Genomic DNA, 72,089 nt, shown 5'->3' on the forward strand with positions numbered 1-72,089 from the left:
AGGGGAGTTCCAATATTTTATCCTTTACAACCGCTATATTAAACCGTTTTACTTTAGTTCTATTCAACATACAGAAAAAAGGCCATTTGTGAAAAAAATTTAATACATGACTGAGCTCAAACATTTTCTTTCTATGTGTGTTCACCTATAGTAATTTACTTGAAATTTAAATATAAAAATATTTATTCCATACATATGATAAAATGTCACAGCTGTACCGTAACATCTTTTTTTTCTCAAAGTATAATAATGGTGCAGGATCAAAAAGGCCTTCTTTGTAGACATTTTTTCAACCAATTACATATTGTAAACACAGTCTAACTGAAACAGGGCAACATGTTATCTCATATTGATTTTTAATTTTCATTCTATTTTTCGTAAATACAAAAGTGCTCATCTTGAGTGAAACATGTTTTGAAGGATCAAGAACTATTTAGTTACCCTCGGATACACAACACTTTACATAAATGCATAAAGGACAAGGCTTACAGACATGAAATCATTGCCCGAGACATGACAGACACATGTCCCGAAATGTTTGAACAGGTTCATATATTCATTTAGATACAGAATACAAAGTTAAGCACAGGCTTCTGAGATGCTACACTTACTGAGGATCAGACTTTATCCTTTCTAAATCCAGTCCATGTTGGACTGGAAGGAATTGGGGATGTTAAATAAGATAACGTGAAACATGAACTCATCACACAAAGAAAATCATTTCTTTAAAATGTCAGAAAGTAGTGTTAACCGTCCTAAGAAGGTAAATAGAATGAATTACCATGTAGGTTTCTTTTACATTTTCTTCCCCATTTAAGGCCATTAGGTGCATATGGACACCAGTGTCCGGAGGATTGAAAGGTACTGGAGATGGGAAGCAGGTGGGGTGTTTATGTTTATAGGAAACTGACATATCTTGACCTATCTCAGTGCCATCTGGAATGAAGATGTCAGGTCATGCATTCTGCTTTGAGCAATGAGTAACTGAGCACCGAGGAAAGTCATACTCTTCAGTCTGTCATCTGTGCGGGGGCAGGAAGGGATGAGAGCTCTGTATGCAGATACCTTAGGTGTTAATCCCCATGTCAGCAACGTGAGACCTCATGGATAGGAACCGTGTACCTGACCTCAGCAGTTGGACTGAGAAGAGAAAAGCTCTGGTGATGATCTTGAAGTGAAGATCTGATTAATTAGCTCTTCTTTCCTAGAAAAAAGGAGCTGAAGACCTCTATTTGTGGAAAATATGGTTTGTCTGTGCTATAACATGTAGTATATGTGTATTAATAAAATAATTTTTATGGAAATTATACACATCAAAGCGATTTGTTTAAATACTCATTAGAGGTGTTCATGCCCTTTATTCCATAAGTACAATATAGCACAATGCTTATTACAGAAGTCCAGAAAACGCTGTGTGATATGCCTGGATTATACCTCACTGTGCCAACACAAACTTTACCACCGTAATCTATCTAGCATTTAAATATAGTGAATATATTTATAAGATGTGAGTTTTTGCTTATCTAGCCTATGGAATGGAAGCTTGCAGGAGCATGGACAGACCCAAGTAGTACAAATGTTAATTATCTGCTTTAAAATTCAATGTCTCTGCAGCACTATGTATTAACATGTTTCTGTTATTGTTAATTTTGTATACTGACAACTCTCTCTCTCGCCCTTGAAGTCCTCTTTCACTTTCTACCTTTTAGTGACAATACTATTTGTCCCCCCAAAATGACCCACCGGTGTATGACAGACTGTAGAAGCTGAGACCCTTGTTGGCATATCTGTCACAAAAAGTTTCAGAGATTTATGTCCAAGAGAAAATAATGCAGTATCTCACAAAAGTGAGTACACCCCTCACATTTTTGTAAATATTTTATTATATCTTTTCATGTGACAACACTGAAGAAATGACACTCTGCTACAATGTAAAGTAGTGAGTGCACAGCCTGTATAAAAGTGTTAATTTTCTGTTCCCTTAAAAATAACTCAACACACAGCCATTCATTTCTAAACCTTGGCAACAAAAGTGAGTACACCTCTAAGTGGAAATGTCTAAATTGGGCCCAGTTAGACATTTCTCCTCCATGGTGTCATGTGACTCGTTGGTGTTACAAGGTCTCAGGTGTGAATGGGGAGCAGGTATGTGAAATTTGGTGTTATCGCTCTCACACTCTCTCATACTGGTCACTGGTTCAACATGGCACCTCATGGCAAAGAACTCTCTGGGGATCTGAAAAAAAGAATTGTTACTCTACATAAAGATGGCCTGGGCTATAAGAAGATTGCCAAAACCCTGAAACTGAGCACAGACCTCGCCATGGTGGACCAAAGAAGTTGAGTGCACGTGCTCAGTGTCATATTTAGGTTTTCTTTGGGAAATAGACGTATGAGTACTGCCAGCATCGCTGCAGAGGTTGAAGGGGTGGGGGGGTCAGCCTGTCAGTGCTCAGACCATACGCCGCACACTGCATCAAATTGGTCCCAGAAGGAAGCCCGCAAACAGTTTGCTGAAGACAAACAGACTAAGGACATGGATTACTGGATGAGACCAAGATAAACTTATTTGGTTCAGATGGTGTCAAGCATGTGTAGCGGCAACTAGGTGAGGAGTACAAAGACAAGTGTGTCTTGCCTACAGTCAAGCATGGTGGTGGGAATGTCATGGTCTGGGCCTGCATGTGTGCTGCCAGGACTGGGGAGCTACAGTTCATTGAGGGAACCATGAATGCCAACATGTACTGTGACATACTGAAGCAGAGCATGATTCCCTCCCTTCGGAAACTGGGTTGCAGGGCAGTATTCCAACATAATGACCCCAAACACACCTCCAAGACGACCACTGCCTTGATAAAGAACCTGAGGGTAAAGGTGATGGACTGGCCAAGCATCTCTCCAGACCTCAACCCTATTGAGCATCTGTGGGGCATCCTCAAACGGAAGGTGGAGGGGCGCAAAGTCTCTAACATCCACCAGCTCCGTGATGTCATCATGGAGGAGTTGAAGAGGAATCCAGTGGCAACCTGTGAAGCTCTGGTGAACTCCATGCCCAAGAGGGTTAAGGCAGTGCTGGAAAATAATGGTGACCACACTAAATATTGACACTTTGGGCCCAATTGGGACATTTCCACTTAGGGGTGTACTCACTTTTGTTGCCAACGTTTAGACTAGACTTGGGCACCAGGGGGCTCTTCGTGTTCGTCTTCGTGCTCGTCTTCGGGGAAAAAAAAATCTTCGTATTCCGCGAATATTCGCCCGTTCCTGTCTTCTCTTCGGGCGAATATTCGCGGACATTCTTCGTGCTCGTTTAATCTTCGTTTTCCTCCTGGTTGCCTAGCAGGGGTTAATACGGGGTTAATAACACATCACAGCAGCAGCAGCTGCCGTGAAGGTACGTGTGTGCAGCTCTATTGGTCGTTTCGGCAGGGGGCTGGTCTGGCATCAACGAGTGAATTGCAGAACTGCAGAATGCACTTCATTCGTTGATGGCAGGCGAGCCCCCTGCCGAAACGACCAATAGAGTTGCACACACATACCGAGGTGTACTGTCCATAGATGTTTAATAAAAGAATAGGGAATATTTTACATTTTTAAATTGATTTTGGACCACTTTACATGCCTAACATTTGCTACCTATTTACAATGGCATACTTTGCAACAACCCAACTTACTTATTGGACAGGACTGGAAAATAGCAGGACTGTCCACCAAAATCTTGGGTGTGTTGGCAGGTATGCTGATGGAAAAATGTTGGACAAGAACTAAAAAATAGCTTAGGGTTAATGTACGGTTATGTTTAAGATTAGTAGCAGTGCACTGGTTTGGTTAAAGATGGATTATGTCTAAATAATAATAATTAAATTTTAATGTTTTTTTTTAAAAAAAAATAGGGGTTTATTTAAATGTATTTTAAAGTTAGATTTATTATTTAGTACTTGATTATATTTATTAAATGTTTATAGTAGCGTTACCTACCGAGCTATAACTACCTATGTGTATTTGCATTTTGCATACCTAGTTTAGCTAAATTAGATGGGACAGGACTGGAAAAAAGCAGGACTGTCCCTGAAAAAGTTGGGTCTGTTGGCAGGTATGTGGATGGAAAAATGTTATAGGGTGAAGTGTGAGTTATAGTGTTAATGTAATGCTATTAGTGAGTGAAGGCCAGGGCAAATAACAAGGAAAAGGTCCTTGTGTTTTGTGCATTGTAAGTGTGTGTGTATGTGTGTTATGTGTGATGTCACTGTGTGTTATATGTGTTATATGTGTTATTGTGTGTGTTATGTTTGGTTGGTTGTGTATCAGAAGGAAAATAATGAAATGGAAAAGGAAATGGGAAAGGCAAATGAGTGGGCAATTGGCGACCCGCTCACCTGTTTCACCCCAGGGCAAAGCACCCAAACACTGTCAGTCTTAGACGTTTGGCAGCAGACTTCCAGAGCTCAGACACAAGGCCCTAGCGTAAGCTGGCCACTCCGGCGGAGGTAGCAGGCGTTGCCACACCGCAAACAGAGGCAGCCAGGGGGGAGAAACTGCCCTTACCATTAGGGACATTTTGGGCATGACTCTAGCCAGGAAGCGAACTGGCAGAGAAGAGATGCTGGCACCACCACCAGCAGCAGCATTGAAAAGGCGAATGAGTGGGCAATTGGCGACCCACTCACCTGTTTCACCCCAGGGCAAAGCACCCAAACACTGTCAGTCTTAGACGTTTGGCAGCAGACTTCCAGAGCTCAGACACAAGGCCCTAGCGTAAGCTGGCCACTCCGGCGGAGGTAGCAGGCGTTGCCACACCGCAGACAGAGGCAGCCAGGGGGGAGAAACTGCCCTTACAATTAGGGACATTTTGGGCATGACTCTAGCCAGGAAGCGAACTGGCAGAGAAGAGATGCTGGCACCACCACCACCACCACCACCACCAGCAGCATTGAAAAATTGGAAAGGCGAATGAGAGGGCAATTGGCGACCCGCTCACCTGTTTCACCCCAGGGCAAAGCACCCAAACACTGTCAGTCTTAGACGTTTGGCAGCAGACTTCCAGAGCTCAGACACAAGGCCCTAGCGTAAGCTGGCCACTCCGGCGGAGGTAGCAGGCGTTGCCACACCGCAGACAGAGGCAGCCAGGGGGGAGAAACTGCCCTTACAATTAGGGACATTTGAGGCATGACACTAGCCAGGAAGCGAACTGGCAGAGAAGAGATGCTGGCACCACCACCAGCAGCAGCATTGAAAAGGCGAATGAGTGGGCAATTGGCGACCCACTCACCTGTTTCACCCCAGGGCAAAGCACCCAAACACTGTCAGTCTTAGACGTTTGGCAGCAGACTTCCAGAGCTCAGACACAAGGCCCTAGCGTAAGCTGGCCACTCCGGCGGAGGTAGCAGGCGTTGCCACACCGCAGACAGAGGCAGCCAGGGGGGAGAAACTGCCCTTACAATTAGGGACATTTGAGGCATGACACTAGCCAGGAAGCGAACTGGCAGAGAAGAGATGCTGGCACCACCACCAGCAGCAGCATTGAAAAGGCGAATGAGTGGGCAATTGGCGACCCACTCACCTGTTTCACCCCAGGGCAAAGCACCCAAACACTGTCAGTCTTAGACGTTTGGCAGCAGACTTCCAGAGCTCAGACACAAGGCCCTAGCGTAAGCTGGCCACTCCGGCGGAGGTAGCAGGCGTTGCCACACCGCAGACAGAGGCAGCCAGGGGGGAGAAACTGCCCTTACAATTAGGGACATTTTGGGCATGACTCTAGCCAGGAAGCGAACTGGCAGAGAAGAGATGCTGGCACCACCACCACCACCACCACCACCAGCAGCATTGAAAAATTGGAAAGGCGAATGAGAGGGCAATTGGCGACCCGCTCACCTGTTTCACCCCAGGGCAAAGCACCCAAACACTGTCAGTCTTAGACGTTTGGCAGCAGACTTCCAGAGCTCAGACACAAGGCCCTAGCGTAAGCTGGCCACTCCGGCGGAGGTAGCAGGCGTTGCCACACCGCAGACAGAGGCAGCCAGGGGGGAGAAACTGCCCTTACAATTAGGGACATTTGAGGCATGACACTAGCCAGGAAGCGAACTGGCAGAGAAGAGATGCTGGCACCACCACCAGCAGCAGCATTGAAAAGGCGAATGAGTGGGCAATTGGCGACCCACTCACCTGTTTCACCCCAGGGCAAAGCACCCAAACACTGTCAGTCTTAGACGTTTGGCAGCAGACTTCCAGAGCTCAGACACAAGGCCCTAGCGTAAGCTGGCCACTCCGGCGGAGGTAGCAGGCGTTGCCACACCGCAGACAGAGGCAGCCAGGGAGGAGAAACTGCCCTTACAATTAGGGACATTTTGGGCATGACTCTAGCCAGGAAGCGAACTGGCAGAGAAGAGATGCTGGCACCACCACCACCACCACCACCACCACCAGCAGCATTGAAAAATTGGAAAGGCGAATGAGAGGGCAATTGGCGACCCGCTCACCTGTTTCACCCCAGGGCAAAGCACCCAAACACTGTCAGTCTTAGACGTTTGGCAGCAGACTTCCAGAGCTCAGACACAAGGCCCTAGCGTAAGCTGGCCACTCCGGCGGAGGTAGCAGGCGTTGCCACACCGCAGACAGAGGCAGCCAGGGAGGAGAAACTGCCCTTACAATTAGGGACATTTTGGGCATGACTCTAGCCAGGAAGCGAACTGGCAGAGAAGAGATGCTGGCACCACCACCACCACCACCACCACCACCACCAGCAGCATTGAAAAATTGGAAAGGCGAATGAGAGGGCAATTGGCGACCCGCTCACCTGTTTCACCCCAGGGCAAAGCACCCAAACACTGTCAGTCTTAGACGTTTGGCAGCAGACTTCCAGAGCTCAGACACAAGGCCCTAGCGTAAGCTGGCCACTCCGGCGGAGGTAGCAGGCGTTGCCACACCGCAAACAGACGCAGCCAGAGGGGAGAAACTGCCCTTACCACTAGGGACATTTTGGGCATGACTCTAGCCAGGAAGCGAACTGGCAGAGAAGAGATGCTGGCACCACCACCACCACCAGCAGCAGCATTGAAAAATGGGAAAGGCGAATGAGTGGGCAATTGGCGACCCACTCACCTGTTTCACCCCAGGGCAAAGCACCCAAACACTGTCAGTCTTAAACGTTTGGCAGCAGACTTCCAGAGCTCAGACACAAGGCCCTAGCGTAAGCTGGCCACTCCGGCGGAGGTAGCAGGCGTTGCCACACCGCAGACAGAGGCAGCCAGGGGGGAGAAACTGCCCTTACCATTAGGGACATTTGATTCATGACACTAGCCAGGAAGCGAACTGGCATCGAAGAGACACTGGCACCACCACCAGCAGCAGCAGCAGCAGAATTGGGAAAGGCGAATGAGTGGGCAATTGGCGACCCACTCACCTGTTTCACCCCAGAGCAAAGCATCCAAACACTGTCAGTCCTTGGCGTTTGGGAGCGGACTTCCAGAGCTCAGACACAAGGCCCTAGCGTAAGCTGGCTACATTGGCGGAGGTAGCAGGCGTTGCCACACCGCAGCAAGTGCAACCAGGGGGGAGAAACTGCCCTTACCATAAGGGACATTTGAGGCATGACACTAGCCAGGAAGCGAACTGGCAGAGAAGAGACACTGGCACCACCACCAGCAGCAGCAGAATTGGGAAAGGCGAATGAGTGGGCAATTGACGACCCGCTCACCTGTTTCACCCCAGGGCAAAGCATCCAAGCACTGTCAGTCCTTGGCGTTTGGGAGCAGACCTACAGAACTCAGACACAAGGCCCTAGCATAAGCTAGCTACACCGGCGGAGGTAGCAGGCGTTGCCACACCGCAGCAAGTGCAACCAGGGGGGAGAAACTACCCTTTCCATTAGGGACATCTGAGGCATGATTTCAGCCAGGAAGCGAACTGGCAAAAGATACTGGCACCACCACCAGCAGCAGCGTTGGAAACGGAAAAAGGTGAATGAGTGGGCAATTGACGACCCACTCACCTGTTTCACCCCAGGGCAAAGCATCCAAAGACTGTCAGTCCTAGGCGTTTGGGAGCGGACTTACAGAGCTCAGACACTAGGCCCTAGCGTAAATTGGCTACACCAGCGGAGGTAGCAGGCATTGCCACACCGCAGCAAGTGCAACCAGGGGGAGAAACTACCTTAAACATTAGAGAGAAAAAATTTAACTTTCCAAGCTAAGAGCTGGGTAACCCAATTTGGGCAGATTGAATTTAAGAAAGGCAATCTGCTCCATCAGATGAGGTGCCATGCGTGAGCGCTGTGGACTCAGTATGTTTCCAGTCATAGAAAACACGCGCTCACTTTGAACAGTGGTTGGCGGACATGATAGAAGCTGCTGCGCAACCCATGAGAGTGCAGGCCACACACTCTTCTTTTCATCCCAGTAGCTAAGAGGATCAACATTAGGAGCAGAAGGAACTTCACAGAGGTAAAGTTTGACCATTTCAGCAGCACTACTCTCCTTTCTGCTGCTAGCTCTGTCAGATGGTCCAACTATACTGCCAAGTGCCTCTTCCCAAAACGCAGCTGCTCCACTCAGCTGTGTTGTGCTGCTTGTGGCACTGCTGCTGATGCTGCTGCTAGGGGTAGCAGACCACATCATCTCTTCCTCCTCCTGCACCTCACCCTCCTCGGACAGCATTCCCATTTTACGCTGCCAGTCACGCACCTTGTTGACCAATTGCTCCCGGTAGCTACTGAGAACATTGAATTTCAAAGCTAGCTTTCCCTTAATTCTTGGATCACAAAGGCACGCTAGCATCATTTCGGGACTCTCTTCCATTCGCTTGCGAAGGTGTACTTTTAGCAGATCCTTCAGCTTCCTGACTATGGCTGCTACGTCAGGATGTAGAGTGCCACCTTGAACAGCCTCACGGTTTCCAAGGAACACATCCATCTTGCTGCCTAGATGGGAGAACACTGGGATTACCTGGGCCAGACTGGCAGTGTTTGAGCTTAAATTTTCTGTGGCATCCCTGAATGGTTTAAGGACTGCCACTAGCTGGGCGATCACTGTCCAATCCTCCCTATTCAATGGAGAGGTAATCCCAATATTGTGCTCTGAGGCAAGATTATGGATTGCCCTCTGCTGCTCCAAAATCCTCTCTAGCATGTCTAACGTGGAGTTCCACCGTGTACTGACATCCTGACGTAGGCAGTGTACGGGAAGACCTGACCTCTCTTGCTCTTCCCTCAAAAGTTGGCTAGCCTTAACACTATGGTGAAAGTGCCCAGCGATCTTTCTGCAGCGGGACAGAACTACTGCTGCCACATTAGTTCCTTCTGACATTGCTGCCTTCACTACAAGATGGATGATGTGGGCTGCACAGCGCACACCAACAATATGACCATCTCGCAGCGCTTTCACCATATTGGCACCTCCGTCAGTTACCACAAAACCAACTTCAACATTGGTGCCCGCCTCTGCTCCCACCCAAAGGCTAAACATTTTCCTAATCGCATGCAGAATATTTTGGGAAGTGTGCTTTTCATCCATCACTTCTGCATGGAGAAGGAATGATCGGTAGCCTGCTGCAGCAACTTCCTTAGACACACCGGGCTGCCACCAGTGTGCTGTCAAAGAAAGAAAGGCATGCTGGGCGCTAGGTGCACTCCACAAATCTGTAGTGAAATGAACACACTGACCAGCAGCCTTGGAAAGCTCCTCTTTCACTGCTGCAACACAGGACCGATACAGCGAGGGGACAATGTTCCTGCTGAAAGTGGAACGTGACGGAACTGTGTATTGTGGAGCCACAGCCGCCATCAATTGTTTGAAAGGCTCCCCTTCAATCATGGAGAAGGATGCCCCTCCAACAGCAATGAACTGACCAATAAGTCGCGTTACTTTATTGGCCTGCTGTTTGGGCATCGTTCTCTTGGAGTGGAATGCCCCAAATTCTTCCAGGGTGGGCTGGGCATGCAGTGCTCCAACCTGCCTTGGTCTCTGGCTGCCAGCACTAGTTGCTGCTGCTGCTGCTGCTGCTATTGGCTCAGAAGAAGAAGCTGTTGGGGTTTTTCCACGGCCACCAGCTATGCTGCCTGCACTAAGTTTTACCTCTGCATCTTTCCCCAATAGCACAGCGTTGTGTTGAGTGCTGAGGTGATGCTTCATGCTAGCACTGGTAAAATGGCCAGACACTTTCCCTCTGCTTATTAGCTTCCCACAATGTTTGCACTTTCCATAGCGCCCTTCTTCAACATTTTCAAAGTGCTCCCAAATTGGGGCGCGCATAGCCTTGGAGTGTGCCTTGGGTGCTGCTCTTACTGCTCGGGGTGGATGAACAGAGGCAGAACTAGTGGTGGTGGGACTGGTGGTAACAGTACTGGCCATAGTGGGACTGCTAATTGCTTTAGATTTGCTAGGTTTTGCTGCTGCTGCTGGTGGTGGTGATGGTGATGATCGTAGCGGAGAAGGTGGAGGCTCAGGGGAAAATTGTGCACTAGTCATTTGGACACTGCTCCCTGAGGAATCTGATTCCTGACCACTCATCTCCTCTACTTCCTCTGGCTCATAGTCTAGCTCTTCATTAGCCAGATCGAATGGAATTCCTGCTAGGCTGGAGCTAAGACTGATATCGTCGTGAGACTCGTGACTAGTAGTAGTGCGAGCAGGAAGAATAGACTCTGCACTTGGCCTCTCAGTCTCAGGCTCCTCTGCTACCTCGCTAGGTGGAGTTCCACTATGTGTAGCCCTCTCTCTAACTGTCTTTACAAAAATTTTGTAAGGACTTGGTGGCTTGCTAGAGGTACTAGGAGGACATGGCGTGGCGGTACCAGTGGGAACAGTAGGCGCAGCACTAGTGGTGGTAGAGGCGGGGGTGGTGGTGGTGGTGGTTTTCCCTACAAAGGAATGAGATCGCTTTGGTTTGGGACCCCTCTGAGTCTTGCTGCTAATTTGGCTCTGCTTGGTACCTTGCATGCTGCTGGTGGATGGGGAAGATGCTGCTTGGGGCAAAAGGCACTTCTTTTTAGTCACTGGGCTGGTACTACTTGTGCTACCCTTTAACTTTGAACGTGCTTCTGGTGCTTTAGGCTTTCCGTAAAAAACCATAGAGCTTGTGGGCCTAGCCGCACTACTACTGCCTGCTTTTGGTGCCTTTCCTTTACTTGATGATCCTTCAAGCAATGCTTCCCCAAATGATAAGCGAGAGCTTGGCCTACTTGGCCGACTAGACTGACGCAAAGGCTGCATCTTAGAGCTGGTGGTGGTGCTGGTGGTGGTGCTGGTGGTGGTGGTGGTGGTGGTAGATGGAGCTTGTCCCTCCTTAGTCCCAAAAGGAGGATCCATTTCAAATTTTGTGTTGTGTGTGTAGTGTAGTGTAGTGTAGTGTAGTGTAGTGTTTAAAAAACTATAAAAAAAAAAATAAAAAAATAAAAATAAAAAAAAGGAAAAACGAATTAAAGACAAAAAAATTAGAGGAAGTTCTCTTCAGTGCTACTGCTTAAAAAGTAAAACTATGCACTACTGCACTGTGCTGTGTGCAATCTGCCAAAATCCTAAAGTTATTGAAATTATTAACTCAAGATTAACTATTTAATAACTAGCAGTATTTTATTTTTAATTTGAATTTACACGGGCCTAAGAGCTTAGCCTACCACTATGCTAGCCTAAAGCTATATTTCCTTACTATAAGTCTACCTCTAGGCAGACGCTCTCAAACCCACTAAGCTAAAGTGAGGTTAAATCAGATTCAGTATATGATTTATTAATTAATATTAAGTTATATAATATTAATAGATTAGAACTAATTTACTTATATATTATGTATTATAGATAGAAGAATATAGATTATGAATTAGAATTTAGAATTAGAATTACTTATATTATAGATTATGAATTAGAATATTATTATTTATAATATATTATAGATTAAGATTAAAGAAGATTAGAATTATTTTAGTACTACAGCTAGTAGCTTGAAGCTTTGCTTAGTACAGCTCGTCACAGTCAATTTTTCTTGAAAAGAATTAGAAATAAAATAAAATGTCACAGCAAAACAGTTATCTTCACTGCTTGCTGCACTCACTAGCCCAACAAGTTCACTTCACTGATGGACTGAGGTGAGCAAAACACTAAGGGTACTTTTAATAAAATTGAAATAAAATGTAAAATAAATGAGAAAATCTTTGCAAAACAGTTAACGTCACTGCTTGCTGATCAAAAAAAACCACAGCACTTATGCGGCTGCACTCACTAGCCCAACAAGTTCACTTCACTGATGGACTGAGGTGAGCAAAACAAATGAAATAAAATGAAAGATTAATTAAGAAAAATTGACTTGGTCTCTTACTGTTGCTAAAACAAAGCACAAACTATAGAGCTGCAGCACCAGTACTAATAAGATTAGCTGAACTATACGCTAGTAGTAATTAATTAATATTATTACTTTTATTTATAGCTAATTTAATTAACTATTAAGATAAGAAAGAATTAGAGAATTATTGATATTACTGATTTTAGATTAGACACTAGTAGATGTTCTGAATGTCTACAGTACACTCTACACTAGTATACTATTACTAACTATAACTGACAAATATATATATAATTTTATAATGAATTCAATTATTAATTATATTAATTAATATTACTGATTTTAAATTAGACACTAGTAGATGAATGTCTACAGTACACTCTACACTAGTATACTATAGTATATATATATATGACTGACAAATATATATATATATATAATATTATAATGAACTATTAAATTATAGATTCTATTAAATTGTAATTTATAAATTCTATTTAATTTATTTAAGCAGGACAGGCAATAGGCACTAGTGCCAGCCCAGGGCAAGGGCACCCCAGTGCCACTGAGGCACTGGGTGCACTGTCAACTCAACAGCACTTACACTAAAGTTGATGACAAATTAATTTTAAAAAAATTAAATTAATCAAATTATTATTATTAAATATATTAATTAAGTAGCACTGAAGTGAGGATGAAGTACACAGTGAGAAATGGCAGGCTAAGGCTTACCAGTCTCACACAGAACAGAACAATCTCTCTCTGTAACGCTCGGATGCAGCACAGCAGTGTTGCCAAAGCAGTCACAGCGAAAAATGAATGGATCTCTCAGGCAAGCTCTGGTCTTATAAAGGCGCCTTCAGAATTCAAAAAACAGCAGCACAGGCATTGGACGAGACCCTTAGCGTTACGTCACAAGAGTGAGCTGATTGGACAGACGAGGATCAGCTCACTCCTGTTTGAAATTTTGGCGGTTGCGCGGCAAAAACGAAGACGATCACGAAGAATCTTCGAATCTTCGTGATTGTGAGTCTTCGTCTTCGCCTACGGTTTGCCGGCACTGTATTCTGTTCTACGTTCCTTCGGAACGAACAAAAAAACGGCCTCTTCGTGCTCGTTTTCATGTTCGCCCGAAGACGAATGCACAAGTCTAGTTTAGACATTAATTGCTGTGTGTTGAGTTATTTTTATGGTCCCGTTTTTGTGCCTTCATACCAATTGCTGAATTTGGCAAAATTCGGTAAATCTAGTTATCAGTTCTAAAAAAAGTCTAGTTATCAGTTCTAAAAACTGTTAGTGTGAGAATTGGTGGAATATTAAGATGTCATGGAAGGCATTGAATAGTGTAACCCAAGTAAGAGATATACAGTGCAGCTCAATGCCTTAGGATTCCTAGAATACAAAGTTTATTCAGGCATGTGATATCCGGCTCTAGGCGCAGCGGACATTTTTCAACCTTGATTACTAGGTTAAAAGGTACTTGACTGTTTATACAACATCATTTAACCTGGAATTTGCACTGCAAAGGGGTCCATATATATTTCTTGTCAGACGCTTAGTAAATGCATAGTTGCATTGTTTTCATGCCGTGGACAGGGGCAGATGCCCCATAGGGTGAACCAGCATACTTCCCAACATTTTATATGGAGCAGTTGTTTTAGGAGTTCTCGACAGTAGGGCTTTATTTTGAATTTGTATGTGACTATGTGAGATTTCATGGCAATTTATGTATTTTATTTACACAATGTATTTATAGATATACAGTACTTCTTGCAGACTATATTACATTATTAGCACATTTAAGGCTGTTTAACCCTATGTTACGCACCAAACATTCTGAGCTCCTAGAACAGAGGGACACCATTAAAGGAAAGAGGTACAGCGGGTCAGTATAAGGGGACTGTCCCACCATAAGGGGGATAATTGGTGCGGGAATATTTGAAAGATCTTTTTGTCCTATCCTTGGGCAGTTGGGAGTTATGCTACCTAGACATGTACCCAGAGCCGGCCTTAGGCGTTGTGGCGCCCTGTGCGGACTACTCCTCTGGTGCCCCCCCTCACTACCCCCCCTCTCTGCCCCTTCAAACTACCCACCCTCTCTGCCCATTCAAACTACCGCCCCTCAAACTACCCCTCCCCTCTACCCCTTCAAACTACCCCTCCCCTCTGCCCCTTCAAACTACCCCCTGCCCATTCAAACTACCCCCCCGCCCATTCAAACTACCTCCCCTCTGCCCCTTCAAACTGCACCCCCCCTCTGTCCCTTCAAACTACACCCCCCCTCTGTCCCTTCAAACTACACCCCCCCTCTGCCCCTTCAAACTACACCCCCCCTCTGCCCCTTCAAACTACACCCCCCCTCTGCCCCCTCAAACTACACCCCCCCTCTGTCCCTTCAAACTACACCCCCCCTCTGCCCCTTCAAACTACACCCCCCCTCTGCCCCCTCAAACTACACCCCTCCCCTCTGCCCCTTCAAACTACCCCCTGCCCATTCAAACTACCCCCCTGCCCATTCAAACTACCTCCCCTCTGCCCCTTCAAACTACATCCCCCCTCTGTCCCTTCAAACTACACCCCCCCTCTGTCCCTTCAAACTACACCCCCCCTCTGCCCCTTCAAACTACACCCCCCCTCTGTCCCTTCAAACTACACCCCCCCTCTGCCCCCTCAAACTACACCCCCCCTCTGCCCCTTCAAACTACACCCCCCCACTTACCTTGTTGGCGGAGTCCTGTGGTGAGAGCGGGAGGCATCCGTCTTCTCGCTCTGCCGCGGTGCCGGCATTTCATGTTGAGAGCCGGAATAGTCCGGCGCTCAACATGAGATGCCGGCACCGCGACGGAGTCACGGAGAGTAAGGGGCGCCGAGCGGTTGCCGAGAACTTCACGAGCAACCGCTCGGCGCCCCTGACCGGGACTTAGATTTAAGCATCGTTTTTTTTTTTAAACTTTATTTAACATGAATGATGTTAAATAAAGTTTAAAAAAAAAATACAAAAAAAAACAAACGATGCTTTAATCTAAGTCCCGGTCAGGCGCCCCTGCAACCATGGCGCCCTGTGCGGTCGCACAGGTCGCACACCCCTAAGGCCGGCCCTGCATGTACCAAGACAACCAGATTAATAGGGGCTCAGAGTGCAGCCTAGGTTTTTGATGGTAGCCCAGCTACTCGTTCAAATTGTCCACCTACATTTTACATTTGTTGATTTAAACAATACTTAGTACTCGAGGGGACTTGAAAGATATCAGTGGGTAATTAAGGGTCAATTTGTTTAATTTCTTCTGTGACCGGTTGAGTGAACAATCCACTCTAATAAAATGTATTGAAATGTTAGGAGTAAAATGACTCCTCGATGAGTTGCAATACCTTTTTACTATAATTTTGAACAATAACTCAAGCTTCTCATTCATTTTTTATTTAGTGGAGTTTATGGAGAGAAAGTTTCATTGCAATGAGACAGCCTCGATCCCTATAAAATTGTTACACAAAGGGATTAAGAGACGAGATGAGATTCACTGATAAAACTTTTCTGGTTATCATTCCTTTGAAATTTTCATAAATGAATGATGGTCAGAATAGCTCCACTGTTTCCAGTCCCATAATTGTGCTCATTATGAGGGTAGATCCAAAAGAAAAGACACTTAGTCCTTAAGAATAATAGAAATAATTCATCCAGGTTAGTAATACTTCTAGATGCAGGTTCTAATAATGTATTAGGGCCAATATCATCATCCTCAGAACTTTTGGAATTAGTGGAGGAGGCTCCTGGTTATGGAGAGATAGTAACATTCCAACAAGGTCTGATATTGAATCATATAAATTTGTCTGTAAGGATGAGTTTTTTTATGTTAATGTATAAATCCAATACAATTTATTGGATAGAAATTTGTTGTTTATCTTTAAATGTTGTATAAAAATTCTGTTCCGAATAAATAAGTCACTGGTCACTGTAATAATAAATATTTTTTATTCCCCTGACAAAGCCATTGGCTGAAAAAGAAAATATCTTTTTAGACGTTATAATGACTAGCTCAGTGCGCCATTATAGGGATTTTTAAGTAGCGTTAGGATGGATAATTTGCTTTACGTTTGCAGACATAGAGGTTTGGAGGACATTGACAGGGTCCTCCGCCATGTTTTTGATTTTAATCTTTTTCTTCTAATATATTCAAAATCTGAATGTATTAAGTAATGGTTAATTGGTGGTACACCTGGAATTTCTAAGCATTTTCCACTAATTTCACCTACAAAAAAATGTATGCTTTTTTAGTTAATCCAAATGTAAATCTACCTTGTTGTGGATAAAGGTTAGTATGCCTTGAAATACATCGCCATTGGTATAAATTGTCATTATCCAAATCCATAAATATTTTTACTGTATATATTGTTATTGCTAGTCTTTATCCAAGGGGCTCAGAAAGTGTCGTCTTAAAAAAGATAACATGAACACTTTCAGATGAGTTCCAACAAACAAACAAATAATTCCTTCATCAGAGGGCCTACCATCTGAGGTTGTCAGTGATCCCACCATGTGTTCCTGTAGGAAAACAATGAATCTGAAACATTCACTATGAGAAAGTAATATCTAGAACTCTGAACCAAAGTTCAAATGTGTCTAGCTAATCTTGACCAGGGCTTGATACTAGTTGTTGTTAACTAATGAGAATATCAGCAAACAAAGGCATACAACTGATTTTGATCCAAATTATTCAGTTCCGTATTTGCAATGACATACAGAAAGTAGAGTATTTCAAACAAACTAAAACAAATCGAAAGTAATGGCGAGGGGTATAAGGATAGAGTTATAAGGATAGAAGATGACACTACTGCTAACTGTGGTAGTTGAAGACTTTACAGTAAGTTCATACTGTGTTATTTAGGGCAATGCATAGAGGACTAACTTGCAATCCCCAACATTTTGGTTGCACACAATATATGTCCTTGTCTTGAAGAGTTTGTGGCAATAACATTGATTACATTTATAGATGGCAGTAATATTATTTGCAGTTTTTGCTCTCCAGACCCTTGTTTAGTTAAGGTAACCTGAGAATGGATGTATACTAGTGCGCTTGACTATATAACTCCTAGGTTTTTTTTTTATCTGCACAGTTTTACGGTGGATTTACAAGTGCTAGAGAGGTGTATATATAGAGAGATAGATAAACCCCATGTCTCTGTGCTCAGCGGCTGTAGAGTGGAATCCTTTTACTTAACGTTCCTAAGCTCTGGTTACAACCTCATTCCGTCCTTCCTCCTCCTCTGTTGATTTCTCTTTATGGAAGTTTGGCTGTTCTGCAGGAAATGTTTTGGCTGGCAGATCAGAACTATTTACTGTGCTAGTGAAGAGGTCAAACGCTGTCCTGAATTACTGTGTTGACCCTCTTTTGTGTGCGGACACGGCAAATGTTTGCAAATATTGGTAGTGTAATGAATATTTGCCAAATCCTGCACTGAATAGCTGCTAAACATTTTTCTTATGTAAGTGTATTGCTGCCTCATTGATTTGTTAATCTCTAATCCTACAGTGTATAGCTTCTCACTGGCAGTGAAAGAGTTAAATTCAAGCATCCACGCTATCTTTAGAAGATGGCAACTGATATCTGTTAATGTATCTCTTTAGGTGCCTCTTTATAACTAGATCATTAAGATTGTGTTTATGCGTTAAAAGTCAAATTAAGTTACAGTTTTATGTGTCAAACCCCAGTGCTGTTTATACTTAAATGTTTCTGTGAGTTATAGTGTGTGACATGCAGCAAGACAGTTGACTGACCAAGGCTGATTACCACCATGAGAACACAATCTAAACAGTTATTTGTTAAAACGACCTACTAGACTTGTGGACATGGGCTGAAAATTCAGACAAATCTTTAGTTTAGTTTTTGGTCCTTTCGGTTTGTTTTTTGGGAAACCAAAATTCATTGTCAATTAACCTCACTCTTACTCACTCTCACATTCTTTTCACTCTCTCTCAATGTCTCCATACATTCTCCATGTCCCCACAGCTCCCTTCTTGTTCTTCGCTTCTTCTCCTTTTTCTTGCTGTTCTTAACATCTTCATTCTTCTTTCTTATAGGTTGCTCTGCTTTTCCCAGTGATTTGTTGCAGTAGTCTGGTCTCCTGGAGAACTTCCGCATCGGGTCAGAGCTTCTGCAACCTCTCCCACGCTGTGGTTTTACCCTGATATGGAAGTGCTCCAGGATCTTAATGCAGACAGATCTGTGGAGAATTTATGTATTCTAATGCACAAGTCTACTACCTACAGCTTAATAAAATACTTTCATGTCTAAAAGACTCTTCTCCCCTTCCCCTCACCTCAGCCTTGCAAAGGCAGCTAGAACCACCCGGTAAAAGAGAGTGCTTCAATAACAGGGGTAAATGACATAATAACATGCAGATCCTTAGAACAGTTGGCTTAATAAATGGCTGTTTCTGTATATACACAAGGTGGATTTCTAATACATAAATTGTTTCTTTTAATCTGACATTATGACATACACTATATGGGCAAAAATATTGGTATGTCCCCTTCAGCATACCAAGACATTTTGGACAATGCTGTGCTTCCAACTTTGTGGGAACAGTTTGGGGAAGGCCCTTTTCTAATCCAGCCTGACTGCGCCCCAGTCCACAATGCAACGTCCATAAAGACATGGTTGAGTTTGGTGCTGAATAACTTGACTGGCTTGCACAGAACCTAGACCTCAACCTCATCGAACACCTTTGAGATAAACTGGAATGGAGATTGTGAGCCAGAACTTCTTGTCCAACATCAGTGGCTGACGTCACAAATGCTCTACTGAATGAATGGGGAAAAAATCCCCACAGAAACTCTCCAAAATCTTGTGGAAAGCCTTCCCAGAAGAGTGGAAGCTGTTATAGCTGCAAAGGGGGGACCAGCTAAATATTGATTTCTATATATTTAGAATAAGATTTTATTAAAGTCCCTGTTGATGTAATGGTCAGGTGTCCCAATAATTTATTCCATATATATTTTTCTTTGGGCATAAAATCCAGTATTAGTATACAGTAATGCAGGTAAGCATTGACAAAAACTTGGTTTCATCTCTATTTGATCCTATAAACTTTCTACATCTGCAGACCTGGAGGCTGCTGTGGTTGTCAGTCATGATATTTTGGTCACTATCCTACACTGTGCTGATTCTTTATGGCAATGCTAATGAAGTCTGTTACTCCATAGGCTTTCATTAGTCAGAGTGTCCAGGTGAATGATTGTTTACCCCAGGTAGAATGATGAGGAGTCAGTGTGTTTGTGTAGTAGATTGGGCTAAGATAACAGTGGTGCAACACCTACAATATGTGATATGCAGCTGCGTGAAAACATTATATTATACAAAAACTGGATAAAAAAAAAAAAAAACAGCACCGTATTTTCCAAATATTAGTAATAAAAATTAAATTAATTATGTGTTTTACTTTTCTATTTAATCTTTTTCCATCAACAACAATCAAAGTAAACCTTTTTCTGAAAAGATCAATAGTTGTCACGTCTGCAATACGGCAGTGGATCCTTGCTGCAGAAATTGGAAAGGCGCCTCCTAGCGTAGATGGAGAGCCCAGCAACAGAACACTGAGGTGTATAGCGAAAATACAGGAGCGTAGCGTGGTAAAAAATAATCAGGAACAAAATAATAAATAAAATAATAAATTCAGGGGTCAGGCAGAAGAGTAGTCGGGTCACAAGCAGAGGTCAGGGCAGGCAGCAAACATCAAAGGTCAAAAACTTGCCGGAGTCAGAAACAAAAATAACAAGCAAGTAAAGGAACGCTAGTGAAGGCTGTAAGGCACTATCACAGGCAAAGGTGAAGTGCTTACTGAGGGTTTAAATATCCCTCTCAATATCAGGATCCTCCTACCCACCTAATTAGGGGGAGGAGGAAAAAAGATAAATGTCGCTTTAAGAAGCGACATGAATATTCATGAGGCGCGTGCCCCGTCAGGATCCATTGATCTCTGCGGGGACGCGCGTCTATCCGTGGAACAGACCTGGCGGCGGTTCCCGCCGACGGAGCGAGCAGGGGGCTGGACGCGCGGGCTGCGTCTCAACTGTTCACAACTTTATCAGAAGGCCCTGTATCCAGTCCTTTTTTCTGAAATGTACATGTCCATTAAACAAATTACATTTTGATTAAATGACTATACACCATTCATAATGTATACAAAATATGTTATTTTTCATTTATTTACCCCATATCGATCATGAGAAATATTTCAAATAAACTGGATTCTATTTTAATTTTCCACCACCCAGTACTAGTTGTGAATGGAACATCTAGTCCCTTCAAGAAGAAGTGGGACAAGAAGTAATCATTACATTTTTTGTGGTTATTGAGGATTTTTGTTATGTGCTTAATACGGGATAAGAATATCGAATATTCTGCAAACAGGAACCTTTCTCGAGTTGTAACCAGTGACTAGCCATTGATGAAAGGAGCTGGTCAGACCTGGTATAAATACTGGTAATGTTGTTACTCTGCTATGCATCTACGTAGCTTGTGAAAAACTATTTATCTTGTATTGCTGATTTGGAAACATCTGTTACGCTTAGCTATGGATTGCTGTGTTTTGGACATGGATGGTTGACATTCAGTTCAGCCTTCATAGTGAAAACGGAATAACTAGTTTATGAATCTTCTTGAATTTTATAAGCATACCACATTTTAGCAAAGAACCAGGAAACTGTATAGTACACATTGACTTGGGCACAAGTATCTTTCAATATTGGCCAGATGATTGCACTGAAAGCATTTGTTATATGGTCCTAGTTTAGTTGTGGAAGAGTTAGAACACTTGGCCTATTTGCTATTTTTACTTTATACTAATATCTTAGCTGGGAGGGTTTTACCAGCTACTTTAAAGACAAGGTCAAAGCAATGTTAGATAATAGCTCCTTACCTAACAACAGAGAAACCATTGTTCTACTCATATGCAGAGCTTAGACTAAGTTGTCTACGACTCAAGACTCCAGTGCTAATTCATCTAACTGTTCCTCAAATCCTGCAAAAAAATAGAAATCTTCAAATAATGCTCTAGGACCCTTTTTGTCATTGGGACCATGAAGCTTCAATACATTTACCATCTTCTATAGCAAATATGGATGCTTAACCACTATTGGTGCCACAAATCTCCTTTTGAACTATCCAGTTCTCGCTTTGAAACATTATTCTTTTAGTACTGCTAATACGTCCCAGGTTTCCAATATAAGGATTCACCCACTGAGCCAATACCCTCACACTTTGATTTCATCGTGGTTGCTGCCACCATCTCATGGTACAGTGTTGTAGAATCCACTGTTTTATACACAGTGTTTCCTTCATTAATACTTTGTATTTAGGATTTCCAGTCTAAGATTGAACAATCATAACCTACACTCACATATATAAAATGAATTGTGCAATTCTAATGAAAGACACTAATATTTTTTATACATGACATACAAAAGCTCATGAGCATAAGGTGCTCATCTAGTTTTGTGGAAGTCATGTTTTACTGCACATTATTGCTTAGGGAAAAAAAGATATTGCTTGTAGAAGAGTTCTAATAGGGACAAAAGTGAAGCAGAAAAAAAGGCAATAATGATGTAGATTCAACAATAACAAACAGAAACCGTGGTATTTAAAAGTTTTGTTTATTTTACACGAGTATGAACACAAACTACTAAACCACAGGTAGAAATGTGTTTACCCTGCATGTGACATGACAAGTCCTTCAAAGCACAGTTGTTAACATTCTCTCTGGATTCTAGCCAAGAACAGATGCATTGACAGATCTTTCTGCCGGATGGATGCTCGGTATAATTTTAGAACAGCTTTTTTCTTTTTTCTCTTTCCTTTACCACCTGCAGAAGGTGGCTCCCACACTTCTAAGGTCCTGAAAATTGAGGCTCTGCTCAATGTGAAGGGCACATTCATCAAAAGATTGAAAGTTTTGTGCTTTGTACTCTAAAGCCTTATGGAAAAAAAAAGGTTTTTCCTCTGTACATAATACAGGAACCAACTATAATTGCAATAGAAAAAGCGTAGACCTCAGTCATAAGTAATTACTTAGATGGACTTAACCACAACATCTGGCAATTGTAAACTATTACATGTAATTGGATTTTCCACACATATGTTGGATCAGTTTATACTTAACAAAAGGTTTGTGTGACTGCTGTTAGGTCAATGAAAGAGATGTTGGCCTGGAGCTTCAGCTCAATCAGTCTCGCATGCTGTGAGAAGGTTATGGTGAAGAACAATATACAACTTGGAAAAGCATATCATGGAAACATTTATGTCTTTGTGTCCAAACACTTCTTCTGCACGGCATTTACCCTGGATTGTGGAAAGGGACAAATGTGTATGGGGGGATTAAGCCAAAAAAAAAAAAAAAAGGGACCACACAGCATTAAAGTGCATATGATGACTGGAGTGTATCTTGAATCAGTTGCAAATAATTTAAGCAGCGAGGGCAATATCTGGAGAGGTTGTAGATTTGATATCTTCAGGTCAGAACCAATGAACGTGGACTACAGCCAAGATACTAATGGTCCCTGCAAAAAAAAAGTATTTCAATAAATTGATTATACCTAATGTATTTATATTCATAGATAGGTAGCAGTTATGCACATACATATCATGTCAAACGTCAAAATTCCATGTTTTTTGTGACTAGGAGGTCTGACTAAGTGTATTATGGTAAATCTATCTGTTTATCCCATTTCCCTACTTTCCCGTCATCTTTAAGTTGGCGATGGTTGTTATCCACCATCAAGTTCTAAGTTTCCATGTATGTGCATTTTATTACTACCAGTCTTTAAATACACATTTAGCAGCCAGAATTCTCCACCATTTACCGTTTTACCGTCACTTTAAATCCATGGCATACTAAGACTTCAGTTTGTTCTAGAAAGGCTATATAACAAATTGTCATCAACTAATGCCCAGCGTATTTAAAATGATTTATTTGATTATGGCCATTATTTCAGATTATAAGTGAAATTTAATTGATATTCTTTCTTTTTTTTTTATTTCACATTCTGTACTTCCATGTATGCCTAGTCTTAGGTATAACTTTCAAATCTCCGGACTCAGGCCTTCATTAGATAGGAATTGACAAGGCTCATGGTAGACATATGACTCCTTTATCCCCAATTACCTCTGCTGGTTTTTCACGTGTTCATTCCGTGTGCGGTAATTTTATGAAGGTCTGCGTGTGCTTCTTGTTCTAAACAAATATAGAATTATGCCTACTAATAATTCATTGCCTGTTAATCCCTCCATGATAAAAATATTATATGGGATCAAGAACAATGCTTCTTTTAGAAAGTCTATTTTTACTCTACTGCGGGCACCACATCAATTGGATAAAGCCTTTACTAGGATGAAAAAAACATGGAGAGAAATGTGATGACTACAAAATACTGTTAGTTATATGTGACTCTAGCATTACAGTATACTTAACTGAAAGTCCGCCATTAAAAATAACACTGCTAAATGGAAATAACATTTAAAAATGGTAGGCTAATTTGACATCTAGATAATGGAACCAACAGATCCTCAAACAAACTGGATTTTATTATAATAATTAGCACATTAGAGAGTAATATGGTGTATTAATTATATAATATCATGTTAATATAAGAGGTCTGCTGGGTAGAAGTGAACTATTGGGGCTGTGCTGACTCGGCACAGTCCTCCATTGTCTTACATTATGAACAGAAAGAGAAGACATAACACCATTTGTTCCACTGTAGTGTTGACTTTGTGCATTGTGCTTATAAACACACACACGTGTTCCATCTTCCAGTATCACAGTGAGTATTTCAGTGTAGCTTTCAAAAAAGTTGGTTTTGATGTTGGCGTAAGGCAATCCTGGCTTGGTGCACTACATACTTTAAAAGTCCAAATGATCTTTGCAGGCCTGATAAAGCTCCAGGGATTCAGACATTTGATCTCATTTGATTTGCCAAAAAGAAATTCCAACCTGAATTCACCTCTCTGAGGTCAGCGAACTCATGGTTTTTATTTGCATCATACATTGTTTGTCACCTCCAATCCAGAAAAGGCTAACAAGATCCTAAACCCAGCAACAAACTCGTCATTCTCCCAAATCAGTAGCAGGCAACCAAAGTCTCAGTAGTTCCATGCTTTAGAGAAATGTGTACTTATTTAGGGACATAAAATTAATTGACCTTCTACTTGGTGATGAGTATAATGGCACTTACACCCTACAGCTCCTAGCCCATTTGATACAAACATAGAACAGTCTAAACTAATACACGTTATGCCACTTTATCTAACGCACAAAGGAAACTCGCCACATAGATTATGCAAACTTTGAATGCACTAATATCACAATAAAAATAATATTTCCAATTTGCATTTAGGAAATTTCATTTAGGAATTTAATAGAAAATCCCACTACAAGGTCATCACTTGCCAGTAACAAGAGAATTAACAAAAAAACAAAACTTTACAACTTTCATAACTTGTATAGAATGTACATCTTACTGAGAGACTGGTCAGGGAGAAAAATGCAAATAAACCTTTAAAATAAGATCATTTTTCATCTCCTGTTGAAACTTTCTGTAGATCTATCTATTGCCATTCCACTGACAGATGAGGAGCTGCAGACACACCGATGATGTCAGCTGAGACCAGATGATGAATGAGACATTGTCTGTCATTGCTCCTGCAATACATACCTGCAACAACTTCACACTGCAGCAGCACTGTGGGATACTAACATGGTCTATAATGACCTTTGATCATACCCAAAACATTGATAGAGTGTTGGAGAGCATTCCTTCCGACAGACATGGAAATATCTATTTATTCAAAAATATTTATTTTGGGTCTATTTAGCAAACAGTATTTGTCTTCACAGAAGTTACTACACTCTATCGAAGGGGAGTCAAGTTAATGTGAGTTGAAAACAGCAGATTAATCAACTCATGAGTTGCTGTCAGATAGCAAAAGTAACTTTGAGGAATTTGAGGTTGGGGTGTAGGTACCAGTTTTTAACTTTATTTTTTATTTGTATGTATTTTTCTTAATTCACCTAACCCCTATATATATGGACAAGGGATAAAGGGAGGGGACGCACCAAAGGCTTAATTTAATTATTCAAAAACAATCACGGTACATATACACTGTATATATATATATATATATATATATACATTTATATATATGCGTTAGACATGCATCCTTAACTACATAATATGTACTTATCTCTGTGATTGATTGAAATATGATTTCAAAATAACAGCTGAACTGGCAGTTTTCATTCCTTAATATTAGCCCCCTGCTGCAATATATATTAATATTAGCCCCTGCTGCCGATATATATATAAATATTAGACCCTGCTTGAGTACTGCTCTGCGTGTCTGCCCGCCATCGCTGATCCAAACAGTGGAAGGGGGATTTCTGCCTCAATGGGCTCAGATCTCTCACAGGGCATGAAGTGCACAGATAATCAGATGGCGGACCTCAATATGAGGTGGCCTACTGAAAAATCTCACAGTCTGGCCCTGCACGCAAAGGAATTCACAACTGGACCACAACGGGCATTGCTACGGGCGATGTCTCTTACTTACTTTTGACTGATTTTCCTTCATTTATTACCTAGTTTCTAAGTTACTTTTGTTGGGTGCCTGCCACTTTCTGGTATCAGTGCAGGACTAGATTAAGAATATTAGGACCTTGCGGCACAAAAAGGACCCCTCTTTTCCTGCACCACACTATTCTTCCACAACACCAATAAAACATAATGGATTTTAAATAAAACAAAACTGTTTAATGCACATTCTTCTACATTCTTTCATGATTTCACACCATGTTTATAATAAGCGTTGGCATCACATAATGTCCCACCTAATCTAAAGCCTGGTACAATTGCAAACCGTATTTCATTGCAGAACAGGCACTCCATGTGTGCAGCCAAACAAGTGTCAATCTCTTGTGACATTGGACAGAACTGTTGGCAAGTGGCCCAGAACTCCTGGTCAAGACTGTCCCGTTCATATCGGGACAATTGGCAAAAATATAAATTTTAGGGCACAACTTAATATTGCCATACAACAGAAGCAGGGAAGATAAGCTCCTCTACAGTGTAATCAGTCATTGCATTCAACATAATTCTTTGTTGTCTGGGGACTGCTGTCCTCCCATCAGCAGGGTCCAAGCTCCTGCGCAGCCTGGGCACACAAGCCCATGTAACATGGAGGGAAAGGAAATGAATACCAGCCAAGCAAGAAGAAGAGAACTGAAGCGTCAAACAGCATGACTTAAAGCCCCTTCATTCCTCCATCTGGGTACGGATGGACGCCGGGAGAGAGGAGCCGGCTCCACACCTGTTAATTCAGGTAATGTCTATACCTGCTGTAGAGCGGCTCCTCTCTGCTAGTGTCTGACAGTCCGTCACACGGTCCCGGTTACCACAAATCAAGCAAATCTATTACAGAACGGGGGCTCAGAACAGAGAAAACTTAAGCAAGTCTCCACTTCGTTATGCACATTACCTGAGGATTTATCTGGACATAATAAATGTTATATTTTATTAGATTCATTATTTCATGCTCACTTCTTTTTGGTTTTATAATAATGTACCGTAGAGTAATCACAAAAAGAAATTTAAAGCTAAATATGTATGTTTTCAGGTATGATCTGCTGGAAGGCTATTCCGTGACTCAACCATCTTTACGGGTTTTTATGCTTTATCCTCACATAAAGGAGGAAGAAAGTGAGCAGCCCAGAGCAGAAGGAACTTAGATGAATTAGAGTTTCAGGTTGGCCCGTTTCCCAAGGGTCCTCTTCAACAACTTCTAAGTGAGCCAGAGCAGCCTGGCACATAATACAGAACAGGTGTGCAAACTGCTGCTAAACCATGTCCTCAGGAAAACGAGAGGAAACCCCATCCGCAGGGGGTCTCAGCTATCAGAGTCCTCTGGGTCCCCTTTCTGCAGGGTGCTAATGGAAATCTGGACGGTGCAGCCAGAAATTACGAGTGCTGGCCCTGCCGGGAGGGGGAAGGAGAGGAGATTGGAAAGTAAAAGCTGGCGTTTGTTTGTCGTCCAGCAGAGAACTTCTCCTGGAACTGCAGAGGCTCCCTGCTAAATTGCAAACACAAGCCGTTACTGTACAGCGTCTGCTAGCAAGCATGGAAATAACGCAGGACTGTAGCTCCTTACGTATAGATCTGCTGCTCATTGTTCAGTCTCAGGACAAACAGACAGAGAGCGAACAGCGTGGAGAGTCCAGCAACAATACACAAGGTACCATTTACTTCGAAGCATTTACTTCTCTAAGGTAGTGGTGGATCCAATGTGCTAAAATAGAGTCTTCTTGGAAACGTGCATGTGATCAATTACTAATACACTAAGCATGAAGAGCAAAGGTGGAAAGAAGTGTTTTCCCTGACCCACATGAGCAAGTATTGAGATGCACTAGAAGCCATCTTTGTTAGGGGCAGACATACAGCTACTAGCCAGAATTATTATTATCTTTTATTGATATAGCGCCAACAATTTAATACAATTAAATATAATACATATATTCAAGGGGTATGGCAAGATTAGGATTGATAGACTAAGACAAACCGCTATGTCAGGTAGAAAGGGCCCTGCTCACAAGTTTGCAATCTTGAGAATATATCTCAATTGGTATTAGATGAATTATAAAATAAATCCCAGTCTTTGTCTGAAATATTTTTGTATCTATATTTTATTTATTTGGCACTAACAAATGTCCTAATCTGTTTAAAGTATAATAAAGGGAAGGTACGATGTGTGCAGGTATTTAGTACGTACAAGGGTTATGTAGGCATTAGGAATGGGGTACAATAGGCATAAATACCTTACAAAAGGAAGGGCCCCTGTCCCAAAATACTGGCATTTCGGAGCATAAATTAAACATATAGAGCGTAATAGATAAACAATAATTGGAGAAATCTTCATGAATGTTGGTTGCTATGGCAACTGCACCACTTTTACCACCTTGCACCAAAAGTGTTGTTACCCATAGTGTAAAGGACACAATAAATACATCTTCTTTCACCAACTTTTATTCATCAGTTTACTTTTAAGATGTGTGAGCGCAAGGAGGTTAAAACAAACAACCTTCAAATTGACATTATACAAAACGGATAATAACATTAACACGCATTAAGACATACGGATAGACACAGATAAGGTAACAATATATTACCATATATACTAGTTAATGAGTTTATGATTTTAATAATTTCTACTTAAAAAAAAAAGAAGAAAAGCCTGACAATGACTTTCCGTGTTTAATTTAAAAGAATGATAAAATAGTAATTTTTTCTTGTAGTGTATTTTTTTCAACTTCTAGAGCAATAATGTTACTCAATTAACTAGTTACAATAAAACAGATAGATTTAATACAATAAGGATGCATTTCATTCTTGTTACATTTTATGTACTAATAACCTATGTACAATAACGTAACTTCTTAATTAACCAAATAATTTCTAATTACATTTGATATGACATGTCATGTTACATAATGTACATGCTGGGCCTTTGTATGTGCGCTTGGTTTATTATGTGTATTATAACAATTTTTATTTCAACTTTCTTGTCTTTAGATAAAGCGGTTCTGAAGAAGCCTCACTCAACAAGACACATCATCAATAGCTATGAGAGCCAAGGTAAGCATTGATTACTCTAAACTGTCTACGTATTTGACGAATAAAGCTAAATATCATAAAACCGCATAAAAAATCAACCAGTGTACAGGATATTTGAAACATTTAGATCAATCTAGCAAATGAGCTTTAAAAAAGAAAACATTTATATTGTATATCTTGTAAGCATTAATAAGTCAAAGTAAGTGGTCAACTTTTTTGCTTAACCAGAGACCTTCATCGGGTGGAAAAACAGGTGAACCACTTAGAGGACAAGTTCATGTTTGACAACATATATAATCCTTTTTTTATGAGTGTGTTATATGATTCATATACAAATCTGCAGAAGACATTTATTTAAGCTTCAGTTACTCTGAAGTGAAGCCGTTAATACTCTGTAAAATTATTTTCCACAGTACAAAGTGCTCTTGCATACTGTATGATCGCGGTGACCTTTCAAAGATGTCCCACAGCCACTGGAGGTCTAAATCAAGGAAACAGCAGCTTGTTAAAACTTGAAACATTGTTTTAGAAGTTATACTGTATCACTTGATGGCTGTTTCATAATTTTTAAGCTTTGGTAGATTAATATACTGTGAACAGATGTCCTGCAGTCCTTGTTTTTATTTGTCCAAAGTGTACCCTGTGATTCCACCCCACCATTATCTCTGTACATTCTCTATAACCATCATCCAATCTCCCACTACCCTTTCACTGAGATCTGATTTGTTTACACTATTGTGTTGCTCCATTGTGTCCACACAGTTTTTACCCTTTCCATATACCTTCTTCCATTGTTCTCTGTCCACAAATAAACCTCCACACAATGTTCCTTATACCTCACAGTGTGGGTGCAGTAGTCTAGTTGAAAACAATATGACTTTCCTGTAGCTAAAGTTATACAATGTTTATAGTTACCTGTAAGTGAAGTGGAACACGTCATTTGGTCAGGAGATCTTTCATCTAGTGCCACGCGAATCTAACCCAGCACCGTAAGTTTGTACAGACCAACCCCACCCATCTTATTTATACTGGGAATGGTATGACATTTTGAGTTATAGTAAATATCACCCAGGAACACCAGTTTGAAAAACACAAAGTTGACTAGAGTATTGTGTATAATATATCAATATCTAATCATGTCTACATTTGTATCAGGAAGCCAAGTGAGAGTAGAAATTCATCCTAAAAACAGCCGACCTCAGCTTTTTAACAGGCTTCTAGACCCACAAGGTAAGCAACAAACATATTGCTGCTTGCATTAACGCTCATCCTTTATGCTTCAGCTAAAATCTTCTCTTAGAAACATAGAATTTGATGGCAGATCAAACCACAGGACCCTGGTACGAAAATAGCCCAGAGGAACACACACTTTTGAATCCGACCAACTACAGTGCCACCTTTGCCCCTAAACAGCTTGTCTGTGTCATATCTGCCCCAAATAGCTTATCCGTGCCATCTATTCCTCCTAAAAAGTCTGCCTGTGTCATCTTTGCCCCCCAAAAAGCCCACCTGTGCTATATCTGCACCCTAAACAGATTGTGTGTGCCATCTCTGCCACCTAAACGGCCTGCCTGTATCATCTCTGCCCACTCCATCTCTGCCTCTAAACATTTTGCCTGTGCCATCTCTGCCCCTTAAACAGCCTGCATGTGCCACCTTTGCATTCTTAGCAGCCTACCTGTACCATTTCTGCCTCCAAACACGTATACATTCATTTACTCACTAGCTCAATTCCTTTACGTGAAATACATAACTTCTTTATAGCTTCAGTTTTAAATTGAAGCCCATGGGAAAGATATGCTATATTTCAGCAGGTCAACTTTTCAATTGGACCTGTCCACACACATAACAGTACTGTGTTTACAGGAGGCTTGGGAACCAGCTGCTGATTATCTACCACCCAGTAGCGTATTAAGGGTCACAAGGGTTATAGTAGCAAATAAATGCCTGGGGTTATAAAAAGAAAACCGCTGGTATGTAATGTTCTTTAGTGGAAGTTGGACTCCATTGAGTTTGGAATCTAATAACTGTTGCAGGTGTGCAAGTACAACCCAAAAATGGAAATAGAAATGGTTGGGAGCAGTGTCCGCAGCCCAGCGCCAAAGACTTTTACGGTAAGGAGGCCACTTTATCTTTACCATGTCTTAAGCATCAGTAGCCGCTGTGCATTAGTTATAGCCCCAGGATTGTGTAGAACATATCAATTAGGATACAAATAGTTCACAGAAATAGAAGACATATTACTTGGTTGTTGGACTCAAAGCAGTGTTAATCAATTTTACACATATTTTTTACACTGTCATATTCAACACATACTACTACTACTTCTATATTATGCATTTTATGCCACCATTTAGTTTGATTACAGGGCAAGGGAAACATGGCCATCCAATTAAGCTTGGCAATAGGTCCTAGCCCCCTCCTTTATCAAAGGAAATTCAAAACAAGTTTTAAATCTATTCTCCCTGCACATGTCTAGGCTGTTATGTATGGCCACAGCTGGAACCACTGTTTGATTTTTGAAGCTTGCTCTGAAATGATTGTGTGACAGGTGCATTTTCATAACGAGATTCTGAGCACATTTCATCGGAGGAATATGTCTGTGTTGGTATTCCTGATCCACTTCATACAAATACATCAATTTAAAAGGATATTAAACCATGAGAAACTCATGTTGCCCATAAGAAAAATCAGGGCCATCTTTAAAGTGGGGCCAAAAGGGCAGCTTCTCCAGGTTTAGGGAACACTGCAGCCATTCCTTGGGCCAACCCAACAACCAAGTATGTATTTACATATTCTTCTACCATCAACCTGCTGAACGTTGTGCTCATGCATGATATCAGCATTCTGCATGAAGGATTGAGGAATGGGGGATTACCATGGGTATTAGGACCACTGTGCATCATAGAGGCCAATGGCAACAGGCATAACTGGGCTGGCGGCTTAGCAAGGATTCTTTCCGGTACCCGTAGATAAATGATATGCTTATATAGTTTAATATCCTTACCACTAGTTTCATACCATCACTATTCTACAAGAGTATTTTCATTTTCTAGAAGGAAAATAGTTAGCATTTAAAACATATAAAATTACTTTTACTGGAAAATGTGGCAGCCCATTAACATCAGTAAAGGTTCTTGTTCTTGCAGCACATGAAATGTTTGGAGTGTTTTCCTTATCACTTTGATTTACGGTGTGTGTTGCATTCACTGCAGTTTTACACTTACAAAAACAAGTTGCTAATCTACCCGACTCAAATGAGAAGGTGTGAAGAATGTCTGATAATGTGCCCTGTGTTTTGCAGAAATCTATTTTACGTTCAGAGTATGTGTAGTGGCCATTCTATTATATACACAAATGAGATTATTTGTCAAAAATAGATTTTCTGATTTCCCCAAACCATCCCTTTTTAAGTTAAAAAGACTGTTTTATCAGTACACTGTTCACCTAGAACAGGGGTGTCCAAGTTTTTTCTGCAGTGGGCCACTTCATCAGAATTGTATACGTGCGAGGGCCGCACTCATTTTTCACTTAGAGAAAATATGGTCTTTAATAAAATATGCAGATTAAAATAAAGTAAATGACACAAAACCTTTACTTTTCCTCTCACTGATTTCTGGGATTTCTGGGCCTACAAATTCAGGATTCTGGATAAGTAAAAATAAAATAGTTCTATTTATTTTAGGGATGCACTAAAATGAAAATTCTGGACCAAAACCGAAAATTCAGGGTTCACTTAGCCGAAACTGAAAGTGACCCCCCCACACACATTTTTTATAAAAGTAAATTACACACCAAAATCGTACAAAAAAATTATATATCATGATTTCAGCATGTACTGGTTGGCTGGGCATTGTATTTTTTGTCCAATTTTAGTGTGTAACCACACTTTTATTAAAAGTAACACACCACAATTGGACAAAAAAAAGACCCCATACTGCTGGCAGCATCAATACACAAGGGGGGGCAGCTAGCCAGGTTTCAGCATGTACTGGCTGACTTGGCATGATAGGAGTGTGATTGCTAACAGCAATCACAGTTCCATCATGCCTAGGTTCCAGCACTTACACATCCATGCTATCACACACACAAATTCATTCATTCACAGATTCATTCCCTCAATCAGACATACTCATTCACACAACCTACCCCACCCCCTTACCTGCTCTACAGCTCTCAATGCCGCTCACAGACTTCAGCAGGGGGCGCGGCCTCCCTCGTTCTCCCCACAGAGGAAGCAGGACTGGAGCAGAGAATAGACGCTCCCACAAGTAAGCAGCAGGGCTCTTGTGATCCTGGCTGCCGATCTCACACGGGCCACACCTCGAGGTTCCGCATGTTGGACGCCCCTGACCTAGAAGAAGGCAGAAAACCCAACCAAAACATGATACCGTTATCAAATAATGTGATAAAGCAATAATAATAATATTCTTCTAGAGATGGCATTGAGATTTTTCCCAAGATCAGTATTATCAATGCTAAAGTAAAATTATTTTAACCATGGCTGGAATACGTTACTTGGAGCTGTTCTTCATCTCTCATGAAAGAGAATGAAGAAAATGATCTGGAGACCCAGGGAGCCGAGCATGGTATGAAAGGCTGCTTGAAGCAGCTAATTAGTGTCAAGAAAGCGTTTCCGTGCAAATCAGTGAGAGCACGTGCCTCAAATGCCCACAAGTTCTGCATGGTTTGCAGTGTTTGCAGAGCCAGCGCTGGCTGGAGGTAAATCAGTTGCAGGCAGATGTGTTGGGGAAATGCTGCAGAATCCACCCATGCATTTGCAAATGGAACATCATGAAAAAATTATGGGACCATGCCGTTATCATGTATTAAAGTGCATATGATGGCTGAAGTGTTCCTTTAATTTGCATATGGATGACTTTGTTAGCATCGTTGTAAACCATCAGCTCAGTGTGGATTTGGAATGTGATTAAAATATCACAACTACCTACAATGTGACCCCTCTAGATCTGCAGATAAACACAGTATATTACAACAATATTAAAACAAACTCCAGTAATGAATCTTTTTTCCCCCCACAAGTACGCCAGTTGCCCCTGCTGCGGCCTCACTGTGTATTGATATCATGCTATACCCCCTACTCTAGGTATAAGGCACCATGGCCAAGCATGGTTTGAAATTGAGCTCCCTAGTGAAGAGTTATTCCCTTTAATTACAATGTGCAATTGTCTATATTAAAGAATAACTAATCATTATCCAGGCTATGACCCTCTCATTAATTAGTACTCTTCTCTTTATTCCAATACATGCGTTTTGTGTTACAATGTTGCACGGGTTGTATATAGATTATGCTATTTATGCAATGTTCTTGAATTTAAGAGAGAGAGTACTCAGGATCATGGGTCACCCTGCTCCAGAAAATATATGCAAAGTCCCGCTTTCCTTCCCTTTGCTGCAGTCTGGCAAAGAATGATACTCTGATATAATTTGTGGTTATTTACACACCTAAAGTATACCTCTTATGGCATTTCAAACAAAAAAGATGAAAAACATAAGCATTCAGATATCTTACCTCTAATTATATGTTTGTATCTTATTAGCTTACCCATGGGATAGATCCAATTTAAAATCTATGCCTGTCAACCTGAAGAACTTTGAGAAACTGGATGCATATGCTACCCAGGTACAGTATGTAATTTATCTAGTTCATACATTCTTATATTACAAACAGGATGAGAGGAGACGTAAATAAGCTTTTTGATTGCTGAATGAGTATAAAGGTCAATATATTAAAAAGTTAGATTTGACATTAGATATTAGTGTGTGGCACTGGTAGATATGTGAAGAAGGAAGTTGTCTGCTCATGAGACCCTGTGTCAATGCTTGCAGGTGGGTAAGAGGAACACCGTTGAAGAGCTAGTGAGTGTCCTCCTGAAAGTGGCACGCACAGACCTGGAGAGAGTCCGGGTCATCTGGATGTGGATATGTCACAACATAGGTGAGAATGTGTGATTAATAATATAGCTTGTAGTTACGTCACCTAAACCTTACTCACCAGTAATGCAGTATAACCCATCTGGCCTATCCCTCTCTGTCTCGCTCAAGTGTCCTTGTCCCGTTGACCTCAGTACTTCTCCCAATGACAATTTCTAAGCTTCATTGATTCCACCTGAATACTCTTGCTTTACTGTCTAATAACTAATCTTTGTAAGCCATCCTGGATAAGTGTATATACAACACATCATATGGACAGATGTAAAGAGACCCAAGTTCAGATGTTGACCTGCTCTGGGCGTTCTCCTTTTGAGGATTTCAAAGCTGAACAGCCGTGAGATCCTTGTTATTCAGTGCATTTGATGGGGGAAAGGCACATTGGGTATCATCACATTCATTAAAATCAATTATGGTAAAGAGAGATATATTTACTCAATTGTATGGTGTGTCCATGTAATGATAAATCACTGAACTTCCAAATATGTTAATTCTGTTATACAACAGGCCTGCTTGACAGGAATAAAAAATGAGAATTGGCTACCACGCTCAAACCCGCAGCTGTTCTGCCAAGAATGTGCATGTGCTAGAAAGAAAAAGGTTATTGTATGAAAATTGTACCAAGCATAACATTTGTTATATTTTTCTGCAATGTGATAAAAACAAGACTTCATAAGACATTAAAGGTGTTGTCAATTGTAAAAGATGTAACTAAGTACTTATTTCTGTGCAGATTTTGGACAGTCAGCACTACTCCTCATGCTATATTTAGTCCTAAAAGTGTTATATTCAGCAGAGTAAGTGGAACAGCTGATTTAAAATACATATCATATTTTTAACACATTATTTTAAACAGTCCTATCCTTGGTGCGTACTTGGCCATGCTCCACAGGACCATACCTGGCAATAAAATGCTGATGTTGATCCTATGTCCCAAGGCCCAACAATGTTTCAGGTCTATGTATAGGACACGCACACCAATTTGTACATTGAGGGTGGAATCCTAGACCACTTTTCACATTGTCCACCTTCTCACCCCACTCAGAGTATGATTTAGATGTCCTGGAAGACAAGTCTAAAAGGTGTGGTGACCCCAGCCAAACCATGCTGACTGGAAAGGGAGCCTGTGAAGGATACGCCAGTCTCTTTGAAAACATGTGCAGGTGAGAGTAATGCTGTAATTATATAGAATAGGGCCGTTCCACTGATTTTGATGTTATCATGTATTGAGTAAACCTAAAGCTTGACTTAAGGTGGTGGTTAACAGAGCGCTTGTTAGCAGAGATGAAAGAGAAAGATAATTTTAAGGTTAAAAAATGAGGAGTTATGGTTGTAGGAAGCCAGAGGCGGAGAAGTTATGGGAGAGGGGATCAGAAGGAAAGGAATGTGCATTTGAAAAGGTAAATAAGATTTGGCCAAAAGTAATAATGTCCTCAAAATACATATTTGGTACAAATACAAGAAAACATACATTAAACTTGCTTATAAATCTGCAAAAAGTAGTCCATATTAGGTTGAATGCTTTTGATATCTTGCAAGGAGCCTCTTTTAAGATGGTAGTTAGCAGAGGGCTTGTGATGTTTCAGGAAAGCTGGTCCATGGTGTCTCTAGGAGTAAACTTTGCTTCTTGAAAATTGGGTATGAACTCAGGGCCTGCCTTAGGGGTGTGCGACCTGGGCGCCATGGCAACAGGCACGCTGTCCTGGATTAAAACATTGTTTGGTTTTTTTGTAATTTTATTTAACATCCTCAATGTTAAATAAAGTTTTTTTTAACTTTATTTAACATGGAGGATGTTAAATAAAGTTAAACATGTTTTCATTTAAGTCCCGGGCAGGGGTGCTGAGCGGTTGCTCGTGAAGTTTTCGGCAATCGCTCGGCGCCCCACACTCTCTGTGACTCCGTCGTGGTGCCGGCGTTTCGTGCTGAAGCTTTCACCGCGGCAGAGCGGGAAGACGGACACCTCCAGCTCCCACCGCAGGACTCTGGCAACAAGGTAAGTAAGGATAGGGAGAGGGGGTAGATAGTGATAAGGGGCAGGGGGGTAGATAGTGATAAGGGGTAGGGGGAGTAGATAGTGATAAGGGGCAGGGGGGAAGGCAGTGAGAAGGGGCAGGGGAAGGCAGTGAGAAGGGGCAGGGGGGAGGCAGTGAGAAGGGGCAGGGGGGAGGCAGTGAGAAGGGGCGGGGGGAAGGCAGTGAGAAGGGGCAGAGGGGGGAAGGCAGTGAGAAGGGGCAGAGGTGGTAGATAGTGAGAAGGGGCAGAGAGGGGAGATTTTTTACCTTCCTTTTTTTTGGGATGGGGGGGCGCCAGAGGAGTAGTCCGCACAAGACGCCAGAACACTTAAGGCCGGCTCTGTATGAACTTACCAAGGAAAGCTATCATTCATTGGTTATTTTATGCCTACGGCATTTCTGTAATTGCTTTAAGGTAAAATGCCATCTCTTGTGATATGTTTTTCTTAACATGGTACTAAGGTTTTCGGAATTCACATTTTTTCTTTATCGAACTTCAAACAATTCTCCCTAGCAATGACCATTTTAAACCTTTCATCAAGTCCTTGATTTGTTTTACTGCAAATAAGGATGGTATCCTTAACTATAGTTGTCCCTGGTACTCCCTCAAGAAGCAGCTGCTCGTTGCTGTGAAATAAGTCCAAATGGTGTTCTTTTTGTTCTTTTTTATTTTCTCACAGCACTATAGAATCTGCTCTAAAAATTAAATGGAATAATAATTAAAAAAATGCATTTAAGCTACTATACTCACTGGGAAAAACCCTCCTCTAGTCTTGCAGGTATACAATGTATGAAAATAGGAGGATACTGTAAAGGTCACAGTTATGTGGTCGGAGAGACATTCTCAGAAGAGACAAACCATGCATGGAATGCTGTCTATCTAAACCGAAAATGGCACCTCCTAGACACCACATGGGGTGCAGGGTTTGCAGACAGCACTAGCAATACATTTAGCTTTAGGTAAGTGCCAATATGTCCCATTCATTCTGTGCATGGACATACATTAGCATCTGCGTGATGGCATCTTAAAGAGTTCTTGGTCCTGTTTCAGCGCTATGAAGCCCCTTCTAGGTTCTATTGGGTATTGCAATATATACCGGGAGGAGCCATATAAAATGTATGTTTTCAGAATCTGCACGATTATTCCTTCTGTTAATACATTGGGAGCAGCCGATTACTGGAGTCCTTGTAACAGTGGGTTGAGGAGAAGGAAGTAGAGTTGCTTGAAAAATAAAAAGCAGTGGTATCAAGTTAATATACAAATTCAATGATGGTAAAAGGCGGGGAGGCAGCAGTTCTTTAACCTTAAAACAATGGCACACATTGTGAAGGCTCTCTTTTGCATGCAGGTACAACGAGTTCTATTTTCTGACTCATCCTGCTCTGTTTATAGAAGAGCATTTCCCTGATAACCAGAATTGGCAGCTCCTGCAGGCACCCCTCTCACTAAAACAATTTGAAGGAAGCGTGCATCGGAAAAGCAGCTTCTATAATGCTGGATTGATAGCCTTGTACCCCGAAACCCTTCAGGTTGAAACAGGTATGGGACTTTAGCCACCATTAAATATCTTTGAAATAATACATATTTTATACATACTATATACTGTACTATATACCATATACATTTATAGTGGGAAATTGGGCTTTCAGAATCAAGTCCAGTCAGTCAGTAAAGTGGCTAAAGCTGTATATATCATAGATTATATTGTCTTGATATTAACATTTTTTTTAATATCTTACAGTTAATGGAAAGGCCACATTTTCCATTGAGGGCTGCTGCCCTACCCTGTTTTCTTTCACTCTCAATAAGACAGAGAAGCCTGGACTGATGACCCTTACAAAGAATGGGATGCAGCTGGAGGTGTACCCTCAAACAACTGGACGTCACAAGCTTGAGCTGTACACCAAACCTTACAACAGTACAAAAGAGTGCTATGACAGCATTGTAGAATACATCATCCACTGTGGCTCTGTGGATTCCACATTCAGAATCCCTAAAGACCTTGATGCTATAGTTGGCCCCAGTTGGTTGACTGAAAAGAGGAGATTCCTCCAGCCTTCATGCCATGACCCTGTGATCAACAGTCAAGACGGGCGCTGCACTGTGGGGTTTACTTTAGCGAAAAGAAACATGGTTTTAGCAACATTGCATTCTGACCAGATAAAACCTGGAGATGAAACGAGATATGTGTTACAGACTGTTTGTGGAAACAGAGTAGAGTTCAGGGTCTGTCTTCCTCAACAAGGTTACTATGCCCTAAAAATACACAGCTGTACAGGTCCAGGGATGTTTGAGTGTGTGTGCAATTACCTAGTTATGTGCAAGAACTCAGAGGTGGCATGGCCTGCATTTCCTAAAGCACTGCAAAACCCTGTTGGCCCAACTGCCTTAATGGAAAAGAAGGGTCTTCTGCAACCTTTGCATCGTGACCCTATTATTTACGCGTCAAACGGTCACTGTACTTTGTCCTTCACACTTAGGGAAGATGTTGCAATTCTTACAGCAGTGCTCTGCGATGAAGCGTCCCTTAATGACCATGGAGAGAAAAGATACATCACACAGGCTCAAAGAGGCAACCACATAGAGCTGAAAATACGGCTCCCGCAGGAGGGGTCCTATGTTATTCAGATATTTGCTGACAGCAAGACATCTCCCACCAACTTTGAATATGTGTGTAACTACCTGATTTGTTTTTGTAGGACTGACGCTACAAGCTCAGAACTTACTACTATACCTCAGATCCCAGTGGGATCTGGCAATATGGTGGACAAAAAAGGTTTCCTCAGACCTTTACAGCTTGGACAGGTGATTAACAGTACTGATGGGCGTTGTTCTTTATGTTTCTCTCTAGACAGAGAGATGAACTGCTTGGCCACATTGCACAGTGATGATAACAGGTGGAACAAACAAATGGAAAGGAGGTATATCATACAAATTCAAAAACAGCGTCAGGTGGAGTTCCTCATCCAGCTTCCCAGAGCTGGGTCCTATGACCTCAGAATCTACGCAGATAGCAGATTCCAGCCTGGAAATTATGAATTTGTTTGCAGCTACCTGATCACATGTGCAAACCCAGAGGCAGCATGGCCAGCATTTCCCAATAAACTCCAGAACCCTGTTGGGCCAACAGCTTTGTCCGAAAAATATGGGCTTCTTCACCCATCACATAATGAGCCAATAATTCACTGTAATGATGGACAGTGTTCTCTCTCGTTTGCACTCAAGCGGGAAATAGGCATATTTGCCAGACTACAGTCAGATGAGGTGCTCCTAACAGAAGAGGCAGAAAGGAGGCATGTGATTCAAGTCCAGAGACAGAGCAGAGTGGAGTTTCATGTACAATTGCCTCAATGCGGGACATATATTCTGAAAATATACACAGAATCAGAGGAAGGAAACTTCAAATTTGCTTGCAATTATCTAGTTTCCTGTGTTAACACCAAAGTGAAATGGCCTCTTCTTCCAATGGACCTGAGCAACCCTGTAGGACCCAACTGTCTTTCTGAGAAAATGGGCCTGACACGGCCATCTCACCTGGAGCCAATCATTTATACAGATGACGGTCGTTGTGCTGTCAGCTTTGCATCGGATCAGACTATGGATATTGTGGCTACCCTTCACTCTGACAAGATAACATCCGAGGAAGCCAGGAGGAGGCATATTTTTCAAGTAGAGAAGGAAGGACGTGTGGAGTTTCACATTCAACTCCCTAAAGCAGGTACTTATGTTCTGAAGGTATGCAGCAAGAAGAGATCTGACCTGAGCAACATTTATGACTATGCCTGCAACTACCTCTTATGCTGTTCAAATGGAAAGGTAAGGTGGCCCTTTTTCCCCATGAGATATAGTTCTTGGGACCCCAGCTATGAACTGTTGGAGCCACTGTCAGGAATTCTACCAGCGAATAGCGAAGTCAGATTTAGAATCAAAGCCCGAGGACTGGCAGCTGTATCTGTCAAAGGCAAGGACCTCTACCCTTTGAACTTCAGCTCAGATGGATGCTGGGAGGGAAAGTGCAGGACATCAGGATGCAAGGACATTCATGTTCTAGTGACAAATAATTTGAACAAGAGCTATGCATTGGTACTAAGTTACCAAGTAAAATGCGGGGCCCACCAAGGACAAATGGAAAGTTCACATTCCTATTAGCTTTTCATTTCAGAATCTCCCTCTAGGTGCAGCAAGTCCCAAATAATATGAATCATATTAACAGTGCATGTCCACTGTCAGAGGTACTAAAACAGGCTATGGAACTAAACTTGAGAGGTTTGGCATGTACCTCAATGTTCTCCTTATTAATGGTTTCAGCCTGCAATTCTATAACTGCCGCCAAACTGCAAACACTTGGACTCAAATATTTATTTTTTACAAAACATACTCTTTTCCTACAGCCGAGAATTGCTAATGGAATAGACTTTTCACCGACTCTCTAAAAATCACTGCTATTGAGAATTTTCCAGGTGCTTTGAGATGGACAGTTTTCACTTGATTGCAAATGTTTGTCTGCGTTGTGTTTGTACATTTTTATTTTTGGAACGTTGATAACATACACAGTGCTTGACTCAGGATACCGTAGAGTTAGTACAGTCACAACAGAAGAGGCAATGCCTTCCACGGAGATCTTACAATCTAAAAAGAAGAAATTGCATTTCACTGAAAATGTGTCTTTTTTTGGAAAAGGGCTGCTCTTGCTGTATTAACATATAAACTATGGCAAAGCCTACTATTACTATAAGCCCATGTTCTAAAGCAATATGCTTGGTTAAACATATTGGATGCAATGCTAAAAATATATATGCATTTCAGTACATAATTATTATTATCATCTAAATTCAATATAGACCATGCAGCAATGCAGGTTTCTCTTACAAATACAAGCACTTATGGTCTACTTATACAATATTTTCTTTACATTAAATTAGTTTATTGTTTTATAGATATAAACCATGCAAATAACCAGAATAAGGAAGATTGGGCAGCTTTCGCATAAGAGGTAGTTGCAGGCATCTCAAAAAACATTGCTAAGCATTTATATTAAAGTAAAAGTTTGTTACAGGAGATTTAAAGATAAATCGGAACCTACTGCTAGTAATTGAATGAACGTTAGCACTTAACTTTGGTCTCTGCACCTTCGCAAAGCCATAACGTAGTTAACTTACTATAAAAGCCATCATAGCAGAAAGAGTAAAAACGTAAAAGATTTTGCCTGGGAGAGCCTGTGTATTTATCAATTATGAAATCATCGCGGTACAACTACCTGTGAAATGAGCAAAATATCCGGCAGATGAGAGAGAGCGGAAGTCAAAAGGAATTATTTTCAAGATCTGTCTCGATGATGTTTGCATGACCGATGCCAACCTAAAATGTGTTTTTTTTCCCTAAGGACTGAAAGCTCTTCCTAGGAACGCTTTTGTCAGTCGCTCCAGGTTTTTAAATGTCACCAGTTATTTGCAAGTTCTGTCTACCACTGTACAGCGATGACAAAATTAGCTTGGGTGCTTTATAAATAAATTGTTTACTTGGAAATAGCTTTCTGAAGCAGGCAGGAAGAACTGGTCCACGGGTTTGGAAATGTTCTTATATATTTTCAGATTTAAAATGAATTGGAAATATGAAAATGTTTTCTTTTATGCCATCGAACCATATCTTGGTATAAGCGTGATTTTTCAGGTTTAAATTTACCCCCACATTTTAGACTTTAGGGATTTCTTTTGAAACCATAGAAACTGTAATACTTATGAGCACATATTATACCTGGGAGTTTCTGGGCAGTCCTGCTGATGTTGTGGGCAGTCTCACCGATGTCAGTGGGCCTTCCTGCTCATGTTGCGGTCAACACCCTGCATTAAAAGGGGAAATGGAGAGGGAGTGGGGCATGTCAGGACCCCGCTGCCAAGACCGGAGGATTTGGGTGTTGACCCGGAGAACCGACACTTCTCCCGGAATCTCCGTACAAAACCCAGAGAATTCCCAGGTATGGTGCCTACACCAAAACAGAAAAACTCAGTAGGGGGCACTGCTGAAAAATGTCCTGATTTATGTTCAGCAACAACCTGTAAATAGTCATACCTCATATACATAGGTTTTGTATATGGTCTTGAGGTCCCTATCCATTACTTACATATTACCCTATAGTCTATTGTTTCCTAAATAGTATCGGCTTAAAGGGCTTGGGGGGGTAGTGAAGTTTTTTTTTTCTTGTAGTGGGAGGGCATCCTAAAATATTTTTATTTTTTTCCCAAAAATTGATGATCTCTCTTCCATCTCACTGGTGCCAGTAATTTATATATGAGCTTTTCTTTTTAAATATTAAATTTTCGTGAAACTTTGTTCCTGCTGCTCCTCTGGAGGAACAGCGAGCAAGAAGAGCAATCAGAGATCCGGAATTCTTCTGGTGGGTGTCCTAGTGTGCGAATAAGTTATTAACGCATTACAGTAGATCTGTCAAGCAGGCGACGCTGGCTTCTGCTAACCAGGGAGGGTCCAGGTTATCATTAGACAGTCTGAACTCCTGTTCAGTCGCGGGGGGAGCTCTCTACACTGCTAAAAAGATTGGACATACCAATACATGAGACATCTTGGCACACATTGTATGGACATACTGGTATGCATGGGATATGGCATAAAGCTATCCTGAATCTGAGACCAGGGACTGATTAAGGTCTGAATCTTTACACATGAAAAATGGGCAGACTAGTTGGTTTGAATGGTTCTTGTTTGCTGTCAAATTCTGGACAAATGGGTGAACTGCTTTGCCCTTAACAAGTGGCGCAGACAAATCGAAAGCAGATACAAGTGATCTGAATGCTACTGGTCCAGTTTCCCTTGGACCTGCATACTCTGTTACTTTAATTGGCACAAGTAGAGATTATTAGCAAACACAAAGTGCCATTGGAACACGGGAGTGATGGGAGTGATAAAAGGCCTCTGAACGCATATGAAGATATTCTATTAAAATCAGCCGTTCCCAGCTCCAATAGTCATTAACGACATCTGCACTGTATTTTTGGTCTCTTTGGTGTTATTTTAATGGACAAAATTTGCTTTTCTGTCAAAAACAAGGACATTTCTAAGTGACACCAAACTTTTGAATGGAAGTGTATGTTTGTTCTCAGGTAAACTGGCCTTTTATCAAAGAAATGTGCCATAAGAATATACATTAAAATACAAAATAAAATCTCACACACAATACGTTTATAATAATTTATTAAGAAAATGAAAAAAAAATTAAATATACAGCCTGTTATATACATGTCCAGTAAAAAAAAAATGCAGAAATTGCTATTTCACCATAAATTTCAGTTCTGTTGCAAAGAATGTGATTTTTTTTTTTTATATATATATATATATATTATTCATTAAATCGAAATTTCTGTATAGAGAAACTAATCCTTAACAGGTTTACACAAATAAGCTTTTCTTTTGCAGATTGCAAATGCATACTTTTTAAATGATGGAATGGGGTTTAGCCCTATGGGGTGGATACATAGGTAGGGGAAACTGTACGGAAAGTGAACACGCTAGAGGACATGTGCACTGACATTAGTATAATCCATACAAGGAGGATAGAAAGTAATATCACATACATAAGAGAATAAGATCAAGAAGAAGTCAGAGGGCACAGATTAGGATTTATAAAAGGGTTATTATAAACCGATGGAGTAGAACATATAAAGCATCAAGAAGAACAAGGGCCATTTATCTTTGTTCAACAGGTGGCTCACCAAGGTAAGTTGTATTTCTCAACATACATTGATTTGCACATTCTCCACACATACTTTGATTACTGTAAAAGCCCCAAATCCAAATAATAACAAAATCTCACATGGCTGGTTTTGCATTGGGCAACCTGAGATTTTCAGCTTCACGGTGATTCTTTCCAAGCTGGCTCTCCACTGACACCTTGTGGACACATTATGCACCTTCACCAAGTTCATGGTAAACGGATCATAGTCTCAGATGATATGACCCGAGAGGTTTACCTAGGTTGGGTGAAGTGCTGCACTGTGCGTTGACTATCTTGCTTCAGCTCCTCAATATGAGAATCCAAGCGTTGGAGGAGGTCCTGGGACCGGAGCTCTTCTTCTTGTAGGTAACGCACAGCTATGGCACTGGCTGGCGTGGATGGTGGGATGGGAAGCTGGAAATAAAGAAAACCTAAGTCAGATTTCCTTAGAAAGGACAGCATAAGCCAAAATCAGAATCTTATCCACACCAAGGCACTGGCATTGGGTAAATTAGTCCAGGAAGGCAGGATAAATATTGGGGCTTTGGCTATAAGAAATGTAAATATTAGCTGTTGAAGAACCACTTCAGAAGGAATAGCCAATCACTTCTGTGCTTTCCAGAGCAGCAGCCCCTCTAACACAGCTTTACAGATCTATGTTAGATATTTACTACCTCTGGCTGTGTTTGTACAAAAGAAATGGAAGGTGGTGCATGAGCTTGTGTGTATCAAGGTTTTCAAAAAAGAAAGTACACTCCCTTCAAATTGTACAGTTTTATATATAAGGGCATAACGGCAATCATCTGTTCCTTAGCAGGTCTAAAAATGAGGTAAATATAACCTCCGATGAACAACACGTGACGTATTACACTGTGTCATAATTTATTCAACAAAAATAAAGCCAAAACGGAGAAGCCATGTGTGAAAAGCTAAGTACAACTTATGATTCAATAGCTTGTAGAAAAACTTCTAGCAGCATTAACTTTAAGTAATAGTTTTCTGTATCGATTATCAGTCTCGCATCGTTTTGGCCCACTTTTTTTTGCTTCAGTTAATTTATTTATGCAAAGCTCTCTTAAGGTTCCGACACAGCACTTAAATCGGGTTGGGGTCTGGACTTTGACTGGGCCATTGCAACACCTTGATTATTTTCTTTTTCAGACATTCTGTTGTAGATTTACTGGTGTGCTTTGGATCATTGTCCTGTTGTATGACACAATTTCAGCCAAACTTTAGCGGTCGGACAGATGGCTTCTCATTTGACTTTGGTATACAGAGGAGTTCATTGGGGAAAATGACTACAAGATTCCCAGGTCCTGTGGCTGCAAAGCAAGCCCAAATAATCAACCGTCCACCACCATGCCTGACAGTTGGTATGAGGTGTTTGCACCGATATGCTGTGTTTGGTTGTGCATTACGGCCAAACATTTCCACTTTGGTCTCGTCTGCAAGAAGGACATTTTTCCAGAAGTCTTGCTCAGATGCAACTTTGCAAACCTAAGCTGTTCTGCCGTGTTCTTTTTAGAGAGATGAGGCTTTCTCCTGGCAACCCTTACAAACAAACCATTATTGTTCAGTGTTTTTCTAACGGGACTTTCATGAACATTAACATTTAACATGCTGGTTGTTATTATGCCCTGGTATGTAAAACCAGGGCATACTGGAATACTTTCTTTTTCACACGAAAGTAAATACTACCAAGATATATGGTACACATGTACAGTATTGTGTGTGCAACTGGACAAAGAGGGGGTCTTACTACAGTAAGTTTTGGTGCCTGGTGGGCAGAAGTGGTAGGCAACAGAGAGCACCATTTTGTTTCTGCAAATTAATTGGCACCACCAGACCACAAATGTTGGTCAATAAATATGCTTTATCAAGCTTGAAAATTTTGGGGAATATACTCATATTAAAATGTGTAGAAATGTTAATGCCTCTGGTGTCATCTACTCTGCGCCAAGTAATTTTCTCACCGAAGATAATTGCCCTGATACAGACTCTCCGCACGAGTCTTCATTTCCATCTGGTCCCGGTGATCCCTTGGCATCTCTCTTCCATAACTCAGAGGACACGGACTCCATGGAACTTGTCCTGCTAAAGCCTCTCACATTGGAGTATGCGTCAAGATGAGATCGGAGGGCTTGCAATTCCTCCTCATAACGCTGAGCCATCTCTCTCAGTTGCGCCTTCATTAGCTTCACTTCCTCCTCGTGTCTCTTCTGTAACTCATGAGATTCCCTATAGTGATACAGACAAGCACATTAGTGGGCTCTGTATACATCATATATAAATGCATTAAAAGATATGTCCAAATATCAACCTCTCTCTGTTGATTACTAGTCTGTTAGACTTGGCAGAAACAGCTTTCCGGTCTGTAGGGACATGCTATGGCCTGCTTTACAATGAAGATGGCTATGTTGGTAAACAACGGTGTATGTAACAACCCAATAAACTTTTATAGGCTATATATCTTGTCAATGCCACATGAACAGACCCAAAACAATTGCTACCTTCAGAGAAAACGACTGGCCAAGCGCAGGTAAGCAGCTGTAATAGTTTAAGCCCAGAGATCTGTTAAGATGGAAAGCATGTAAACTGACAAAGTTATCAAATAAAGGTCAATAGATTTTGGTAGTTAAATGTCAATAACACTCTGTTGCCAGAATATCAACCATTTGGCAATGTAACAAAGAAATACTGTACACAATTTCCGTGCAAAATGTAACAACATACATAACACATTTAAAGAAAAATACAATAGTACCTGGCATTGTTTAGGTTTTCATTTTCCGTAAATTAGTTTAGATACATTTAAACTTCATTCAACAGGGATTTGGCATATAACAGGAAACAACAAAAACATACTGGGCTGGATGCAATGCCCAAGATAAATCAATAACAGCCCTGTATATACTCCAATTGGAAAATAAACAAGATTTCTTCAGTCTCCTCTGTCGCTAAACGATGTATTATGCAGGGCCAGCTCACCCCTTCACACTGGGGGAAAATTGTTGGCCAAAATGAATAGTAAAGAGAGAGTTGAATTCACAGCTCTCCCTTTAGTGCATAAACCTCATTGCCTACGGTTTTATAGCATGCGTCATATCATACCGGATGTTCTGGGGAAAAATACCCCCAACCTAAGAGCTGCTGTGGTTATGCCACCAGTAGCAGTGATTAAAGCACAAGCAGTTTCAAGTGTATTCTAATATATATATATATATTATCAAGAGACAGCTTTGTGTAAAAGTGTTGGCAGATTCAAGGAAAGGTATCATTAGAGATATCAATAGAGCCAGCGCGACACATCTCCGTTTAGAAAAAAGATAAGAGTTGGTACCGTGTTAGCCATAGAATTACAGGAGACAAGTGGAGTTTGAGTTATAACATGCCTGATGAAGGGACCTGAGAGGTCTTGAAAGCTTGCAATCTATATTTACTCAGTTAGCCAATAAAGGTATCATTCAAACTCCACTTGTCTCCTGTATCTCTGTTTAGGGCAGAGGAAGGTATATAATGCCAGAATCCCCTCACCTCTCCACAGCAGCCTGGATCTCGGACTGCCGCGCTTTGTTCAGAAGCTCCAGCCTTCCTTGCGTCTGCGATAACTCTTTCTGAAGTTTTTGATTCTCTCGTTCCAAATTATCCAGGGCCTGATCATACCACACAGCAGTAGGAACATTTTTGAGAAACCGGGGAAAAAAGATAAATACAATGAAGACTGCATTTCAAAGGATTTATAGCGACGGCGAAGGTCAATCACCTAAATCATCAAAGTAGACACAGCGCACTGGTGGGAAATAATCATGCAGATCTTGTGAAAACTAAATTAAGACACGCTTAGCCACGGTACACATTTGAGAAAATATAGATTGCTTATTACATTTGTACACACATTTGTCCTGTGTATGCATATTAGGCCACAATTTTAAAATGCAATTATGGGGCAAAAAAAGCTACAAGAGACACAAAACACATCCTGGGAATGAATGTAATGTTCCTGCTGATCATCCCACAATTAGCCCTAAGATTACGCCTAATACACAAGTCACATGTTTGCCCCATGCCCACCTTTTCACCAATACACTTGCTAATTTTTAAGCCACAAGGCTTGCTCGTTATTTATTCGTTTGCCGTACAAAATGTTTCACATCATGCCAACGTGCTGGGATCAGTTACAGAACAGATACAAGATACTCAAATGTTTGCCTCTAAAATGAACACCACAGGTGAAGGATATACTGCTCTGTGGGAAATTATATCAGTGTTCAGCAATGTCACCTGAATCACATCTGGTTCTTGCTTCTCAATTATATCTGACAGCTGACGGTTCTCCTTTTGCAAGGTTTCTAAGGCTGCCAAAGAAACCTAAACCAGGGTGAGAAAAGAAAAGAGGAACTCGTTAGTGTGAGGTCAGTGACCAAGTTAGGAGGCCGTAGGAAGAATTTAATTTAAAGAGAAAGCAAACAATCTAGAAAGAAGAGAGACAGGAAAATATTTAGAAAGACAGGTGACAAGGAAGGGACATTTTTGGGCAAAAGTGAAATGGAAAAGAAAAAAAAAAAAAGAAAAAAAACACGGCCAGGTAGAGAACATGAGGTCAACAGCAAAAAAAAATACGGGGGAAAACATTAAAAGAAAAGAAAAAAAAAACCTAGCACCTTGTGCTCGGCAGCTTCTTTGTCTGCTCTCGTTCTCTCTAGGGAGACTTTTCTTTCCCAGTCAATGGCCTCACTTTTAGAGGATGCAATGATAATGTCCTTTTGGTGCAGCTCCTGTGTGAGCTGCGAGATCTCCTTCTTCATTCCATCCAAAGCGCTGCTGTACGAGAGCTCAGCCTGGTGGAGCTGAATCCTTAACTAACAGAATTCGGAAGGAGTTAACATGAGCTCATCTAGTCTGCCAATTGTCTATTATAGGCACAGTCTTAATCATTTACTTCATTACCACATCAGTATATCAACAAAAAGGATACTTTACAATTAAATAAAATATACAAGAGCCAGTGGATCAAAAAAGGAAGAGGGTAACAGAATTAGTTTCATAAAGCGAACACAAAAGATCTGAACTGGGGCAATACACTAACTCTACAGAAATTCTACCAATTTAGCTTATTCCTAATGTGTTTCATTAGTTATATTTCTAACACTTTCAGCTCCAGGAGTGCGCCACTCGGTGACCTGTTGTATCTCCATCACAGAAATGGTTATTTAGTGTTAACATAGGACTCCAAAATGTTTCTGTAAAGAATAGAGGTGGGTGATTTTGTTGAATAATGGTATGAGGTGAGCCCAGTCTGGCTCATGAAGCCAGTGTACAAGTTTCGCTAAACTGAGTCAACTCTCAGCAGACCAAACAGGTCAGTCTGAACATTCCCAACTAGCTCATCCACTCAATTTATCCAATATACACATGGACAAGTCTTGGTTTCCAAATCGTTTTCTAACCTTCTTAATATCAGACGAGCATTTCTTGTGTTCCTCTTGCAACCGTTGCAGAGACTCCCCTTTCTCCTTTAGTTCCTTGGTGAGCTGCTGGCACTGCATGGTGACTGATCCAACTCTGAAAGATTTACAGAATGTATTTAACTTTAAGTCAGGGCTCTTCACATTAAATGTATAAGTTAAAATGGGATCCAATGTTTTATTAAGAATGTCAGATACCTTTCCCCCTAGAGTTAAAATCAGCTCGAGGCAGTGTGGTGTAACGGTGCCATACTGACCTGCCTTCCAAACGAGTGACTTCAGCCTGCAGCTTTTGCTCATTTAAAAGGCTGATGGAGAGCCGGGACCGCATTGCATCTACGTCTGCCCGTTCATCTGATAGCCTAGACTCTTTTAATTTTTCCTCTAGAGACCTGTGGAGATAATGATTCATTTTAAAATGACAGGTGATATTAATACAGCCATATACATATAGACACCACATATTTAGAAGTCAATAGTAACCATGGACCAATTATTCATCATAAATAGAAAGCCCACATTCATCACCTGATGCTGCTTTCCCGGTCTCTCAGGGCCTCATTCACTCTGCACACCTCCCTGCGGAGCTCCTGTGCTTTAGTACCCTGCAGGAAATCAGTATGAGCCTTCAGAGTCTCCCATAGTTCGGTCTTCTCCTCCTGGAGAACCTGCTTGGCCAAACACAAAGAGCTGAGCCCACTAAAGGGCTGAGCATGAATCTAAATCAAACGATTAAAAAAATGTATCCTTCAACTGAAATCATGAAGGCATACAATGTCTTCACCATGAAAGTCTCACAACTAAGGTAAGATGGACAGAGAATGTGTAGCCTAGATGGGACAAATAGTTATCATCTGCAGTCAGTTTCTATCTTTCTATGCCTCATGATCCACAAAGTTTATTCCATGCTCCATGCTTACTTGCATATCTTGCTGGGCTTGCTGCAGCTCTTGTTCCGCACGCTCCCTCTCACCAATAGAAACCTCAAGCTGCAGCTTTAAGGTCTCCATCTCTTCCTCCCTGGCACAGAGGCTGTCATTGGCACGAAGTAGCCGGCCACTGAGGTGCTGAAACTCTGATCGGCCAGCCAGACTTGTCTGCTCCAGCATACGCTTATGGCTCTGTGACTGTTGCTGAGGACAGAGAACGGTTGTGAAGGTTGTTATCTTCATCCCTAGTCTCCAGTACTCAACAAAATAAAGACTTTTATACTTTCCTCTCTGCAATACATCTTCCCACATTTTTACGTCCTTTAACATCTACCGGCCTGCATGCTCACATGGACAGTAGGGACATCAACTCTTACAATAAAGTTGCCTTAACTGACCCCGGGTTTTGTCCCCGTGCAGACATAAGGGCCCACTAAAGGCTGAAAGTAGGTGCTCTTGACGAGCCTCCCTCTGGTTGGAAGAAATACGCACATCTATGTCTTATTTACGTAGTTAATGTTTGTGCCGAATATGTCAGCTAGAAGTATAATTTATTACAACAGAAAACTACCAGATAATTATGTCTTATTATGAATCATGTATTTACATGTTCTGTACATGTCCTTTACACACACACACATTAAAAAAATTGAAATAAAGTTTAAAAAAAAAAACCAAAAAGTTGTGGGACAGCAATAAACACCATATGCTGCCAGCAAATCTTAAATTAACTAGATTCAAATTAAAACCCTAAACATCTTGTTCAAAAATATCTACTGGTATTTGCAAAAAACTTTTTTCCCAAAATGATTCTTTAGTAAGTAGATTTTTTTCCACTCTCAAAACGGAAAGATGCATTTAATAACGTGCCGTGACAACTGCTTCTGGAATCTCACCCAAAGCTACCAATACCATAATAGCATAACCACTTCCATACAGTCTCCTCCCTTACTAATTTGTTGGACCATCTGCACCTCTTTTCAGACCTTTTTCAAAAGAAGAGGTATAGTCTCCAACATTGATATTGGGCAAACCCTTATTGCCTTCTCCCACATACCTCCATGACATTGTCAAGTACAACATCAATCTCATCTAAGCAGATTTTTAAAACTAATCAAAAACCAAACACCTGACATATTAATAAGAAAGTATTCTTGCGAGTCTTCTCAGACAGTGATTATATAGCAGACACAAACTTTTCTCACTATTAAAATTAGTCTGATGCACCCAGCCACTCAGAACTTTTATTTAAAGTTTTAGTGTCTTTTTTAATTATAGCAAGTCATCTGAGAGCACATACAGCACAGTTCTTGTAGTAGTGTCAAAGGATGGACACTCTTACAAGAAGTATGGAAATTATTTGAACTCACAATCCTACATCATCTGTTTCCTCTACAGAGTTCAGCCCAGAAGACTATAACAGGCAATACCTCGTGTTAGACGCTGCTGACTAGTCACAGACAACCCGAATTGGGAAAATTGGTTTAAATTGTCACTTCTGCCTTTGTTCTCAGTTACCAGGAAACTGCAATTGCAGGACCTTCGTTTGCATATACTCTGAATTTCTGCTGTTTTTACCTTTTTGGTTTTGTTTTGATTATAAACTGATTTAGCCACCCAGTCTCAGCCCACAATAAATGCTTATTTGCACTTGTAATAAAATTATAAAAAATATCTGTAGTCATTTGTGACCCTTTAAGGATAGCCTTAGAACCCTGATTGTGTATGTATAAACATACCCAATACAAGGCATAGTTACATTTTTGTTTCAAAAGGAAAATATTTTTTTTTCTATGATGTTCCTGTTTTCTACACATGGTATTGTATAGTCCATCTGTGCCCTACAAAGTGCTGCAACGCGGCCCTTCCACAATCTGGCTTGCTAACCCATCTAGGAGGTTAATGTGCCAATGACACAAACACATAAAGGCTGAACTCAGTCCTGCACCTAAGTGCTATAGAAAACCATTTAAGAGTGTGACCATGTATTTAAATACATAAAGAGTCTCTTGTATATCTATGGCCCAAAAAGGGTCAGAGAAAGAAGCAGAAAATCACTGTCCAGTGAATCAAGTACCAACTTCTCTACCTCTAGTTTGCTTTAACTTAAAGTTCTGTACTCAAGATCCATTTAATTGCAAGAGAATAAAGCATCCATCACCTACCTGGTATAGGTCTGCTTGCTCTGCCAAGGTTGTGCGCTGAGCTTCCAGTTCTGCTACCTGCTGCTGGTAAAGCAGGCGTTGTTTTTCCCAATCCAGGGATCTCTGTCGAAATTCCTAGGAGAAAACTATTCATTTTAGGAATTACCAGCATTAGTGATATGCACAGAGTCCACTTTACGATGATCAATACATGTTCACAACTTTTAAGCCGCCCCCTACCATTTCTGGCACCAGCCAAAAGGGAAGGAATGGACTTGAACTGTGCACACAATGTTACAAATCCATGATCTGTTACAGAAAGGAGTTCAAAAAGGAAGGGAAAATTTAAACAAACACAGAGAAACATCTCCACTCTTACATTGTCCCAAAAAAGTATTTAACCTCCTACTGTGGTAGGACTCTAAATGAGGATAATACAGGTCAAAAACCTGTGCTTTCACATAAAATCCTATTCAGGCTGTTCCTTTACCTCTAATCTGCGAGTCAAGCGTGTGACCTCAGATCTCTCTTCTTCCCCTTTACTCCTCATCTCTGCTCGCAGATGCCGCCTCTGAACTTTCTCATAACTTTTTTTCAATCTGGACAGCTGAACGTTGCAAAGTAGTGAGAAAAATATGAATTAAATCCATTGAGACATACCTATAGGCACAAAACATTAGGCATTACACAAGTAAATTCCAAAGCGCAATTAAAATTTACACACCTCTTCCTGAAAACGGGAGAGTTGGTCCTCATATTCCACTATCTTGCTACGATTCTCCTCTTCTGTCTCCTGAAGCTGTTGTTTCAGTGATCTGACCTGTAAATATAACCCTGTGACCAGTCATTTATCACCTAGCACTTGACAATGTTCTAGGTGACATCATTGGGTGATCCCAGTGATAACCCTACGATAAATGAATACCAAATTCTACTACAGAGCAAAAATGAAAAAACCTTTAGTCTGGTAAAGTAATTTTGTCCATTAAAATAACATGAAATGGATCAGAAATACAGCACAGACGGGGTTAATGTTGTAAATGACTATTGTAGCTGAAAATGGCTGATTTTTCATCAAATATCTTCATAGGCATACAGCGGCCATTCATCACTCCTGTGTTCCAACCGCACGTTGTGTTCACTGATCCAAGTTTAAGTATAAAAGGCTAATTGATAGTTAGGAAACCCTTTTGCAATTGTGTTACAGTTAGAAATGTCCTTGTTTTCCATGAAATTTTTTTATTTTTAAGCATTATTCTTTTGGAGCGAGCTGGTTGTTTTCAACATCACTTAATGCACTGTGGTACTATTAACAGTGCAATTTGAGGACATCCAGAGATATTGCATGCTCTAAAGAGTACCCTGATGCCATATTTTACAACAACTGGACTATAGAGCACAGCATGCAGAAATAACAGGAAGATTTGATGTCTGCCACACCATAGATGTACATATCCCAAAAACAGCCTTTTAGGTTATTTGCATGATTTAGCCCACCTCCTGGTTTAACAGCCCCTCTCTGGCTTGCGTACAGTTTAGCTCTTGCTCTCTGAGCTCCAGACGAGTATTGAGTATCTGCATCTTGGCTTCCCACTCCGACCTCTTGTGATCCAACATGATGTCTATCTGCCTCATGAGTTCCTGTAGCTCCTGCTCGCAAGAACCATATAGTATCCTGCAAAAGAATTTGAGACATTACCTAAGGTGAAAGACAGTTTTCTTTAAATCTTTACAGCAACCTGCGTATTCTGTTAAAGGCAGCGTAATTCTGTAGCAATTTTATGAATTCTGGAAAATGAAATCCAGAAGCACCACACGGCTTTCGGGTCAGATCCACGCAAATCATGGCGTCAAACTAAAGCACTCACCCTTTTTTACCCTGCTGCTGAATTCTTTCTAATAAAGCCTCCATTCTGGAGATGCCACGCCACCATCAACTGAAATAAAAGGGAAGAAATATTCATAAAAGCCAGCATATTCCATAACGAGCATACATGCTATTATACTCAAAATCCATATATTGTTTTAAAACATCATTTATTTACAAATCCGTGATCACCAATCTGTCATACTGTAAACCTAGAAAATAATTTTTTTCAATAAATGGAACGTGTAGCAGATAGGATTTGTCTTTCTTTTGCTGTTAGTGCTGAAGAGCGTATGAATCATACGATTAACCTCACATCTATATAAAAATACGTGACATGGCGAGCCGGAGGTGACTGGTCACGCAAAGCAGTAGCAGTTTTCTATTCTCTATTTTCAGCTAATGACCGCAGGGGCAGATTCTATTAACAATACAAAAGCGTCAAAATAAGTGAAACTTTATTTTAAATCCTACCGGACAGATTTGTATCAATATGGCACAGACTATATACATGTGTGTGTATATATATATATACATAATGAGAGGACAGCTCCATCCTATGTTCCCTGACTTCAGAATGTAACTAAAGGAAAAATGATGCCCATAGTAAAAATGGAGGCGCTTTCCACACAGCGGTCTGTAACAGCGACCCCCAGATGCATTAGACCCCACATAACAGAAAGAGCCATAAACGGACTGCAGGCCGTGCAAGCTTAACTCACCACCAGTAACAACGGCAGAGACCGGCGACACTTTTCTGATCCCGCCGAATAGTGTCAGTCAAACTTCCCAGAGTCCTTTGCACGGAGGCGTAGCATAACATCGAGAAACAACCAGTGAGACACTTCGACACATTCAGTACGTCACTCGCGCTGGCAAATCGGCGCTGGTTTGCCGTCCCCTGTGTGTTATTTCCAGTGAGTGAATTGTGTTCCTCAGCGCGGGTAACATAACGTTAGTGGCCGAAGGGTTTAGCGCGCGGTAATTATCACGCCGTATGTTTTATCATCTCCTCCTTTGCTGCCCCGCAGTGTTCATTTTCCACGAAGGGGAAGCCAGTCAGCCTCTTTTATAAAGTAGTAGTTATTGTTGCTGTCTGAGATGGAGGACTGTCTTCATTCTTAATGGAGGGTTGTTATACTGTCTGGATGTAGCACAGGCCCCTGCGGTGCTGGTGACGGTACCAAGACTTCTTGGTGCACAAGCAGGTTCTCATTCTTGCTAATTTATTGTGTAAATTATTTATGGTCGGGGGAAGAGGGGACACTTGCAAGACCTGGCTGCTGTTACTGCCACTTGAGTCGGAGGCTTGGGGTAGGACATCATATTCCAGCTCTCCTGCCCTCACACCTGCAGAGATCCTGAGGGAGAAGCAGGTTTCTTCTGCAGGGGTACTTATAAGGTTTTAGGGCCACATAAGCAAAAAAAATAATAATGGGGCCCTTTATCGATAAAAATATGATGCATAAACTCAGGTGCCCAATATTAATGACCACAACAATACAATGAAATAGCATGATGCAGAATCTGTATTACACATCTGTAGGTGCTGCTATTTCATTTTAAGGGGCCTGTAGACTGCAGGGGCCCTAAGCAGTTTCATACTTTATTTATATTCTCAGACTTTCCTGCATGAGAAGCTCACTCTGGTTTTCCCTTCATATGCATAGTGATATAATGGAGTGGAAACTGCAACTTACCTGACCTTACACCATCATAGTTGAAATATTTATGATCAGTAAATTAGATTGAATGCTATTAGTAGATAACATATTCCATGGGATTATACTGCTGTCTAGTTATTATATATAAATATTATATATTCCTGTTTTACATGTATATTAATTATTGAAAGCTGAATAAGTGGGGAAAAAATACCAAAAATATATTTTTAACTTGCCCTGATTTGAAAACCACCCTATATAATTTTGGATTGTTTTTCTGCTTTTGTCTGCAAGTTATGGGGCAATAAGTACCAGTAGCATTTTGCTGTTTCAAAACCATTTTTCCCCAAAGCTGGACATTCTGCCCCATGTGCTATTTTGGGTATCTTTGAAGCTGGCGAAACCGAAGACAGAGATGGACAAATTTTGCTGAATGCAAACAAAATGTTTTTTCACCGAAAACAAACACAAAAACTGAAGATTCATTCTGTGAAGGCCCAGAGAGCACACTTACTTGTAGGGGAGTTATTATTCCCTTTTGGTCCTGCTAGTGAATGATGGACTTGCAAAGATAAGAGTCTTCATGAAACATTTTCAATACTTGCACAATTTAGAATCAGAGAATAGGGAGGACACACAGATCAGATATGAGCTCACCAATATTCTGAATGAATATGTAGTGAAGGTAAAGAATAGATTTAGTAGAAAGTGTCCCGGGAAAAAAATAAGGGAAGATGGCAGTCTGCTAATTCCAGAGGTTAGCCAGAAAGATAAGGAATTTTTAAACAAGCAATGCTTGGACGTAGAAGAAGACAATAGAATAGGAAGAAAAATATTGAATTCCAGGCAAAAATGGGTATGATCAGAAACAAAGATGGCAAGGACCTAACAGAAGCAGAAGAGATTGAGAAAAGGTGGCAAGAATATACAGAAGATCTGTATAGGAAGTATAGTAATATCGATGATAGATTTGACTATGTGTGGTCAGTGAGTTAGAGCTAGACATCCTAAAGAGTGAGGTTGAATGGCACTTAAGAAGCATTTCTAATAACAAGGCAGCATGAGATAACGGTATCCCAGCTGAATTGTTTAAAATCTTGCAAGATGATAATGTCAAGGTAATGCATGCCATTTGCCAGCAAATTTGGAAAACACAAGAATGGCCATCAGATTAGAAAAAAATCAATTTATATCCCTGTACCAAAAAAGGAAAACACTAAAAAATGTTCAAACGGTGGCACTTATTTCACATGCCAGTAAGGTAATGCTGCAAGGTCAACTTCAGCAATTCATGGAGCGAGAATTGCCTGATGTAACAGCTAGGTTTAGAAAAGGCAGAGGAACTAGAGACCAAATTGCTAATATCTGCTGGATAATGGAGAAAGCCAGAGAGTTTAAGAAAAACATCAATTTCTGTTTTATTGACTATTCCAAAGCCTTTGTGTGGATCATAAAAGATTGTTAAGTTCTTGGTGGGATGGGGAGACCAAGTCATCTTGTCTGCCTCCTGAGGAATCTGTATAATGACCAAGTAGCAATGGTAAGGACAGACAACGGAACAATGGACTGGTTTAGGATTGGGAAAGGAGTATGGCAGAGTTGTATACTCTCACCCTACTTATTTAACTTGTATACAGAACACATGATGTGACATGCTGAACTTGATGAATCCAAGGGTGGAGTTAAAATCACTGGAAGAAACATTATCAATCTAAGATATGCAGATGATATCACTTTGATGGGTGAAAGCGAGGAAGAGATGAGGAACATTTATTTCTTGGGAGGAGAGCAATGACAAATCTTGATAAAATAGCATATTTGCACTCTGAAATACTCTGAAAAATACCGCTTGTCTTGTATTTAAGGTTGTCTTTTAATCGCTGCAGGGGACATGGATCCTCCTCTCTGGCAACCTCCGCTGCTGCCGACACTTCCTCTGGAGCTTCTATGACTAAGCGCAGGCATGACATGACCTTCCGGTGTTTAATCATAGAAGCCCCAAAAGATGTGCCAGGCAGAAGCGGAGGTTGTCAGTGCTGCAGAGGACCTGGTTCCTCCTCTCTGGCAGCGGGGGTATAAGGCATATCTGGGAGGCAGAGTGGCAAATAAGGGGAATAAGGCATATCTTGGGGCAGAGTGGCATATAGGGGGGTATAAGGCATTTCTGGTTGACAGAAATAAATTAACATTTTGGGGGTTGTCTTATAATCAGGGTAGTCTTATATTTGAGCAAACACAGTAGTTAAGAAAAGAGATATCACACTGGCAACAAAGGTCCGGTAAAGCAATGGTATTACCTGTAGTAATGTATAGCTGCGAGAGCTGGAACATAACGAAGGTAGATCGAAGGAAGATATATGCTTTTTCCACCTATGGTGTTGGTGGAAAATTCTGAGAGTGCCTTGGACTGCAAGAAGATCAAATCAGTCCATACTCCAGGAAATAAAGCCAGACTGCTCACTGAGGGAATGATAATAAAGGCAAAACTAAAGTACTTTGGCCACAGAATACCCTGGAGAAGATGCTGGTGCTAGGGAAAATGGAAGGCAAAAGGAAGAGGGGGTGACCAAGAGCAAGATGGATGGATGATGTTCTGGAGGTAACAGACTTGACCTTAAGGAAGCTAGGGATTGCAACGGCCAACAGGAAGCTCTGACGTGGGCTGGTCCATGAAGTTATAAAGAGTCAGAAGCGACTGAACAAATAAACAATATACATGCATAATCGGTGGGAGAAAGAGACACAAGGCTTAACGTGTTTCACACCTTAGTTAAGGAGCAAAAGTGTAAACAGAATAGGTAGCTCAACAATATAGAGGGTAGGACCAAATGAGAACTGGTATTGAGATGAGGTTGTGTACCCTGTACAACCTAAAGCAAATGAGTATAAAGACTATTACTGTTCTCTAATGAGGTCCCTGAATGGTATGTTAGAATACAGCTGGTGGTGTTGTGTGTGTGGTGATATAGAATGTTTAAAAGTATCCAATCAGTAGAACAGTGTGCAGTGGTTTAGAAACATAGATTTATTAAAACATATACTAAACTAAACTCTAAAATAAATTGCATAAAATAACTTTCCTATAAGATAGGGTATCTCGTTATGATAAAAATTGAAAAATAGGTATAAAATGGGGAAAAAACTGGTTATTGAAATGACACAATATGCTCAAGGCAGTTGATTATTGCATCAAGAGATAATGTCTTTCTCATGTGAAATATGTACAAATTTCATATAGTTGGTTTCTCTAAATATATCAGAGACCAAGTGGATGACACAATAGTACTGCTGTTTGTTATGTAAAGTATTTCAAATATAGTCCTCTGTGTAGGTGATAACACTTATCAGTGTTCGGTGTGTTTTCTGTGAAGACTTCCTAAGCGATCCTTTCTATGAAAATGTTTTTAAATATGGTGCTGTGCACCTCTCACCGATCTTCTTATGCTGTGTCCCGCGAAGCTCTCACACTTACTCTGTAGGCTTTATCAACCGTGCCTAGCCTGCTGAGTTAGCGGGTTTCTGGCAGTTGTGGGCGCAGGGAGGGAGAGGTCTGCTGAGTAGGTTGATGGAGGTCCTTAGTGTCAGCAGTGTTATCCTCGTGCGTGATTTTACAAAAAAAAGAGATTGTTGATTTAACAAGTCAATCTTACTCGGTCCGGAGTGCCTTGAGCAGTGAGCAGTGTTGATATTGATGCAGGTTATGCACAGGGGGAATAGCAGGCTAAACGCGTTTCGAAACGCACTTGGCTTCTTTTTCAATAGCTATTCAAGAGGCATTGAGCAACACCAAACACTTAACCCCAGGACGGGCTGTGACCGCTCCAGAGAGCGGTCACAGCCACCACTGCAAGTGATCTTCGCCATCCACAAGATGGCAACCGTCCTGAAAAAAAACCAATGAAGTTTAAAAAGTTCGCTAGATGGTCTCCAGACCCTCTAGAGAACTCTGGCTCCACTTGCAGGTTGAATACAGGTACTGCATTCAACCATGCAAGTCAATGGAGCCCAGCTTTCTAATCACAGTGTGATTAGTAAAAATAATAATAAGGTTTAACAATGTCCCAATTAACACGGGGGGAAGGATGGCCATACATCTAATTTCCAATTAGAAAAATGCACACGTACCAAATGTGGCCTTTTAGTTCCCCCAAAAACCCATGCATGTGGGATATCACTATACTCAGGAGATGTTGCTGAACACATATTGGGGTTTCGTGTGACAGCGGAATATACCAGGAGCTGTAAATTCATACATAAAGTAGGCGTGTGGGGAAAAATACAAACAAAAAATACCGTATTTGCTCGATTATAAGACGACCCTGATTATAAGACGACCCCCCAAAATCTGAATATTAACTTAGGAAAAAAAGAAAAAGCCTGAATATAAGACGACCCTAAAGGAAAAAAGTTTTACCAGTAAATGTTAATTCATGTAAACTATTTTTTTAAATAAAAGCTATGATTGAGAAAAATATTTTTTTTGTTTTTATTTCCTTGTATTTTCCAACCTGTCCCCCAGTTACGCACATCTGCCCCCAGGCTTGCCACACCAATATGGCACTGTGGCCCATGATATGCCTTTTAACCCTCTATATGCCACTGTGCCCCATGGTATGCCTTTTGACCCCCTATGTGCCACTCTGCCTCCAGAAATGCCTTATACCCCTATATCCCATTCTGGCATTTAGGGGGTTAAAATGCATATTATGGGGCAGAGTGGCATATAGGGAGGTATAAGGCATTCCAGGAGGCAGTGGCATTAAGGGAGTTAAAAGGCATTGTATAGAGCACTCTATAAGGCATTTCAGGAGGCAGAGTGCTCTATTAAATGCCCCCTTAACGCCACTCTGCTTCCTGAAATGCCTTATAACTCCCTATATGCCACTCTGCCCCATAATATGCCTTTTAACCCCCTAAGTGCCAGAGTGGCATATAGGGGTATAAGGCATTCCAGAAATGCCCTATGTCCCCCATTTAACACACACACGCACACACACTTACCGGTGCTTCCAAATTCCTGCTGTATTGCCGGGGCAGCGGGTTGACGTCTCCTTCCGCTGCAGCCGGAAGGAGGTGGAGTTGGCAGCGGGGGGTTGTCTGCGTCCGTCGCAGATACCTTTCCCGGCTGTCAGAGATCAGAGTTCCGGCACCTGTGCGGGGAACTCTGATTTCTGACAGTCGGGGAAGGTATCCGCGACGGACGCAGACAACCCCCGCTGCTAGCCACACCTCCTTCCGGCTGCAGCGGACGTTGTCTACGCGGATCGCGTAGACGTCAACCCGCTGCCCCGGCAATACAGCAGGAAGCACCGGTAAGTAAGTGTGGGGGGGGGGGAGACAGGAGGATCCAGGTCCCCTGCAGCGGTGCGGGGGATCTGGATCTTAGTCTCATAATCAGACCTCTATTTGAGGTCTGATTAGAAGACGACCCCGATTAGAAGACGAGGGGTATTTTTCAGAGCATTTGCTCTGAAAAAAACCTCGTCTTATAATCGAGCAAATATGGTACTACTGCAAACTTTGAAAAAATGCTGATGGTAAAATGTGTGCAAGCAAAGATTTAAAATACCCTGGGGTGTCTAGTTTTCCAAAATATATGGTTTTATTGGGCACACTGAAATAGCCCGGCTCAAATATGTACCAAATAGGGCATGGGCAGTGGATCCCCAAATGCCAAAGTTCAACATTGAAAAATGCGCATGCCCCAAATGTGGCCCTTTTGCCCCCAAACAGCCAGGCAAAATCATTCATGTGGGGTATCGCTGCGCTCAGGAGATGTTGCTGAACACATATTGGGGTGTTTTGTGATAGTGACATAAACTAGAACATTTTAATTCATACCTGAAGTAAAATGTGTATGACAAAACAAATGCAAAAAATGACTACCATAAAGTTTGACAAAGACTGGTGGTAGATATGGTGCATGGAAAGAGTTAAAATACTAGCATTTGGAATACCCTGGGCTGTCTAGTTTTCAAAAATATATGACTTGATGGGGTAAATTGCATTGGCCGGGTTCAAAGATACCCGAAATGGCACATGGGGGGAAGAATTACCAGATTTGGAAAAAATGGCTTTGAAATAGCAAAACGCTACCTGTACTTATTGCCCCATAATGGGTAGAAAAAAGCAAAAAAACATAAAAACATTGGGTATTTCTAAACTCAGGACAAATAGTAGAATCTATTTAGCAGGTTTTTTCATTACCTTTTATAGATGAGTAAAAGATTTTTCAACTAAAAGTTTCTAAATTTTTCACCATATTTTATAATTTTTTTAATAGTAAATAATATGATACAATCAAAACAATGTCATCTAAAGAAAGCCCTTCTTGTCCTGAAAAAAACAATATCTAATGTGTGTGGGTTCAGTAAACGGGAAAGAAGAAAATTACAGCTAAACACAAGCAGCGCAGAAATGTTAAAAAGGCCATTGTCACGAAGGGTACAAAAAGTAAAATCAGCCTTTGTCTCGAAGGGGTTAATTATACATTCTTTAACCTGTAAAAGATATTACCGTATTGGCTCAAATATAGGCCGCACCCTAATATAGGCCGCACCCTAAAAGTTAGGTGCTTTTTTTAAAGAAAAAACATTTCTGCCCCCCCCGAGATATGCTGCCACTCTATCCCCCCGAGATATGCTGCCACTCTACCCCCCCGAGATATGCTGCCACTCTGCCACCAAGATGTGCCCCCCCCCGAGATATGCTGCCACTCTGTCCCCAAGATGTCCCCCGCCAGATTTACCGGTGCAGACTCCACGGGGTCTTGCGGGACATCTACGCATAACGCATATTCAACTTCCGCTGCCGGCACTTCCGCCATGGGAAGTACCGGCAAGGAAGATTGTTAACGTACATCGCGCACACATTCACCGGCTGAGGTGATGTGAGCATAAACAACCTCCACTGCCGGCACGCCTGCACGATGTGCTTTAACAATCTCCCTTGCCAGGACTCCCCCCGTGAGAATTCCCGGCAAGGAAGATTGTTAAAGCACACTGAGCAGACGTGCCGGCAGCAGAGGTTGTTTACGCGCATCGCCGCTGCCGGTGAACTTCTGTGCGATGCGCTTAGACAACCTCCCGTGCCGGCACTCCCCCCGTGGAAAGTGCCAGCAGGGGAGGCTGTCTGAGCGTATCGGAGAGTAGGATGCAGGTCCCCTGCACCGCTGTGGGGGATCTGTATCCTAACCCTGCTGCCATGCCCGGCGCCTGGAACTGCATGGCCCGGGCGTCGGACGCTAGACCCCGAATATAGGCCGCACCCCCACTTTAAAGACTTAAAGTGGGGGGGGGGAAGTGCGGCCTATATTCGGGCAAATACGGTAATCACTTACCAGCTGCAGTGTACTCTGTGGTCTTGTTTTTCATGCCACAGTTGGCTGCAGGAAAGCGCTCTTATTAAACTTAATGTGAACTCTTTCTATGCACAAGCATGGACAGTCTCACTAGAGCCCTTGGATCTCTTGTGCAAGAAAATGTTGAAGCTTGCTGACAGTGAAAGTAGTGAACATGCACTGTGGCCAAACACATCTTATTGCAGGGGTAGGGAAGAGGGAAAGAGGCTAATGATGAAACAAATACATATAAAGGGACCACTCGGTTATCATGCGCATTATAGTTCACAGGATACCTGGAGTGTATAAAATACGCACAGTGGTATAGTGATTGTGATATAATGCATTTGCTTGAATATAAGACAAGGTTTTTTTCAGAGCAAATGCCCCTCATCTTATATTCAAGGTTGTCTAATAATTGGACCTCAAATAGAGGTCTGACTATAGGACTAAGATCCAGATCCCCCATGGCGCCGCAAGGGACCTGGATCCTTCTCTCTGGCAACATCCATGTCTGCTGGGGCTTCTATGAGGGGGCGCCGGCTTGACATGACCTTCTGGTGCTCAGTCATAGAAGCCCTGGCTGAGCAGAAGCGGAGGTTGTCTACGTGCATCGTGCAGACATCCACCGACTGTCCCCACTAGACATCAGGGAATATGGAGCATCGGGGACAAGTCTAGGGATACATTGGTAAGTCTGGGGGTGCAGAGTGGCATATAGGGGGTATAAGGCATTTCTAGGACAGAGTGGCATATCTGTGAGGCAGACTGGCATATAGGGGGGGTATAAGGCATATCTGTGAGGCAGAGTGGTATATATGGGCTATAAGGCATATCAGGGAGGCAGAGTGGCATATAGGGGCTATAAGGCATATCAGGGAGGCAGAGTGGCATATAAGGGGATATAAGGCATATATTGGGGGCAGAATGGCATATAAGAGGGTAGAGTGGCAGAGTGGCAAGCTTTTTATTTTTTTCCTAAATTAATATTCAAATTTTGGGAGGTTGTCTTATAATCGAGCAAATACGGTATATATATATATATATATATGTACATGCATTTCAGCAGTTAGCAATCCTTTTTCTTTGGTTTTGTTCCCTGGCTATAGCATTTTTTTCCTTGTAAGTATGACTTTAAAGTGTAAAGTCTAGATTTTCAATGGGTCATTTGAAGTGATTTCATATGATAATGCCCATCACAATAATTAATTTTATGGAACTTCCACTAGAGGGCAGTAAAACCTAAACAAAAACATGAATTTGAAGCAGTTTTGTTTTTTTTGTGCTTCTTGTAATACACCAGAATAAAGAATACTTGAAAAAGAAACACTTACTGTAACTACTGATTCCTAAAGGGCGGCGTAGTTCTTATTTATTCCATAGCATGCATTTTGGAGAAAAAAAAAGGGACACGCAAAACATTTTAACTGTACAATCAATTGCATTAGAAACAGCACGGCAGCACAGCTTTCTTAAAATGACACACAATTGGATCAACAAAGACTGGCATTCTATAATGGTCTTTGATGTGGTGCAACCACAACCATAAATAACAAAAGAACTAACTGTGTGTAATGGTTCATTGCCTTGCTGGATCCAAAGCATGTTTTCAAGTGTTTGATTTTTTTCTGTACCACATTGATATCAAAGGTCAATTTGAACAGGTGTGCACCTTAAAATGACCTTGAATTTTGAAATGTAATTAAAGCTCCAAAATAAACACCCAAGATACATACACAAGAAATAACAGCAAACAAAGGACTAGTTAGATTGGAACTGTGTCTAAGCTTTCATGGGTGGAAAAAGGGGTTCATGTATACTGAACCCTAGATTCAATCACATGTTAAATAGGCCAGGTGCATGGCAGAGGAAACTTTTAAAATCAACGTGAGATTCAAAATAGACATGGTATTATAAGGAGGTATTTGTCAATCACATTTACATACTTGCATAACCAAAACTGGATGCTGCCACGTGATGTGAGCCAGTTTAATTACCGTATTTGCTCGATTATAAGACGACCCTGATTATAAGACGACCCCCCAAAATCTGAATATTAACGTAGGAAAAAAAGAAAAAGCCTGAATATAAGACGACCCCAAAGGAAAAAAGTTTTACCAGTAAATGTTAATTCATGTAAACTATTTTTTTTAATAAAAGCTATGATTGAGAAAAATATTTTTTTTGTTTTTATTTCTTGTATTTTCCAACCTGTCCCCCAGTTACGCACATCTGCCCCCAGGCTTGCCACACCAATATGGCACTGTGGCCCATGATATGCCTTTTAACCCTCTATATGCCACTGTGCCCCATGGTATGCCTTTTGACCCCCTATGTGCCACTCTGCCTCCAGAAATGCCTTATACCCCTATATCCCATTCTGGCATTTAGGGGGTTAAAATGCATATTATGGGGCAGAGTGGCATATAGGGAGGTATAAGGCATTTCAGGAGGCAGAGTGGCATTAAGGGAGTTAAAAGGCATTGTATAGAGCACTCTGCCTCCAGAAATGCCTTATACCCCTATATGCCACTCTGGCATTTAGGGGGTTAAAAGGCATATTATGGGGCAGAGTGGCATATAGGGAGGTATAAGGCATTTCAGGAGGCAGAGTGCTCTATTAAATGCCCCCTTAACGCCACTCCAGAAATGCCCTATGCCCCCATTTAACACACACACACACACACCCTATACCCCCATTTAACTAACACACACACACACACACACTCTCTCCCCCCTCTCTCCCCTCAGCCCTCTCTTACCGGTGCTTCCAGCCGGGTCAGCGGGTTGACGTCGCCTTCCGCTGCAGCCGGAAGGAGGTGGAGTTGGCAGCGGGGGTTTTTCTGCGTCCGTCGCGGATACCTTCCCCGGCTGTCAGAGATCAGAGTTCCCTGCACCGGTGTGGCACTGATCTCTGACAGTCGGGGAAGGTCTACGCGACGGACGCAGACAACCCCCGCTGCTAGCCACACCTCCTTCCGGCTGCAGCGGACGTTGTCTACGCGGATCGCGTAGACGTCAACCCGCTGCCCCGGCAATACAGCAGGAAGCACCGGTAAGTGTGTGTGTGTGTGTGGGGGGGAGACAGGAGGATCCAGGTCCCCTGCAGCGGTGCGGGGGATCTGGATCTTAGTCTCCTAATCAGACCTCTATTTGAGGTCTGATTAGAAGACGACCCCGATTAGAAGACGAGGGGTATTTTTCAGAGCATTTGCTCTGAAAAAAACCTCGTCTTATAATCGAGCAAATACGGTATATATATATATATATATATATGTATATATATATATATATATATACCACATTTGCTCGAAAATGCTCTGGGAAAAAAGCCTTTGTCTTATATTAGAGGTCGTCTTATAATCAGACCTCAAATAGCTGCAGGGGACCTGGAACCTCTTCTCTGGCAGCCCCTGCTGCTGCTGGCTCTTCCTCTGGGGGTTTCGTGACCTTCCAGTGCTCCACCATAGAAGCCCCAGTGGAAGTACCGGCCAGCTGCAGCGCGCAGACGTTCACCGGCTGCCAGAGAGGAGGATCTCTCACAGCGCAGAAGGAGACCTGGATCCTCCTATCTTGCAGCGGGTGAACGTCTGCGCGATGTCTGCAGACAACCTCCGCTGCTACCCGACACTTCCGCCAGGGCTTCTATGAAGGAGCAACGGCATGATGTGACCTTCTGGTGCTCAGTCATGGAAGTCCCCACTGGCTGCCCCCACTTGATCCCAGGGTGTCTGTAGCACGAGGGACAAGTTTATGGATACATCGGTAAGCCGGGGGGGGAAATAGGGGGTATAAGGCATATCTGGGGGCAGAGTGGTAAATAAGGGGTATAAGGCAAATGTGGGGGGGCAAAGTGGCATATCTGGAGGCAGAGTGGCATATAGGGGGAATAAGGCATATCAAGTGGAGTAGAGTGGCATGTCGGGGCAGAGTGGCATATAGGGGTATAAGGCATATCAGGGGGGCAGAGTAGCATATAGGGGGTATAAGGCATATCAGGGGGCAGATTTGCATATAGGGGGCTATAATGCATATCTGGGGGGCAGGCTGGCAAATAGAAATAAACAAAAAATGCATTTTTCTCAATCATAGTTTTTATTAAATATTGAAAAATAGTTTACATGTGAATAAATATTTACTAATAAAACATTTTTCCTTTAGGGTAGTCCTATATTCAAGCTTTTTCTTTTTTTCCTAAATTAATATTCAAATTTTGTGGGTGTCGTCTTATAATCGAACAACTACAGTATTTATGCTTAAAGATATAGAAAACAGTTCTGTAATATTAGTTTCCCCAAATGAAATGTGGATGACTCCCAGGGGAGAGTTTTCCAAAAGGCAAATTAATAACACACTGCCAGTAATGTTTCTTTGTCCTCAACAGCATCACAAATCCGCTTCAATTTTAAACATAGCTAAATTCTATCTCATGCATGTTTACATTCTCTTATTGTACTAACCTCTAACACTTTTGCTGGGAGGCTGTTCCACTTATCCACCACCCTCTCTTTAAAGTAAACCTTCTTTACATTATCTAGGAATCTGTCCCACTAGTTTCAGATTATGACCAATTGCATTCACATTTCTCATTTGAAATATACTCAGCCAGCACTTTGTTAAATTCATTTATGTATTTTTATGCTTGTGTTACATCCTCTGTTGCATGTCTCTTCTACAAGCTATACTTATCAAAATCTCTTACTCTTTCTTGATATTTTTTTAAACCCTCATTTTAGCTCTGAACTTTCTCTAGAATGTCCATATATTGAAATGAGGTCTGCAGAACTATAGACAATACTCTAAGTGAGGACTGACCAGAGATCTGTAAAGTGGAACCACTTAGCTCTTTCTGCTACTGATTCCTCTCGCTATACAAGCAACTGCCTCTTCTACATTCTCAACCATATCTCTGAATTACTTAAATCAGTAGCCATTTGGCATATTTCCACAGAAATATCTACCCTGTTGTTCTATCGCTAATAAAATAGAAAAAAGTATGGTACTCCACTTGTAGAAGGCCTTCCTCTGAATATACACCATTAAATAAATCCTTCTGTCTCCTGTCAGTCCACCATAGCTTTATCCATTCAACGACTTGAATACCCAAACACTTTATTTATTAGCTTCCTATGAGAGACAGTGTCAAATGCCTTATTGAACGCTACATCGGTTATATATATACTGCTCATCCCTGGAATATTATTTTAGACCAGGGACAGCTGACCACGAGTCTACCATTATAAGATAACAAGCAAGCAATCATTGTGATTTGGAGTTTTGAAGTACACACCAGACAAGAAAAACCCTTTAAAACTCGGATATACTCCACCAACACTTCAAGAAGTCAAAATTCCAAATGAATGGAACCCTGTGTAACCATTTACTTTTCACTGCATTCTTGCTCTGTTATTATTGTGTAAACAGAGTACACAGATAACATTTTCTGACCAAATGATTAATATGTAGATGCACCTTCATCCACATACCATATATTCTTATCTATACTTTTGCACTCAACAAAGCTAACCACATTGGTCTCTAAACCCACTGATTGACCATGCACATAGTGTAATCTGCTACAATGGAGACAAAGATTTCAAGGCCCCTTGCAAGACATTTCATAATCAAATGAAAGAGAAGCCTATCCAGAACACGGAGGGACTTACAACGTGTGTCCAGTTTGAGAATTTTCTGATTATTTGTATTTTATTATTTTTCTTGTGGCTCTGTATCAAACATTTTAACAAAATCTAAGTAGACCTCATCCCCTATACGTCCCAAGTCTATTTTCATTGACATATTTGTTATGTATAGTCTGCACTTTACTTTGCCAAATGAAGCAACTGTCCGAACAGCGTATACATTTTACAATAATATGCAGGACAAACAGAAGGTTCTAATTCAATACCAGATATTCGTTCCTTATATAGCTGGTATGCATACATTTTCCTAATTGTGGTTGCTCTATTTGTAGCCTGTATTTTATTTTATTTGTGCTAAACTAATTGTTCTGCCACGTTTTACTATAGAATGTGGGTAAAATGTGTCATTGCTTAAATCTATCCCCTCTACTTCATATTAATAATTTATCCTGACCTGGCAGGTTTCCAGTTTAGCTCTTACGCTGAGTCTCTCTAAGACACCCTCCATAAAGAACAAGGAATTTGAGGCTAACAGATGTGAAAAAAAAACAGTTTATTCCAAGCACAATGACAGCATTTAACAGTTTAACAATGTTGAGAACCTTGACTAAAAATGGAAGATCACACAAAAATGGAATGTGTTTCATGTTTAACAAACTCAGAGCCTTAATAGTATTGTGTGGCATTACAACTGAGAAATCTATCCTGTGTACATAGTTTTAATATTTCAAAACTCTTTGTTTATGTACTTTGTAACTCTAACCCTTTCTGACTTATTTTATATTTTCTATGACTTAATTTCCTATAAACCCTGCTGGTGGCGAGAGCATTCAATTAAGGAAATTGTGTTAGAAGTGTACTGCATAAGTAAACACATACAGCAATTTCTATACTTTTCTCTTCAACTCCAGTGTAATAGGTTAAATATTTTTATCTTCCTCATATTTCCCCACTAATACTTATGTAGGTGGTGTTTTTTTTAATCAACTTTTTAAAAATTTCTTATTGGGCCAGGTTACAGCCAAAATATGTACTTTTTATGAAAAATCTTATTAAAAATGCCTCCAATACTTTAAAGTTAAGTTACCTTGAAATTTCTAGGAGCCTCAAAAAAATTTAGAAATAATATGTAAAAAATATGTAGAAAAACTGGAGATATGTGGGGAATTTTAGTTGGTATGTACATAGTCTGTTTTCTTATATTATTGCGCAATGCTCTTCGACATTAGAAAAAAGATGAAATCAGATTTTTGCATTTTTATTTTATTGCTAGTTGTATGTTTAATTTAAAGCATGTTTGAAAAGGCTTTTTTTCTATAGAATGCAAACTTAGCATTCGATTTGGATTTAAAACTCTCAGTTTTGCTTAGCAGCTCATAGTCCTTTCTGTGTTGAGTCTTAAAAGGGACACTAATATACATTTTTTCAATCATTGTAGATGTTATGTCTCATATAGATATTTTCTTTAAAAAAATATTTCCCATTAATATTGATTGTCGCAGATTTAGATATTGTTCAGTGTTTGTTTTCAAAACCAGCTGTTTTCCAGTAATCTGCTAAGGATGCAAAAGGAAGTGACTATTATTGCATCATCCATAGTGCATATTATGTGATTTTAGTTAGGAATTTGTCCCACGGTAAAATGATACATTTTAATTGTTTTAATTTACTGTTTGTTTTTTATCTTTATATTGGTGTCTCGGCCCATTTAAAAAAGTTAAATGCTCTAAAAAAAATACCCCTCGTCTTATATTCAAGGACGTCAAATAGAGGTCTAACTACAACACTAAGATCCAGCTCCCCGGCAGCACTGCAGAAGACCTGGATCCTCCTCTCTGGCAGCCGGTGGACGTCTGCACGATGCACACAAACAACTTCCTGTGGGGCTTCTTTTAATGGCATATCTTGGGGGGCAGAGAGGCATATAGGGGGTATAAGGCATATCTGGGGGGAAGAGTGGCAAATCTGGGGACAGATGTGCATAACTGGGGGGGCAGGTTGGCAAATAAAAAGGAATAAAAACAAGAAATGCATTTTGCTCAATCATAGTTTGTATTAAATATGAAAAAATAGTTTACTAGTAAAACTTTTTTCCCCATAGGGTAGTCTTATATTCAGGCTTTTTCTTTTTTTCCTAAATTAATATTTACATTTTGGGAGGTCATCTTATAATAATGGTCATCTTATAATCAAGCAAATACAGTATATTTCTAAATCCTGGAAATGGACACTATTGGGGCAACATTAAGTATACATTTCCCCAACTATTCTGGTTCATGTAGAATAAAAGTCAAGTAATTTTTTTGTGCCTTTCCTTATAATCAACACATCATCTTTAGGGATGGTGCACAATTATTAGAGGGACCATATGTAGGACTGAGGCTATTGTATGGTTATACTGAGCTGGGGCAACATCAGGACAGA

The 72,089-nt window shown here is 41.3% G+C and overlaps 2 protein-coding genes across 2 annotated transcripts; one reads left to right on the plus strand and one right to left on the minus strand.

Annotated features, from left to right (window-relative positions):
- Positions 1-27,430: 27,430 nt before the first annotated feature.
- LOC149288166 (kyphoscoliosis peptidase-like) lies at positions 27,431-41,038 on the plus strand. Its single transcript, XM_089491950.1, has 11 exons — positions 27,431-27,545; positions 28,880-28,942; positions 30,077-30,151; positions 30,958-31,035; positions 34,483-34,565; positions 34,772-34,880; positions 35,919-36,036; positions 37,660-37,848; positions 38,238-38,428; positions 38,631-38,918; positions 40,389-41,038. The coding sequence occupies exons 1-11, from the start codon at positions 27,431-27,433 to the stop codon at positions 41,036-41,038; spliced, it is 1,959 nt and encodes a 652-aa protein (XP_089348076.1).
- Positions 41,039-44,867: 3,829 nt separating this feature from the next.
- Positions 44,868-55,065, minus strand: LOC149288167 (centrosomal protein of 63 kDa-A-like). The gene is made up of 14 exons (XM_089492062.1): positions 55,022-55,065; positions 54,651-54,828; positions 53,878-53,973; positions 53,644-53,760; positions 53,175-53,288; positions 51,001-51,213; positions 50,609-50,748; positions 50,338-50,472; positions 50,063-50,177; positions 49,277-49,474; positions 48,897-48,983; positions 48,150-48,268; positions 46,589-46,853; positions 44,868-45,029 (listed from the first exon to the last, which is right to left on the minus strand). Exons 1-14 carry the CDS (start codon positions 55,063-55,065, stop codon positions 44,868-44,870), a joined length of 1,983 nt encoding a protein of 660 aa, XP_089348188.1.
- Between the last annotated feature and the right edge of the window lie 17,024 nt (positions 55,066-72,089).

This window comes from Sceloporus occidentalis, unplaced genomic scaffold, assembly GCF_023333645.1.
Source record: "Sceloporus occidentalis isolate IW3139 unplaced genomic scaffold, rSceOcc1.0.p SCAF_53, whole genome shotgun sequence".
Classification (NCBI taxonomy): domain Eukaryota; kingdom Metazoa; phylum Chordata; class Lepidosauria; order Squamata; family Phrynosomatidae; genus Sceloporus; species Sceloporus occidentalis.

Excerpts from the sequence above, each read along its gene's own strand:
- LOC149288167 (XM_089492062.1), bottom strand. The coding sequence starts at position 55,065 with ATGGAGGCTTTATTAGAAAGAATTCAGCAGCAGGGTAAAAAAGG. Across the intron at positions 53,974-54,650 it reads AGGGGCTGTTAAACCAGGAG|GTCAGATCACTGAAACAACA; the intron begins GTGGGCTAAATC and ends TTATATTTACAG. Across the intron at positions 51,214-53,174 it reads AGCAAGCAGACCTATACCAG|CAACAGTCACAGAGCCATAA; the intron begins GTAGGTGATGGA and ends CTCTGTCCTCAG.
- LOC149288166 (XM_089491950.1), top strand. The coding sequence starts at position 27,431 with ATGGAAATAACGCAGGACTGTAGCTCCTTACGTATAGATCTGCTGCTC. Across the intron at positions 34,881-35,918 it reads GTGGATATGTCACAACATAG|AGTATGATTTAGATGTCCTG; the intron begins GTGAGAATGTGT and ends CACCCCACTCAG. Across the intron at positions 36,037-37,659 it reads CTCTTTGAAAACATGTGCAG|TCTTGCAGGTATACAATGTA; the intron begins GTGAGAGTAATG and ends ACCCTCCTCTAG.